Source organism: Phragmites australis, chromosome 2 (assembly GCF_958298935.1).
Source record: "Phragmites australis chromosome 2, lpPhrAust1.1, whole genome shotgun sequence".
In the NCBI taxonomy this organism is placed as follows: Eukaryota; Viridiplantae; Streptophyta; class Magnoliopsida; order Poales; family Poaceae; genus Phragmites; species Phragmites australis.
In genome coordinates, this window is record NC_084922.1 from 31002747 (window position 1) to 31074178 (window position 71432).

The window sequence follows — 71432 nt, forward strand, 5'->3', positions numbered from 1 at the left end:
AGGAGGAGGAGAAGAGGTAAGGCTGGCGCAGAAGAGATAAGGCTGGCGCATGAAAGAGATGGTGCGGATGTGAGTCTGCTCTTCGTTCAATTGGATAGAAGAATTGGGTCCGTAGCACCCGCCTCTTCACGTTAGTGACGGGTGTTTTCAAGACCCATCACTAATGACTATTACATAAGTGACGGGTGTTGTTATTACCCGTCACTAATGAATGATCCCTCTGTAACCCGTGACTAATGATTATATCATTAGTGACGGTTGTGAAATAACCCGTCACTATTATCATTAGTGACGGGTGATTTCCTCACCCGTCACTAATGGTTTGTCATTAGTGATGGGTCTAATACGGGTCCTAGCCCGGGATAATATTAATGACGTGTCGTCACTGAATCTGTCACTAATGGGTCATTAGTGATGCGTACTAAGCATCCGTCACTAATACGATGTCTCCTTTGATGATTTCTTACGTAGTGATGTAAGATAAAATGATATTTACCATTAAATAACAAGATGATCAGCTTAATATTTCATCCAATTGTGCCAATTGAACTAGCTATTTTGTAGGGAAATTTATTGTCATGATTAAAATGAACCAAATAGAGAATGCCATTGGAAATGCCAAGTGCGGTTACTACCAATGCTCAGAGGTATAGCCCAACTACAATTTTAGCAACTTATTAGTTAATTTAGCATTAGCATTGTCACTATAATTAATATATACTCCATCTTACCAGTGTAAAAGATCTCACCAAATACATCAAATTGGTACAGACAATAAGCCAAGCTTCCCAAAATATTATTTTGAATGTTGCTTGTAACTACACTGTGTAATATACAACATATTATGACAGAACATATGGGTGGGACCATAGCCACGACAGCCACCCAAATCATAGAACACCATGAAACCTAATGGCACACAATTTAAGAATAGTTTGGTCATGCTACATCATAGTTACCTTATGTATAACAAACTTTAGAACTGCAATTTGGTAGGAAAAGGAAAGCAAAAGATTTATTACCTTAAAAAGTTACTTGTATCTGGAAAGTGAGAATTCTGGAAAGGATAAGAAATTGATACAACACAATGCACTCGTGATAGAAATGTGATGTTCGACCCGATATCGTCACTATCAAGGTGGAATATCCTTATCTACAATCATCACTTCAGTAAGCAGAATTTACTGAAGATTGACACATCAGAGTAGTATAGCAGAAGCAAATAGTAGATATATAGACAAAAGTCACTAGATGCTAGATTCTCTAAACCCGGGAGATAATCCTTATTTACAGCAAAAGCCAGAAGATACAACTTCCACGCTACATGAGCGGGTCAAAAGCCTACACATCCTATCCGAGTCTATTCCTTAGCCTTTAGGCTTGAATCTCTGGAAACTCCTTCTGGTACTGGACATCTTACTGGGCTTCTCCTTCATATGTTATGGCTTCTGTCTCGATGTACTCTGCATTCCCGGCCATCTGATAAGCATAGTTAAGGTCTATGCCCCTCTTTGACAAGGATATTTATAAGGATGCGTACAAAGGTACTCAGCAACAACCATATAGCAATCCATAATCAACATGATTCAAGGAATGCTCTCAATGGTATCACTGAATTCTTAAGGTTATCTAAGGGATATCATGATGCACGGTTCAAAATAGTGTTGTTATGAAAACACCAGTTTTAGTCAAGTTTTATCTACTGGATGAAGTGACGGTTCTCTTTCTTGTTGCAAAGATACTTTCCAATTTTAGCCTGAAAATAGAGAGTGAAATCACACTTATAACTCTAATTATAGGTGCATTACTTTTCCCATAGAACATCAAAATGATATCTATGTCTCATCACACTATTGGTTAGTGTCTCCAGGACTGGACTGACTGAAACTAAAACCAAGGTAAATATAGTGAGTAGGTCACTGCTTGTCTGCAAATAGAGGGAGCATAAGTCCTTATCTACCAGTCCGCATAACATATAGCGACTAGTTCATATTGATATTCTACACATCTAATTACATCATCTTTTACATGAGATGGGTGTTAGCTCCCTGGAGACACACCAATATGCGATACTTGGCTAAGCCCGATTTATCGAGTCTGCGGTTAATGTGCTAATTATAGCGCCAGATGTTCAACATAGGGGTTATTAACTTAGCCAAGCAAGATATGAATCCTGGTGAGCCATTCAAGAAAAGCACAACAAGCATCACCTCACTAATACTGCTCAAGTTCATCATCATTTATTCCATAGTCATTAGTCAATATTAACATGGTTCTCAAATCTGGTTTGCTAGAGTATTATGGATCATGTAGATAATAATCATATCTAGGGATGAAAACAGATGGAAATGGTCAGGAAAATCCCATAATTGTTTGCATTTTTATTTTCATTTTCACATTTTCTTTCAAAAAAGGAATCGAAAACGGGAAAACCGAAAATAGGTACAAATTCGAGAATGTCGGGATATAAAAAACAAACCAATCCGAACAATTCAAACCAGGGACACTGACCTGTAGAACCATGACTTCAAGCATTGACGTAACACATAATCAGCACCAATAAAAATAATTTATACCATACATAAATAGACTATGTAATGGCATAAGTCTCAATTTAAAAACAGTCACCATATCGTAACTCGAGTACTCGACACAACACACAGTCACATAAAGTCACTAAGTCACAAATAGACATAGTTATACACCGACACATATTCACACGTGGATGTTACAATAATAGCCTAATAGGATAGCAAAACACCAAGACAAACAATCATCCACTTAGCATACAGCTCATCAGCATCATTCATCACGATTTATGTCTGGATCACTTCCTATTTCTTCTTTCTTCTCATTCTCCTTCTCCTACAATTGAAAAAGTAGGAATCTCGATGGGAAATTCCTAATTAAAAACGAGATACCGACAATACGGTCGGAAAAATAGTAAAACCATTTTCATCCCGTTACCGCAGAAGTCCCAAAATCTAAATACAGATCAGAACAGGACGGAATTTACCCCGTCCATTTTATCCCTAATCATATCATAACTTCAAAACCTCACTTTGAAATTAATGATCAACATGAACAACGATTAGAACTTGCCTGCAACAACGAAATTGTCGGAGTGCTAGAAATCAAAGGAGTTATGGTGCTCCAAGGCTAGTTCAATAACTGAAAGAATTGAATCAGAAGATTTGATCAAACGATACTAACATAGACTTAGCGTATATGAGCTTATAGCATAAGAACTCTTAACACCGATTCCCATTGTTGCAACAAGCAAGTTAATTTGTTGCGATGATTCTTTCTTGATGTTGCAATAGCTTTCATTGTAAGTTCCATCAATAAGTTCATCAATTGTTGCAATTGCTCTTTTCAGATATTGCAAAACCTTTTTATGGATGTTGCAAAAGTGGATTTGGTTTGTTTCATCAAGATTGAGATGGAAATGATGATGTTGCAATGGAAAGTTTCGCCGAGATGCTGCGTGAAACATAACACGTTGCAACGGCTTTTTTGTTTTCATCTAAGGAGATTTTTGCGTTGATGCTGCTTGAAACATGACATGATGCTGTGGTGGCAAAAAAAAATCGCATCAGAGAGGTCGAAAGCTATCAACGAGAGGGGGTCACGTGAATAAGCATGCTGCCAGTCTTCAGTCTAGAACCCGTCATGCCTAACTTTTTCTTTCTGGTCCAGTCGGCAACGGGTGTCTCATCACGCGAGAAACGATCTAACGGTTTTGAGGCGGTGCTGATTTATGATCGAATGGCTCCTGCACTGTCTGACGCTAGTGTCTGGATCGGACGTGCGGATGCTAGCACCATCCTTTTTCTGTATTATGTCATCTAATAATACTTATTTCCTATCCGTCTTGTTATTTAAGATCAAAATTAGCACATGAGCTCAGCTTTCCAATTCTTTTGAGTCATAAGGCACTCGGTTTTTTAGAAAGCCATCATGGTATTTTTATTGGTATCAAATAAATATTACATCGATCATCAAATCTGATAAAATAAATGATGAAAATTCGTTAATCCAAATACAAAATTAGGAACCCTTCACTCGACAAGCTAAGTTATGAGCAACATCATTATTTTTCTTAAAATAATGTTTTACTATTACATGATCAAACTCGCGAGCTAAAAATAAACATTCCTCATAAATCGCTACCACGTGTCCCGCTAAATTCGCACCATCTAGCGTAGTCCTCTAAGGCACTCAGTTTTTGTAGTGCCTGGCAAATAAATTTGTGTAGTGCCTAGCAGTCCCACGACCAGAACTCTAAAGCGATCTCAAACCCGCGGCCTCTCAGGCCCATGGTCGACAGATCAAGACCATCGAGCACATGACACACCTGGCGGGCCGGCACCCAATCACCCACATCCTGCTGCTCCTGCCGCGTCACGTAAATGCACGGAGCGCCTGACCCGACCCACATTACAATGCTAGGCCGAACATCTCTATCATCGGGCCTCTTGTCACGTACCGACTCTGGTCCAGTTTCACGCCGTGTCTATAAGCCCGGCAACTGCCACGACCGTGGAAAGCCTCGTGCGTTTCGGGTCCGTCCAATTCTCGCCCTGACGGAGCGACCGAGGCGACTCCGAGGCTAACGGAGAGTTTTTTTATTTTTATATTTTTTATTAAAATTTAAATAAATAGATTCCCTGCAGTAGAATTTGCAAAATCAGTCGTCTGCAGGGCTGCAGGCCCCCTGAGGGGCGGTAAGGGGCCTCCCCGCCCGCCGCTCCGCGCTGTCCGCCCGGCCGCTCTCTTCTATAAAAAGACCGAAAAATAGGCAAAAAATTCATTAAAATCTGAAAAAAGAAAAAGTTGAGAAGAGGGAGGAGAAGAGAGGAGAGGAGAGGGGAGAAAGAGAGGTCGGTAAAGCCCTGCTGTATTTAGGCCGCGGATTTGAAGAATAATTTCGAGTAAGTCTTTTTTTTCCTTTTTATTGTTGGTAATTAGTGCAGTAGTAGTATATGATATAGGTTTTAGACATTTATGACCTAGGATTTAGAAAATTGTCAAATTTATTTAGAAAATGGTACGATAGCAGTGCAATGTAGAATATTATTTTTAGTATATTATTTTTACTATATTGGGGTTGTACCTGTGGACGTAGGAGGTAGCAGTATATGATAATTTACGAACCTAGGATAGCATTTAGAAATTATTTTATCCGATAATTAGAAATATAGTTTGTTGTCTTAACATTGGTTATATTTGCGGGTGTTTCCAGGCATGGCAGATAAATTAATTTTTCAGATATATTATGGTGAGAGTGAAATTAGGTACGGTTCTAACGGTGTAGATCTGTCTGGATTTCGTCATGTCATAAAGGAGCTTAGTAAAGCTAATGAGAGGACCATTGTGAGTGTGTACAAATGGCTCATGCGGTTTTTCCAACTGGATTCGCAGCAACATGAGCTGAAGTTGAAAGCTGTCATCAGCCGTGCTAGTCATGGATACTTTGGTGAGCTTATTTCCATCGAAGCCACATCAACTTGCAGGCAGTATATAGATATATGTTGTGAACGTGGCCTGCCGCTTATTTTGTTAGCTGAGACGTACCTGAAAGATCAAAATGAGGTGAACTCTGCGGAAGCAGTAGCAGGACCAAGTGAGGCAGTGGAAGATGAATCAGAGGCGGCTAATGTCGGGTCCAGGGAGGAAGTTGGTGATGTTCCAGAGCTGCAACCGATGAGTATAGCTGATGAAGGGGAGCACATCCTTAGCATCATTGAAGATATGGATTTGCAGGATGAAGAGTTGGAGGAAGGCCTTGTCGATGGGGATTCGTCTGACAAGGAGGGTAATGCTCCAGTTCCTGCAAAGTGGCGGGATCATGAATTTTCGAAGCTGGTGGTTAGCGAGGCTAACCGAACACCGTGGCAGTACCATGAGAACAAGGTGTAACAGAGTGCTATGTACCCTACAAAAGAGGCAGTTATTGATGCAGTGAAATTCTAGTCGTTGTCTCTTCGTAGGCAATTCAAGGTTGTTAAATCCAGTAAAAGGGAGTACGATGTGAAGTGCTTGGTGCCTCAGTGCCCTTGGCGGGTGCACGCATTCAGAGGGAAATGGGTAGACTACTGGAAATACTCAATAGTTAAGGAACATAATTGTCACATTGAGGAAATAGAGTTCGCCAACCGGAACCTATCTTCTGCTTTTATTGCAAATGTTATGTAAGGAGAGATTGTGGATAACCTAAGGTATGAGCCACGATCAATAATCCGTGCTATTGAGCAAAGGTTCCAGCACACAATAAACTATGCAAAGACATGGAGGGCGAAATAAAAGACTATTGAGATGAGGTTCGGAACATATGAAGATTCATATCACAATCTACCTCGTCAATTAGCCACAATTTGTAGAAGAAATCCAGGCAGCTACTATGATATCAAGTATTACCCCTCTACTGATGTGGAGTACAGCGGAAAAAGAGTGTTGCAGCGTGCTTTCTTTGCATTCGCTGCAACTATCAAAGCATTTCGATATTGTCGACCCATCATATGCCTAGATGGAACATTCCTGACTGGGAAGTACAAAGGGTAGATTTTGTCTGCAATTGGGGTCGATGGTAACAACCAAGTCCTGCCACTAGGGTTTGCTTTCGTGAAGAGTGAAAACAGGGACAGCTGGTATTGGTTCCTAGAGCGGGTTAAATATGCAATTGTTCTTGACCGACCAGATGTGTGTCTCATTCATGATAGACATGCAGGATTATTGCAGGCTTTGCTAGATATGCAATATGGTAGCGTGCGACGGGGTGTAGCAGCACAGTGGCCCGATCTCAAAAGCAAGTGGTGCATGCGCCATATGGGTGCGAACTTCTACAGACAGTTTAAAAACAAAGAGTTAATGAAGCTTTTCAAGAAGTTATGCAGTCAAAACCAGCAATGTAAGTTCAATGCACTATGGGCAAGACTTGATGAACTGACTCTAAAACAAACTGTGGAGGCTGCACCTAACGGTGATGAACCAATAGCTCTCGGATCTCTTCCAACCGATATGTAATGAGCCAAATTAAAAATGGGCTCTGTTGTACGACAGTGGTGGTTCAAGGTATGGAGTAATGACTACAAATCTTGCAGAGGTTTATAACTGGGTCATGCAAGGAATGAGATCCCTACCACTAGTTGGAATTGTAGAAGGCATTTTGCATGGGACCTGTAAGTATTTTATTGATCGGTATGCAGCTGCTAAGGTTGTAATGGAGGACAATCGTATGCTTTACGGACGGATGCTATGTAAGTATATGGAGAAGGCTAATAAGAAGGCCCACCTGCATCGCGCAAATTAAGAAGGCACTGCGGAGCACAGGTTCAGTGTCCTGTGTCGGGATAAGGGTCGGAGGGGGGTAGACGTGAGCGGCATGTTCAAGAGTGTGTGTTAAGGAGTGGGACGTGCATCTGTAGTTGTCAGAAGCCACAATTACTCCACAAACCTTGTACACACGTCATAGCTGCGTGTGCGGAGCACCATATGCTTCACAGGCAATATGTGTCAAGTATTTTATGAAAGATCAAATACTCAACACCTGGAACCAGGAGCTGTATGGTTACGGCATTATTGACACTTTTACAAGTAATCCAGGGCCTGCAAGAATACATGTGCCTGATTTGGAAAAGATGAAGAACGCACCGGGCCGAAGACAAACTCGTCGGATTCGCAACGATATGGATGAATCCGAGGCTGGCTCTAGGATGAAGCGATGCAGTCAGTGCAATAAAATAGGTCACACGTACAAGTATTGTCCAAAAATGCACCAGGTGATGCACCTGTTGTCTAGGTGAGTTTTATGTGTGTTGTGCTTGTTTTCTACCATTTTAATATTGGTTAATGTTGCATATAGTGATATAGTTAATTTGCATTCAAAGTATATTGTTACTGTATTTATTTAACAATGTATTAATGTACATGTCTTTCAAATGCAGATATGGCTGACCCTGTGACCCCCGAGCTTTTAGACCCTGCCGTGGACAAGAAGCATCGTAGCTTCTTATCTGTGGAGCACCAGACGGAGCTAGGAGTGTTTCGACCACGGGACCCTGGAGAGCTGCTGACGATAGACGAGCGATGGAAGCACAGGTACTTCGAAAATTTGATACAAAATTGCCATATCACTGATGTTGTTCCATATTATTGATATACTGCAACACTTATAGGTTGGCAGCGGCCGGACTCCTACCGCTTTGCCGGTTGGTCGAGGCCCGATCGATGGAGAACCGCGAGGTTGCGGCCCGTCGTTTCTACTTCGATCGGTCGTTGATAGCAGCACTGGTCGACCGATGAAGGCCGGAGACACATACGTTCCATCTCCCGTGCAGCGAGATGACCCCGACCTTGCAGGACGTAGCCTACCTCTTAGGCCTTCCTTGCGCGGGAGCTGCAGTTGAGGTCATCGATATGCAGGCTGACTGGATCAACGACATGCATCAGCGCTTTGGCTCGGTGGAGCGAAAGGCGGACGCACCCCCCCTACGTGCCTGAGTTCTTGTCCGATGCACGAGGGTCAACGAAGAAGTGGATCCTACAGTTCCAGGTACGGTACCATACAACCTATCAAATACTAATATAGTATGTAGTACTGCTCATTTTTTTACTCCAGTCATATTTGCAGCCGGCGTACATACACCCACATGCCAACGCATACGCGGTCTCCAGGCATTTGGAGGCATTCCTGCTTTGGTTGTTTGGGTAGGTAATGTTCACTAGTGGCCAATGCCACCTGGTTACCAGGACGCTTGTGCCGTACGCCCAGTCGATAGCGGACGCTGATGCGGAGGACGTACCGCAGTTCAGTTGGGCATCCGCTGTTCTTGCTGCGACGTATCGGGCGCTCTGCGACACATGCACGAAGAAAGAGCCACTAGCCACTTTCGCCGGATGTCCACTTCTTCTGCAGCTGTGGTCATACGAGCATTTCTCCATAGGCAGGCCGGTGGTGGACCGCTCCCCGTACCCAGAGGAATGGTATGGCGAGCCGGACGAGGACGCGCCTACTATGGCCTCGATGTGGTGCCGTCGTCGGGTACGTATTTTACATTAACAATTTTCTTTGTGTTCTTTTTCCCTCTAAAGATTTGTATTGATGTTTGTCACGTAGCCACACTAGGCGCACGAGCAGCCTCGCAGCGCGTACGAGCATTTTCGTACCCAGTTCGACAGGCTACGTCCAGACGACGTGGTATGGGAGCCATACAGCATCTTGGCCGTGCAGGGGCGTGCAGGATTGGGTTTGTCACTATTGTGTACCCGCGACGAGGAGTATTGGCTCACAAAGGCGCCCCTTGTCTTCGACATCTACGTCGAAAAGTACTCACCGCACCGCGTCATGTGGCAGTTTGGCCGTCACCAGGCATTCCCTCTCGTCCACATCCGTACCGTCCCGTACAAGTCCACATGTACATATGCAAAATTACAGTTTTCGCAACCTTCGTTTCACTGTGACTTACATTTACCGTGGAAAGGCCAGCCAGCTGGCAACCTCTGGGCAGAGCGCTTGGCCCATTACGTGGTAACATGGGTCCAAGCGCTACAGGATGTCATGGAGGAGGCTCGTCCCCACACCGAGCGGAACTTCAACGAGTACCTACGGTGGTACGTTCCACGTACGCGCACATGTGTCACCTACACCCCAGAGGGTGTTCGACCCCACATCGCGTCGACAACGGAGGCATACCTGGTGCATTGGGACGAGGACGCCGCATTAGCAGTAAGTTATTTTTTGAAGTCAGTAGTCCATATTAAACAAACATAACCGTATATTGTAATTGTTTACTTCTGTTCGTATCCGCAGGCAGATATCGTTTATGATGTACATAGGGATGCAACTGGTGCCATGGACTGCCTTCGGCAAGGGCATCACCTAAGTGCGTCGGATGTTGCGAGCTTCATTAAGCGGGTTTTCGACAAGACAGCGCGTGCCTTGAAGCTTACCTCCTACCGATCTACCACAGATGTAGCAGAGGCGCCTCCCAGGTCCAGTGGTGTCCACGCCAAGTCGTCTCGGACGTCAGACGTGCACCGTCGTTCATCCGTATCGGCACGTCATGGAGGCTCAGAGCAACTTGATACGAATTATACTTTTGAATAATATTGAACAATATCCTTTACTTATTATTAAACTTTCATTAGGTCCGCCTGCACAAGTCTCGATGTAGCCTCGTAGATCTAGCCCTGTGCGTCCACCCTCAGGTACTGGCGGCACCCTTCATCCTAGTTTGTAATACTTTCAGCAAAATAAGTTAATATTATGCTCAGGTTACTTTAGTGACGAGATCGGTCCGTCTTCGGCGGCCCCACGCCTGACCCCGCTCGCAACGTACGAGCCATACTACGGCACGACAGCGTGGCCTTCTTCTGCTGCATCGTCGTACCACGCAGGTACAATTATACAATTTTTACTACTACTTCTAATACCACATTGTTCGTATCTAACGTGATTATTTGTTTGTAGGCCCCTCCAGCCAGTACACATGGACGCCTGCAGAGACTTCACAGTCCTCCTACCCTAGTCAGGAGGATGAGACTGGCCCGGACGCAACATACGACCTCGTCCGTGACTTCTTCGGGGCACACCTGACTACGACGTCCTCCAGCGGTCTCAGGTTTTCAGTGCTCCCCTTCGGACACAGCCCACGCAGGACGAGGCCTCGACACCAGTGGTCCCTACTAGGCCTACCAGACATGTCGGTCCACCCGACCCCCTCACCTACTCCAGGGGTCACGTGAGGGTTAACCAGCGGCATCGGGACCACGATGGGGTGCACGGGCGACGGCAACGAGGGAGGCAGCAGTAGAATTTTATATTTTATGTAACTTACATATGCATATTCGCTTCATGATGTACTCCTATGTATTCAGACACGTTTACTTTGTATGGTCGACTTAGCATGTCGTAAATGCATTTCGTATTCAGACACGTTCAATGAAGAAGTGACCACACTACTAAACTTTAACCATGACTTGACAACACATGCCTCCTTGTGCAGGCTTTAAACAAGACGTGAAAACATTACCCAGCTTTTTCCAAACAATAAATGACAACACGGGTACCAATAAATGTGGAATCTCTGACCATGATCAATGACACAACTTTTCCATTCTTCAAGATGGAATCTGATGCTCCTGCCACCAGCTACGCCCCTGCCCTCACTCCTTTCTTCACGGGCAAATCCAATGCTCCTGCCTCCCCCAACTATAAATAGCCGAACCTCCTTACGTTGAAGCATCACTTATTTCTCATATCTCTCAAGTGCAATGTCTTCCTCAGCTCCATCAAGCCCACCAAAGAAATATTGGGGGACTACCATACCTGAAGGTCTCGAACCACCAATGTGCTTTTGTGGTGACCTTTGTAAGCTCCGCGAGTCGCAGGACATCTCATACACCTATGGGCTGCTCTTCTTCATGTGTGCCAACTACGAGTATGACAAGCCTCGATATGCAACAACTAGTTATCGATCAATACGGTAACAGATATCCGTCTTATCTCTTCCGATTTCGCACCCTCTTTTACTAACCGCTCATCTTGTTTCATTTGTTCAGTCCCCTCCACCGCTCTGTGATTTTATTCAGTGGCTCGACAATGAGCAAAATGACTCACAGAAGCAGTGGGTCGACATGAACATGAGGTGGAGAAGGGAAGCGTACGCACGTCGGGAGTACGAGCAACAGCAAGAGGAACTTCGCCTCAAGCGAGAGAAAGAAGAGCGCATGAGGAAGGCGGCGCACGACCGTACCGTGGCTCAGGCTCGGGAGGCTGAGAGAGAAAGGAAGCGGGAAAGAGCCCGCCGTGCTAAGGCGGCAGGTCCCGATGCCCTCCGAAACGGAAAGTATCCTAGATACACTCAGTAGATAGTACCTAATGTAACCTACATTCTTTCCCTCTCTAAGGCATATTATGATTAGGATCGGCGCACTAATAAGTAGGTCTTAGTGTGAACCATACATACCACCTTTATTTTCTCATCGTGTCATCGCGGTTACAGTGTATTGTAATGTTTTCACCCTATGTTTAATACTATATTTGTCCTCATTCGCACCCCATACCTACGTAAAATGCTGCGACTGATAATTACTGATTTTTTATTCTCCGACTATTACATAACCTACTTCAAATTTAAATTCTTAATTTCCTTACACCACTTCCTTTTTATTTCTTCAATTACAAAAAAAATTACATTTTTAAAGAAAAAAAGGCCCTAACCTCCCCTTTAGAGGGCGGCAAGGGGGCTAACCGCCCTCTGAGAGGATGACAAGGGCTTGCCATCCTCTCAGAGGGCGGTTAGGTCCTCTAACCGCCCTTTCAGAGGGCTTCAGCCCCTGAGAGGGCTGCAAGCGTTAGTTTTGCAAATTCTCATGCGAGGAATCTATTTATTTAAATTTTTAATAAAAAATATAAAAATAAAAAAAACTCGGCTAACGGAGATCAGCCGGTCCCCTCGCCCCGACGGCCTACTGGCCCCAGCGAAGGATGGTGATTCAGCCTCCCGTGGTTAGTGTTAATATAGTTATTTGTTAGTTTACTTTCTAATCTAATTATTATGTTAGATGGTAGTTTCTCCCTATGGATTTTGTTATAGATTTACTAGTTTTTTTTTCTCTTGTGTTTTCTTGTGTGAGGAGATCTCGGGAGATTTTTTTCTCAACCTGGTAGTTTGTTTTGTTGGTTTTTGATGGTGTCTTTTCTTTATTTTTTTTAAAAAGAGAAGGTGTATTATATGCTGTTTGATGGGTTATCTGTTTCGTTCAACAGTCTAATGATGCTTTGAGCTACTAATGGTGGCTTAAAAATTTTGATTGGTTTTTTCTGGCCCTATCTCGTCGGTTGTGAACGTGTTGACGCTGACTCCTTTGATTTAGCTTGGCAGCGGCAATTGGGAAATTTTTGGGATGTTACGAACGTTTTGTTATTTAATCTTAAAAGTTTCTCGTTGTACTGATAATGGGGAAAGAATCACCCCGTTTCTAAAAAAATAAAAAACAAAAAAATTCTCGCCCGACGCACACCTTCCCCTGCGGGCCAGCGATGTCAGTAGCGTGCCACCTGATCCACAGGCGCGCCGGGGGCGAGCCGCCCCCGATGTGTGGCTCTCCCGGCGCACCCTCGATTCCCTCGTCCCCACTCCCCTCGACGACGACATCTTCTCCCCTCGTCGACTCTTAAACCCTCCGCACTTTCCACGAACTCCGGAACTCCGAGCCCATCTGCATCTCGTGCTGCCTCCGCATGGCGTCTTCCGCCAGCTCCATGGCCTCCGTCTCCCGGGCCCTCCGCCCGCGGCCGCGCGGCGCCGTCTGCTCGGCTTCTCGTCTCGGTACGCGCCCGCTGGAGCCCGTCTGAGTTTCAAATTTTCGCTTGTTTGAGGTGGTTTTGTTAACTTGGATGCGATGCTGGATAGGGTGCGGCGGGTTGGGAATTCTGTGCTCGATGCCAAGTTACGGGAGGGTGAAGGACAAGCACGAGTTGGGATTGACCGTTGCGTCTGCACCAGGCACCACTGTTACTCCGGTTCTGAGGTATGCGCGTGTTGTCGAGGTTAATTAGGCCTCGAAAATTGGCTCCAATCGAACGCATCCGTTGGCCAATTGAGCAGATCAGGGTTTGACTTTGTCAACTGAAATGAAGTTTTAGATTGCTGACTAGTCAATTCTGCGCTAAGTTGAAGTAGGGAGTTCGATACACTAGTCAATTTGTGTTAATTTGAATCAGCAAAGAGAACATTCTGAACGCTTCTGGAGTTCTGATGTTGTGGTACAGTGAGTAGGTACTGTTGGATCTAGCTTCGGGTTGTAAGGTCTTAGGACCGCACTGCATTTTTCCAGTGAAGCCTGTTTGCTTTAGAGAATTTAAGATGAATGACAGTGAACAAAAAGTACTTAGTGGGCGCTTTTAGTGAAATGTACACTGGAAGAGGTGCAGTTGATGAATTATTCAACTTACCTCTTTGAACTGGTTCCGCTGCATTTTGTGGACATAAAGTACATGATATGCAGCGGTGCCTACTGAAATATGTTAAAATTGCTATGAACGTTGTCTTTCTTGTGCAAGTGGTCCTACTCCTACAGGTCAAAAGTTATTGCTCTGCCATTATAAGTTGGTCCAAAAAGATGAACCTATCAATGGAGTAACTTTTGTCTACTCTAATCATGTGATCTGCTAAACTTCATTTTATACTTCCGAATATAGCTGCACCTTTCGCTTCTGAGCTTTGTTTCTTGGACAAGCATGTGAAAAACAGGTCAACAAGTTTGTTGCTTCTTAATTTTTTTTAGCGTCTCCTGAAACAAACTTATGCGCCTCAATATAGAGGATGAGAAGCAAGCTTGTAGGGACTTCTCACAGCTATTTTGTTCTATAACTTTGGACAGGCAAAGTCCTTTCATGTCATCTCCAATAATGCTCCCTCAAAGTCCTTTCATGTCATCTCCAATAATGCTCCCCTCTTCAATACCTTAATATTTTTGTTATTCCTTGTTTTCCTTCCCAATCTTATTTTGTGTAGTGAGATTTCCATTCTTGAGTTTTTCCTTCAACGGCAACTACTATTTGCAGTTGTTGTTTTTTATATCCTGATAAATACCAAAGATGTTGTGAACTGCTAAACTGCCCTTTTAGTCATTGTTTGGTAATTTTAATATTTTGCACTTTTCGACTAGCTACATATTTCTAAAGTTGATTTTTTTTCCCCTTTCAGGAGCCACCAAGTTTTGTGCAAGGCTGAAGTTAACATATCTAATAATCTCCCGGAGAGCTTGCCTACTGGAGCAAGCCAGTATGAGAAAATAGTTGAGCTGCTTACCACCCTTTTCCCTGTCTGGGTACGTTGATATGACAGCATCTGAAGGTTTTCATTTTTATTTTGTCTACTATTGTAGAGTTTCCTTTGGAAGAGTTGATACAAATATGTCCTAATACAGAGATCACTTTGGGCAGGTCATACTAGGTACTATTATTGGCATCTACAAGCCATCGATGGTAGCATTTTGCTCACTTGTCATTTGTCCATTTGCCATTACTATCTGGAATCAACAACTAATGCCTTAACAATTTGTAATTGTGGTTTCATTGGACTACTTGCAGGTTACCTGGTTGGAAACCGACCTTTTCACTGTGGGTTTAGGATTCCTAATGCTGTCAATGGGACTAACATTGACTTTCGAAGATTTTAGGAGATGTATGAGGAATCCATGGACAGTATGTTTCTGCACCTGAACACCAGTATTAAATAGAAATTAGTTATTATGTTTTCTGATTAATTGCTTCTTTGCAGGTGGGCGTGGGATTTCTTGCACAGTATTTGATCAAACCTATGTTAGGTTTTGCTGTTGCAATGGTAATTCTATTGTAGCCACAGAAATACATATAATTGGTGTTTATGTATTATAATTTTCTGTGGTAAAATAGTATGGCGCTTCAGGCTTCACTGATTTGGACTATTAAAGTGTTGCGACGGATACAATATATTCTGTTGCATTATTTGTTAAATTGTGGTTACAGTGTTGTATTGTTAGTTAAATCATCATTATGGTGTAAAGTTTGATCGCCAAGTGCACAGTGGCTTGCTGGAGTTTGATCACAACCTTATTTGTTTATTTTAGTACAAATTTAGGGAAGATTTAACGAAAACGTGATGGTTGGCATCATCAACAAACTTTCCTGTTGCCATGCCATGAATGGATTTAAAGGTTCAAAATTTGATTTCACGTTTCATTTTTCAGATGTTTTTACATATGACTAATGTTTTAATGCCATGAATGTGACGCACATTCTTTACTTCTTGTGTTTTCCCTTTAATCTAGTTTATTTCCTTATAGCGTGATCATGCTGTCTCATTTCGTCATGATTTATTAAGTGAAGAAAGTTAGTCTATGTGTCATATATTATCTATTGTTAACTCTGGGACATAATCTGGACTCTTTAGTTCTTCAATGGTGTACATTTCAGAGGGCGTGTATACTGTTTCTGTTGGTAAACTATTTTTCTTTATGCGTTGCTGAAATCATTTGAACATAAAATTTCTTCTACAGCATGAAAGTTTTGTGCTAAAGTATCTCTGCAAGCCCATCTCAATTTAATGCCTACAATTATAAGCCTATAATCATGATTTCTTATTTTCAGACCTTGAAGTTATCTGCTCCTCTTGCAACTGGTCTTATCTTGGTCTCATGTTGCCCAGGTGGGCAAGCATCTAATGTTGCAACTTACATATCCAAGGGAAATGTTGCACTTTCAGTTCTTATGACCACGTAAGCTTGATGTCTTTCTTGAGAAAAAGAAATTTCTTGGTACTTGTGTTAAGCTACTTGACATCCACACACCTGCATTTTTCTTGAGTTTCTTTACCCATTTCTAAAGTGGTAGCGCCTGCATGCCAACATTGTTTGACTTTTTGTTGCATTTGTCATAATTCAATTAGCATGCTATCTCTTTCCTGGTGGAGTGCATTATTTGTTCTGAAACACGAAAATATAATTTTTTAGTCTCAGGTGGCCTTAGACAACTGTGGAATATTTCTTACAGAAATAGATTGAAATTTAGCTGTAAATCATTTATGCTATCACAACATTGATTTGGACACTGCATATGTCAGTTTCTGTCACTAGCTTTATCTGTCAAGATTATCTGATGTCAGCACTTTCTGTAACATCAATTCCACGAAATTGGTGCCTACAATGGTTGCACACCTAACCAGCTTTCCATTGTTGGACTTAAAATTTGGATTTAATCAAGGATCTCGTGTTGAAAATTTGAAATGCAAATAATTTTGCAATTAATGTAGTGTGCGATGTTAGTCGCTGAATTCTTACTCTTGGTAGTAGAAGAATTCTTACTCTCATCGAGAGAGGATGACACTAGGAGTTGGGGCAATTTTTTCTATTTCTCACACAAATGCCATACCAACCTGAGGGGTTGGGGATACATATTTATAGGCCCATGGCCAGCCAAGCATATGCCAAGATGCTAGTCTAAGATGCTAGTCTAAGATGCTAGTCTAAGATGCTGTCCTAGATGCTGTCCTCTAGTCTAAGATGCTGTCCTAGATGTTGTCCTAGATGCTGTCCTCTAGTCTAAGATGCTGTCCTAGATGCTGTCCTCTAGTCTAAGATGCTGTCCTAGTGTCCTAGATGCTGTCCTAAAGCATATGGGCAGCAAGGACTTATCCTATCATCATGTGGCAGCCCCACAAAGACTGCACAAGGACTTATCCTATCATTCTCCCCCTAAGTCTTGTGCGTCGTCTTGTGGGAAGATTGAACCATCCCGGTCCTGGAGCAGAGCTCAAGGAACTTGAGCCTCCCAAGAGGCTTGGTGAGCAGGTCCGCAAGCTGATCCTTGGTGTTGATGTAGCTCGCCGTGATGCTCCCTTCCTCCAAACAGCCTCGGATGAAGTGGTACCTCACCCGGATGTGCTTGCTCCGTTCATGGAAAACGGGGTTCTTTGCCAGGGCTAGAGCGGACTTGCTGTCCACCCTGAGCTCCACCGCTCTAGTGTCTCTGCCGAGGAGATCACCAAGCAGTCGAGCGAGCCAGAGCGCCTGAGTTGAAGCGGTGGAGGCCGCTATGTACTCGGCCTCGCAGCTGGACAGAGCCACCACCTGCTGCTTGACCGACTGCCAGCTAACGAGGCACTTGCCGAGGAAGAAGAGGATCCCGCTCGTGCTCTTGCTGGTGTCGATGTCGCCGGCGTGGTCGCTGTCGCTGTACCCGACGAAGTGTGCCGCCCCAGGGCACCTAGGGTAGTAGAGGCCGTGGTCGAGAGTCCCCGCAACGTAGCGGATGATCCTCTTCACAGCCTGCTGGTGCTCCGTCGTCGGTCGCTGCATGAACCGACTAACGTAGCCGACGGAGAATGCCAAGTCCGGCCGTGTGTGGGCGAGGTAGCGAAGGCTCCCCACAAGACGCCGGTACTGCGTAGCGTCCACCTCCTCCGTCGTGCTGTCGCGGCTCAGCTTCAGCCTCTCCTCCATCGGAGTGAGAGCTGGGTTGCAGTCGGTGAGCCCAGCTAGCTCAACGACGCGCTTGGCGTAGGCGGTCTGTCGAAGCGTGATCCCGGAGTCATCCTGGTGCACCTCGATCCCCAGGTAGAAGGAGAGAGGTCCCAGGTCACTCATCTGGAAGGTGGCCTTCATCTCTTCCTTGAATGCCGCCACCTCCGCATCCTTGATGCCGGTGATCACCAAGTCGTCGACGTAGACACCCACCAGCAGAGCAGTTCCTCCACTGCCCCGTCGGTAGATGGCCGCCTCGTGCGGGCTTTGCTCGAAGCCCATCCCTTTTAGCGTGGAATCCAACTTGGCATTCCACGCCCTCGGTGCCTGCCGCAAGCCATAGAGGGCCTTGCGCAGGCGGAGCACCTTGCTCTCCTTGCCGGGGATCGTAAATCCCGGCGGCTGGTGCACGTAGACCTCCTCCTTCAAGTCGCCGTTAAGGAACGCCGACTTGACGTCCATGTGATGAACACGCCAGCCCTCCTGGGCAGCTAGCGCAAGGAGGAGTCGCACGGACTCCATCCGTGCCACGGGAGCGAAGGCGTCGTCGAAGTCGACCCCCTCCTGCTGCACGAAACCTCGTGCCACCAAGCGAGCCTTGTGCTTGACGATGGCGCCGGCTTCATCCCTCTTCAGCTTGAACACCCACTTAAGGGTGATCGCTCGGTGACCACGAGGGAGGTCAGCAAGCTCCCAGGTGCGGTTCTTCTCAACCGCATCCATCTCCAACTGCATCGCGGCGCGCCATGCCGCGTGTCTCTCGGCCTCTGCAAACGACCGAGGCTCGCCGTCGTCACACGCAAGGTGCAACTGCGCCTCCAGATCGTGAGGCACCAGTCCCGGCACCGGCTGGTCGCCGAGAAGGTTCTCCATCGTACGGTACCGCAACGGCTCGCCGTCGTGGTACGCGTCGATGCGCTCCTCGTCGTGAGAGAGCGGAGTAGCGAGCTCAACCGGGCTGTGCTCGACACGAGCTGGTGTTGGAGTAGACGTGCCCGGAGAGGTGCCTGTCGGTGCTGGAGTGCGTGGCGTTGCCGGCTGTGGTGGAGCCGGCGAAGAACTCATCGCAGCCGAGGTCCTGGCTGGAGAACGTGGTGCTGTCGAAGTAGCAGGCGCCGGGGTCGGTGGAGGCTCGGGGACTGGGGTAGACACGCTCGTCGAAGAAGAGCTGCCTACTCCCCCAGCTCCCTCGAGGTGGACGTACTCGACAGTGAAGTCGTCGTACGTCGGAGCCGATCTGTCGTCCATCGCCTTGTCCCACGCCCATCCTCGCCCTTCGTTGAACACAACGTCGCGCGCCGTGTGCACACGCTGTGTCTTCGGGTCGAGGATGCGGTAGGCCTTCGAGCCCTCCGCGTAGCCTATGAACACTCCCGGAGTGCTCCTGTCGTCGAGCTTGCTGATGTGGCCAAGCTCCTTGGCGAACGCGAGGCAGCCGAAGACCCGTAAGTGGGAGACCGCCGGCTTGCGCCCGTGCCAAGCCTCGTACGGCGTCCTGCCGTCGAGCGCCTTGGTAGGCGAGCGGTTGAGGATGTAGACGGCCGTCACCACCGCCTCTCCCCAGAAGACAGCCGGCATCCCCCTCTGCTTGAGGAGGGCCCGAGCCATCCCCACAACCGTCTGGTTGCGCCGCTCGACGACGCCGTTCTGCTGCGGGCTGTACGGCGCGGAGTAGTGGCGCTGAATGCCCTTATCAGCGCAGTACGACGCGAATTCAGCCGCTGTGAATTCGCCGCCGTTGTCGGTGCGCAGCACGCGCAGCTTGCGGCCGCACTCCGCCTCCGCAGCAGCCTGCGCGCGCCTGATGGCGTCCGCAGCCTCTCCCTTGCTGCCGAGGACCATCACCCACATGTAGCGGGAGAGGTCGTCGACGAGCAGCAGGAAGTAGCGTCGTCCTCCCGGTGTGGCCGGTGTCACCGGGCCACACAAGTCCCCGTGCACAAGCTCGAGCCTCTCCTTGGCTCGGAAGCTCGCCCGCTGGGGAAAGGGGAGTCGCCTCTGCTTCGTCAACACGCAGACGTCGCAGAGCTGCTCCACATGGTCGAGGCACGGCAGGCCTCGCACCATCTCTGCGGCACTGAGCCGCTTCAGGGCCTCGAAGTGAAGGTGCCCGAAGCGCTCGTGCCACTGCCACGCCTCGTCGTCCCGACGAGCGGCGAGACAGAGGGGTTGTGCCACCTGCACGTTAAGGACGTAGAGTCGATTTGTGCCTCTGGTTACCTTGGCAAGAAGGCGACGACGGCGATCCCAAATCCTCATGACTCCATCCTCAACAACCACGCGCGAACCGTTCTCATCCAGCTGTCCCAAGCTGATGATAGAGTTCCTCAACGCGGGAATGTAGTAGACTCCGGTGAGCAGCCTGTGCTCACCAGACACGGCGGTGAAGATGACGGAACCGACGCCCTTGATCTCCACGCCGGAGGCATCCCCAAATTTGACGGAGCCTCGGACGCTAGAGTCAAGCTCGGTGAAGAACTCCCGGCGACCGGTCATGTGATGGGTGGCGCCGGTGTCGAGGCACCACCCGTCAGTCTTGTCGTTGCCGGAGCCGTCGCCGAGGAGGGCGTGTGCTTTTGGCTCGTCAAGGTGGAGGAGAGCCGCTGCGGCCGGTGCCGCTGGAGGTAGCTCTATGCTCGCATGAGCCATGAACAGAGCCGGCTCCTCCTCCTCCGCCTGTGCGACGTGGGCCTGGCCGCGTCGTGGCTGACGACAGTCCTTGGCCCAATGGCCAAGCCGGCCGCAGTTGCGGCAGATGTCGTCTCGTGCCGGCTTGTGCTTGCCGGCGGCGCCGCCCTGGGCGCCTCCGCGGGCATCACCCTCGGCACGTCCTCGCGCCCCGGCCTGGGCGTCTCTGCGCGCCTTGCGCGGCTTGCCACGCTTGCGGCCGCCTGTCGTGGAAGAAGGCTCCCCCTTCCTCCGGTCACCCTGGCAGGCATCCCACTGCTCCCGAGTGAGAAGGAGCTTCCCGCCAGTGGTGATGGGCCCCGAGAGAGATTGTGGCTCATCGCTGTCGACAACTTTGAGGCGACCTATCGCCTCCTCGATCGACATCGTGGAGAGATCCAGCAGAGACTCGATCGAGCGAGCCATCTGCTTGTACTTCTCGGGGACGCAACGGAAGAGCTTTTCGACAGCTCTCTCATCGCCGTAGGTGTCATCGCCGAACTGCACCATCTTCTGCAACAGAGTGTTGAGACGGAGAGCAAAGTCATCAACGTCCTCACCTGGCTTGAAGGCCAGGTTCTCCCACTCCTTGCGAAGTGCCTGCAGTGTGGACTTGCGGGCGCGGTCGCTGCCGATGCGTGCCGCAGCGATGGCGTCCCAAGCCTCCTTGGCAGTCCGCTTATTGGTAAGCGAGAACTGCATCTCGGACGGGACTGCTGCGATGAGGGCATCCAGCGCCCGTCGATCCTGGTCGTAGTCGACGTCGCCGTACCGGACTGCCTCCCATATGTGCCGCACCTGGAGCTTTACCCTCATCACCGCAGCCCACTCGACGTAGTTGGTCTTAGTGAGGGTAGGCCACCCACCGCCGGGGCCGACGTCCCTGACAACAGCCTGGAACCCGTGGTGACCACGGTACCGATCCGGGGAGAGAGAGCCACGCCGCCTGTAAAGGCCGCGCTCTCCATCGACCCGTCCGCCACCGTTGCCGTGCGCGCCTCCTCCAGGAGCGCCGCCGGCGTGCGCGCCTCCTCCAGGAGCGCCGCCGGCGCGTCCGCACCTGTCTGGGCTGCCGCCCCGCTCGTGGGCGTGCGCCGCTGCCCATTGTGCCGCCCGCTCTCGCGCTGCCTCTGCCTCCGGCAGCTCGAGGTCCGCGTCGGCGCTGTCGTCAGCAGAAATGGAGCTGCCGGTGCTGCCGCGCAGAGCCTCGACCTCCGCTGCCGCCGCACGCGCTGCAACCGCCGCCGCCGCTGCTTCTGCCTCCGCTCTGGCTGCTGCTAGCTCCGCCGCTGCCAGCCTCGACGCCCTTGCCGCCGCCGCAGCGGTCTCTGCCGCCGCTCGCTCGCGTTCCTCTGCCGCGGCAAGTTCGGCCTCCTGCCGGCGCCGCGTGCTCGAGGCGACCGAGCGCTGAGACTGCCCTGCGGACATGACGCGCTACCGGGGAAGGGCTGCTGCGTGGGGAGAGGGCTGCTTCAGACGAGCTACTGCTGCTCTGCGCAGAGGGAGAGGGGTGAGCAGGAGCAACCGGGGCTGCTGCTGCTCTTAGCTGGGGCTGCTGTGAGGCTGAGGGGGGAGATGAGCAGGAGATGCTCAGGCTACAGGATAAACAGGCTCTGATACCACTTGTTAGTCGCTGAATTCTTACTCTTGGTAGTAGAAGAATTCTTACTCTCATCGAGAGAGGATGACACTAGGAGTTGGGGCAATTTTTTCTATTTCTCACACAAATGCCATACCAACCTGAGGGGTTGGGGATACATATTTATAGGCCCATGGCCAGCCAAGCATATGCCAAGATGCTAGTCTAAGATGCTAGTCTAAGATGCTAGTCTAAGATGCTGTCCTAGATGCTGTCCTCTAGTCTAAGATGCTGTCCTAGATGTTGTCCTAGATGCTGTCCTCTAGTCTAAGATGCTGTCCTAGATGCTGTCCTCTAGTCTAAGATGCTGTCCTAGTGTCCTAGATGCTGTCCTAAAGCATATGGGCAGCAAGGACTTATCCTATCATCATGTGGCAGCCCCACAAAGACTGCACAAGGACTTATCCTATCATGCGATCTCAAGTTTGACTAGCTTAGTCATGACACACTTATGAAGTTATGTACCTTTTCTAGTATCATAGCAGATGCAAGTGTGCAGAAGTTTTTCCTATTGTCCCGAAATTTATTAGCAGACTATTTGACTGTTGCATGTAGTATTTATGGTGTCACCATTGTTTTGTTTTGGTACTTAATTTTTAATATAGAAATATTTTTTATCCTCTGTTGCTTCCTTCAGTCTACTGCTCTATTATAATTCTAACATTATATTTCTTCACATTTTAGTTGTTCGACTATTGGTGCTATAGTGATGACACCACTCCTTACGAAACTCCTTGCTGGTCAACTAGTTCCTGTTGATGCAGCAGTAAGGACACTATGATCCACATCTTGTCCCTACCAGTCTTTTTAATCATGCCTGCCTGAATTAAAAGAATATTGTATTTGTGCAGGGATTGGCCATCAGTACTTTCCAGGTGGTTTTAGTGCCGACTATTGTTGGAGGTGCTTAGAAAGTTTAATGGAAGATTGATTATACAGTGTTTTGTATCTTAGAAGTATTTTCTTTGACAGATGTGCTCACTGTATTTTTGTTGTTATGCAGTATTGGCACATGAGTATTTTCCCAAGTTTACTGAGCGCATTATCTCCATAACACCGCTGATAGGTGTCCTCCTCACCACTTTGCTTTGTGCTAGCCCTGTAAGTCTTTCAAGAACTTATCTGACTGATGTTCAAGCCTGTGTACAATCATTTATTAATAATTGATATTCAGATTCTTTATCTTGGTGAAAAACTGAATTCAACTGTTGGTTGTGCTACAAAATACTCCCTTCAGTCAAAAATACTTGATGTTTTGGACATAGCACAGTCTTTGATGTGTATCTTTGACCACTATTTTCAACTAGAATATACATATATAATCCAATAAGTTTATGTTATTATGAAAGTATTTTTGAAGAAAAATCCTCACATATAATTTTCATGTCTTGGAACTAAATATTTCAAAAGTTATTGATGGTCAAAATTTCAAAAGTTTGACCGGACCTTGTCCAAAACATCGTGTATTTATGACCCGAGGGCGTACACAATTTACCCCATTTTAACCTAAACAAGCATCTGGTTTTTTCTTATCTTTGAAGTAATAATTCGTCCCCAACTCCTCATAGTGATACTTTGGACAGTATAAATGGAACATTAATTGCTTTCAGTATTTTTTTAACTGAAATTTTATCTTTTGCAAGATTGGGCAAGTCTCAGAAGTGTTGAAAACTCAAGGTGCTCAACTTATTATCCCTGTTATGCTGCTGCATGTTGCTGCATTTGCAATTGGGTACTGGTTATCAAGATTGTCTACCTTTGGGGAATCAACTTCTAGGACCATCTCAATTGAATGTGGGATGCAGGTAAAGAAATATTGAAATGCTCAGGTTCTATTGTTCGTATATAGCCATAGAAACTTGTACCAACGTTAATAGCTTAATGGTTCTTATTTGTTGTTTGGGATGCTACAAAGGTATAGGCAAGTAAAGAATGTATCTGATGAATTGTTTGTGCAATCTTGTGCTGGTGCATTTTGTCATGTAATTATTGCTTAAACATCAATGCTTTGTAAAACTATTTTGCTGCCTAATCGCTCAAGCATGTTACTTCTGTCTCATGGTTGTGCACGGTAGACGGCTCAGGATGAATCTGATTAGTTTGCATTACTGATACGGAATAGAATGAGGTTTGTCTTTACATCATGATACTCTTTGGTTCATGAATCATCAAAACATTCCTTAGCTGGATATCTGTACCATTCTCAAGTTTTGGTCCCTTTCCCAGAGAGTTGTACATTTTAGTACTTATAGTGCTTAACAACGTCTTCTTTTTTTGCAGAGTTCTGCGCTTGGATTTTTACTTGCCCAAAAGCACTTCACAAATCCGCTTGTTGCTGTTCCTTCTGCTGTCAGCGTTGTGTGCATGGCAGTAAGTTTTCTAGTACCCTTCACTTAGCCATATGCATATGCGCCTCATTATTCTGCATTCACTTCTCATATTTTACTTGTTGGCGTAAGTAAATATGTTCGCAAAGGTCTTCTATCTTTTCTTTCGTGGCCAGCTTGGAGGGAGTGCTCTTGCAGTTTACTGGAGAAACAAAGGGCTTCCAGCAAATGACAAAGACGATTTCAAGGAGTGAACAGACTCAACGTGAGCTTCTAGGTGTTAACTGGTGCTGGTGAAAAGTCGAGTGCAGTTACATCAGAGCATATTCATGTTCCCATATTTTAGGTATGGATAGGGAGGCCTATTCTAGCGAGTTGATTATCATTAGGAGTTACACTCGTTAGATTTGTTGTGTGCCATTTCATCTTCAAAATAAACTGCTTCCCTGAATAGCAGTCAAGAAAATTTTTAGAGCCCCTTCTACGTGATGCAGGGGTGAGTAATTAGATTTCCAAGAGACTAGTTAAGTTTGTTCCCATAGTCGGTATGGGGATTAAGATTTTGGTTCTCTTGTGTTCGTGTTGAATGCATGACTTTCATTTTGAGCTATCTTTTGTGGAAGTGTCTCTAGTTTCTAATAATTCATTATGTGGAAAATCAATTTGGTGAGGTTGCGGGTCTCACTGAGCCAAGCTGTAGATTAAATGCCTCAGAATGAGATCCCCTTTTGGTTGATGAAAGGAAGAATGTGCTAAAATATTTGTCCGTCGAAGAATGTAACATCAAATCATGCTAGGGAATTTCTATTAATTCCAGTAAGACTTATGTTGCTCCTCAAAAAAGATCTAACTAATTGCAACATCCAAAAGTAGGAAAAGTGATTTCGAAAATAAACGTAAATGCCAAATGGAGCCTTAATAATGATAATAATTGTTAGATGTATATGTGTATTTGTATTTTCCCCATTGTATAAGGGGTTTTCTGCATATTTGTCCCCACTTGTACATGCATATATTTGGGCCTAGAGCCCCTATGTTGAATACAAGTGCTATTCATAACATGGTATTAGAGTCAAAAACTAGGGTTAGGGTTCGTTCTCTCTCCCTGGTCGATTTTTTTTCCACCGCACGTTGCACTTGCGTGCCTACCACCATCACCGTCTGTTCTTCCTTCTGAACAGAGGGATCCGTTACTGTTCTGCTGGATCCGCTCGTTGAGCCGTCGCCGTCGGAGTCCGTCCTGCCGCCACCGAATTTGCGCCGCCGCCGGACTCAACAGTACCGCCGTCGCCGGATTCGCGCCTCTGCTGGATCTCGCCCCGCCGAACGGGGTCTCCCGCCGCCGACCTCGCCTCGCCCCGTCCCGCCGCCACTGAATTTGCGCCGCCGCCAGACTCAACCGTCCCGCCGCCACCGGATTCGCGCCGCTGCTGGTCCTCGCCCCGCCGACGTGGTCCCCTGCCGCCGACCTCGCCTCGCCCCTGTTGGGACCCACCGCGTCGGGGTCCGTCGGGCTTCGGGGTCCGCCGCCGGGATCTCGCCCTCCGCTGCTAGGACGCCGGAAGCCGCCTCCACCGCCGTCAGGACCGCGCCGGGGACCCGCCTCCCCTACCGTCGGGACCGAGCCGTGCCTCTGCTCCTCTCTCTCTCTCGGTGCCTCTGTTTTGCTCTGTTCAACAGAGCCGTGAGCACCCAGAAAAAGGAAGAGCCGTGAGAAAAAAAAGGACCTACCTTTCTCTCCTGTTTTGGCTGTACGTAGCTCTCTGCTGCTACAGTCTTCGCCGGCTTATCTTGCTTGGCTCTGGAAAGGTAGTGTGATTCAAAAAAAAAAAAACTGCTGCCGCCGCCACCACTTCTATTCTGCTCACTTGCTGTCGCCCGCCGCTTTTCACTTGCGCTCTTGCCGTCGACAGGTGTTTTGCTTCAGGATGTCGTCCTCAGCTCCTTCGTTAGGTGGTCTCCAGGTTCCGCGATGTCCGGTGCTTTTCAATGGCACTAATTATCGCGGCTGGGTGCCACGGATGACGTGGCATATGAAGGGTCTTCGTCTTTGGGATTTTCTTACTGGTGATCTGCCATGTCCACCCAAGCCTGTATGCCCTATTCAGCCAGTGATTCCCGAGAATGCTTCAGAGAATGACAAGGCGCAGCTGCTTGCCTCTTATGATGATAATCTGTCAACTTATGATACAGATTTTGTTGCATACATGACTTGGTTGGATGAGGATGCTCGTGCTGCCTCTATTCTTGTTGCCAGTATGGAAGAGCGTCTTGCTGCAGACATTGTTTACTTTGATTTTTCACATCAGATGTGGACTTCTCTTCGTGATCTTTATGAGCCATCTGGTCAGTCATTGTATATTGATGCTTTACGCAAGGAGCAGCTGTTACAACAGGGTGATGCCACAGTTGAGGAGTTCTATGCACAGATGTCTGCTGTGTGGCGTCAGCTTGATTCTCTTAGTCCTCAGTTGTCAGTTGCCACTTGTGAGTCCTGCAGGGGTCAGAAGAATGCTTTGTTGGTACGGCGTACATATGACTTCTTGACCCGTCTTCGTGCTGAGTTTGAGCCGCTTCGTGCTCAGCTGCTTGCTCGTCAGCCTTGTGTGTCTCTGATAGATGCTCTTGCTGCTATTCGTAATGAAGAGACACGTCTTCGTACTGCAGGCCTGCTACAGTCTCCTTCTGCCTTGGCTGTTCGTTCGCCTCCTCCTCCCCCCGCGGCGCCTTCTTCAGTGGCGCCCCCTAAAAACAGGGAGTGGCGGTCTTCATTGCAAGTATTGTGATAAGGATGGACATGTGGAGGATTATTGTTACAGGAAGAAGAAGGCTCAGGGTCGTCGTGGTGGTCGTACTTCACAGGGTGGCAGTAGTGCTAGTAGTCCTGGTACTGGAGGTTCTCAGAGGGTTTCTGCTGGTTCTAAGACACAGGAGATTCTCATGTTGCTTCATTGCCTTGCTACCTCTGCACCTCCTGAAGCTGCTGGTTCTGTTACTCTGGCCTCTGCACCGTCAAATCCTGCTGCTGCTGCTTCTCAGTCTTCCACTGAGGGACCACTTTCCACTTCCGCTCCAGGTACTTTTCCATGGATTCTTGATTCTGGTGCATCTTTTCATATGACTCATGATCGTACCAATCTTTCTTCCATTAGTACTCCATCTATCCCTATCACTGTTCATACCGCAGATGGATCACCCCTTTCTGTTGCAGGACGAGGCACTCTTTTGTCTGACTCTTTTCATGTCCCTGCTGTTTCTTATGTTCCCAAACTGACCATGCAGCTTATCTCAGCTGGCCAGCTCACTGATCATGGTTGTCGTGTCATTCTCGACTCTAACTCTTGTTGTGTTCAGGATCGTAGCACGGGTCTCCTGGTTGGTACTGGCCCTCGTCGACGTGATTCTCAGCGCCTTTGGGAGCTTGACTGGCTTTGTCTTCCTTCCGCTGCCTCTGCCAGTCTCGTGGGCTCTGCTTCTACTGTTTCGTCTTCATCGTCCTTTGCTAAGTGGCATCATCGTTTGGGCCATCTTTGTGGTTCGCGTCTGTCTACATTAGTTCATCGTGGTCTTTTGGGATCTGTCTCTGGTGATGTATCGTTGGATCAGTGTCAGGGATGTAGGCTAGGTAAGCAGATTCAGCTTCCCTATCATTCTAGTGAGTCAGTGTCGAAGCGTCCTTTTGATCTTGTTCATTCTGATGTATGGGGTCCGGCTCCCTTCGTTTCGAAAGGGGGCCATCGATACTATATACTTTTTATAGATGATTTTTCTCGCCACACATGGGTTTATTTCATGACACATCGTAGTGAGGCTTTATCTATCTATAAGACATTTGCCACCATAGTTCGTACTCAGTTTGACACTGCCATTAGGATTTTTCGTGCTGACTCTGCTGCGGAGTACCTTTCTGGAGCCCTTCACCAGTTCCTTTCGGAGCAGGGCACTCTTACCCAATTCTCTTGTCCTGGTGCTCATGCTCAGAACGGTGTTGCTGAGCGCAAACATCGTCATCTTCTTGAGACTGCTCGTGCTCTTATGATTGCCTCTTCTGTTCCACCTCATTTTTGGGCTGATGCTGTCTCTACTGCCACTTATTTGACTAACATCCAGCCTTGAGCCTTCATCAGCTCTTCATGGTGGGATTCCATATGAGCGTCTTTGTGGGAAGACGCCTGACTACTCCAGCCTTCGTCTTTTTGGTTGTGTGTGCTATGTGCTCCTTGCACCTCGAGAGCGCACCAAGCTGACCGCTCAGTCTGTTGAGTGTGTCTTTCTGGGATATAGTACTGAACATAAGGGGTATCGTTGTTGGGATCCTATTGGTCGTCGGATTAGGATCTCTCGGGATGTTACTTTTGATGAGTCTCATCCTTTCTATCCTTGTCCTTCTTCAGATGCTTCTCATGCATCTGTAGTTAAGCCACTTTCTTTCCTGACTTTTCCTGATACTCCTATTGTCACTGCTCAGTCCTCACGCTTGGTGCCCTCTTCTTCTGATCCTTCTGTGGTGTCGTCTTTGGAGCCTTCTTCTCAGGCTCCAGTTGGTACTATCTATGATCATAAGCCGCCTGTGACACAGTTCTACACACGTGACCGACGTGTTGCAGATCCATCCTCTGTTATGCCTTCCTCTGATGTGCCACCTTCTCCTAATGCATCTTTGTCTGATGTGTCTTCTTCTGGTGAGTCATCTTCTGCAGAGGATTCTTCTTCTGAGTCTCACCACTATGCCCTTCGTGATCGTCGGTCGATTCGACCTCTAGACCGGTTTGTTGCTGGCACTGTTCTTTCCGAGCCGACCTCTTACCGCGATGCTATTCATCATCAGGAATGGCAGTATGCGATGGCAGAGGAGATTGCTGCTCTTGAGCGCACTGGCACGTGGGATCTTGTTTCCCTTCCTGCACATGTTCGTCCTATCACGTGCAAGTGGGTTTACAAGGTTAAGACCCGATCTGATGGTTCTCTTGAGCGTTACAAGGCTCGCCTTGTGGCGTGTGGTTTTCAGCAGGAGCATGGTCGTGACTATGATGAGACCTTTGCTCCTGTGGCTCACATGACCACTGTTCGCACTCTTCTTGCTGTGGCCTCTGTTCGTGCGTGGTCCATCTCTCAGCTTGATGTGAAGAATGCCTTTCTTAATGGTGAGCTGCGTGAGGAGGTGTATATGCAGCCTCCGCCTGGATATTCCGTCCCTGAGGGTATGGTTTGTCGCCTTCGTCGCTCTCTTTATGGGCTTAAGCAAGCTCCTCGTGCTTGGTTTCAGCACTTTGCTTCTGTCGTTAGTGTTGCTGGTTTTTCTGCCAGTGCTCATGATCCGGCGCTTTTTGTCCACACTTCGTCTCGTGGTCGGACACTTCTCCTTCTTTATGTTGATGATATGATCATTACTGGAGATGATTCTCAGTACATTGCCTTTGTGAAGGCACGCCTCAGTGAGCAGTTTCTCATGTCTGATCTAGGTCCTCTTCGTTACTTCCTTGGAATTGAGGTTTCTTCCACGCCTGAGGGCTTCTATCTGTCCCAAGAAAAGTACATTCAGGAACTCCTTGATCGTGCTTCTCTCACTGACCAGCGTACTATTCAGACTCCCATGGAGCTTAATGTTCATCTTCGTGCCACCGATGGTGAGCCTCTTTCTGATCCCACACGCTATCGTCACATTATAGGGAGTCTTGTGTATCTTGGTGTTACTCGTCCTGACATTTCGTACTCTGTACATATCCTCAGTCAGTTTGTTTCAGCTCCCACTCAGCTCCACTATAGTCATCTTCTTCGGGTTCTGCGTTATCTTCGTGGGACTATCTCTCATCGTCTGTTCTTTCCGCGCTCTAGCTCTTTACACCTTCAGGCCTATTCAGATGCCACTTGGGCTAGTGATTCCTCTGATCGTCGTTCTCTTTCTGCCTATTGTGTTTTTCTTGGTGGTTCCCTCATTGCTTGGAAGACTAAGAAGCAGACAGCCGTTTCTCGTTCGAGTGTAGAGGCTGAGTTGCGAGCTATGGCTCTTGTGACAACAGAGGTTACTTGGCTACGGTGGTTGCTTGAGGATTTTGGTGTTTCTGTTACTACACCGACTCCTCTTTTGTCTGACAGTACAGGTGCTATCAGTATTGCTCGTGATCCGGTGAAGCATGAGCTCACTAAGCATATTGGTGTTGATGCTTCTTATACACGAGCACAGGTACAAGATGATGTGATTGGTCTTCGGTATGTGCCTTCGGAGTTTCAGTTGGCAGATTTCTTCACGAAGGCACAGACGAGAGCTCAGCACAAGTTTTATCTCTCCAAACTCAGTGTTCTTGATCCACCCTGAGTTTGGGGGGGGTGTTAGATGTATATATGTATTTGTATTTTCCCCATTGTATAAGGGGTTTTTTACATATTTACCCCCATCTGTACATGTATATATTTGGGCCTAGAGCCCCTATATTAAATACAAGTGCTATTCATAACAATAATACCTGTACACGTACACATACAAGTCGAAAAGTAATGTTCTTCATCAGTTGACATCTACGTAAGTTCGTGGAGCAAGTTCACGTAAACACCGTGGGCAGGAAAAACTGGTACCTCTGCAGTGCAGCCGTGCAGTTGCAGCGTCAGCATAGCTCCTGTGCATCTGCCTTCCCCAGTGCGTACTGCACAAGCACACGCATGCCAATGAATGGAGCTGCCACGGTGCAGCGGTGTCATGCACGTACGTGCCATCAACACATGAGGTCATTGACTACTGTACAATGAGTGAGGTCACCGGCGACTGTACAAAATATATTGCAGTGCTGACAGGATCACGTACCATGTCTATATCTATATATGCGCCTAGCCCTAACATAGGTCACTTATGTGCACATTCTCATTTACAACTAAAAACAGTATATTTATGATCTATAATATATGTTAGTTTCTTTAAATATGTATGGTCATATTTGAATACCTTCTCTAATCGTAATTATGTACTTTTTATTATGTGTGCGCACACTCCTAGTTATGATACTAAAAATAGTATAGTTACGATCTATAAGGTAGGTCAGTTACTACAAATATATATAGTTGTAACTTGGATAACTTCTCTAGTTGTAACTTGGATAACTTCTCTAGTCGTAATTATATACTTTTATTATGTGATCATAACTCAACTATCTGTGATGTCGTAACTGACTATTTTCTTAGTCGTACCTAACAGTTTTTGAGTTGTACTGAAAGTGACGCAACAGTGAACTATAGTTCATCTAGGTGTAGAATAGACTCGCCGTGTATATATATAGTGTGTATATATATTATATGTCTAGGCTCAACTCTACTTACTCTTGAGCCACCCCCAGTTATAATTCAAAAAGTAGTAGAGTTACAATCCGCGAGAAAGAGAGTTACAACCAGACGTAAATAAAAAAATTGAGTTGCAATTGCGTTATGGATGAACGTAACTTCTAACGAATTTCTTGTCTAATGATGTACAACCTAAGGAATACGATTGTAATCGTAGTATAATCCAAAACGTAACTCCGATCATTATATATACATATATATATATATATATCGCCTAGGCTCAAATCTAATTACTGTTGCGTCACTCCTCAGTTACAACTCAAAAAACTATCAGTTACAATCTATTAGGTACACTAGTTACAACTGTAGATCCGAAAGTGTATATATATATATACACACGTGTGTATATATATATATACACACACACATATACATATAAGAAAACTAGTCTGTACTCCCGAGAATAAATACTCCTTATTATGATATACCATATAAATAAACTGGATATACTTATTTATCACTATGAATATATTTATATACTCATTCTAAGATACCCTAATGTGAGCTACATGAAAAAATAGAAAAAAGTCTAATCAATTTTATTAGATTATGATGATACCTTTGTATTTGTACATAAAATATAATATACTAAAAAAAATATGTGCAAACCTTCTTAAAAACTATACATACCACTTGTATGCTCGTATGATTTTATATACTTGTATGCTCCATGTATATACCATTTATCATATAAGATATTTCATGTGTTATGAGATACGTATGTGGAAGTATATACTCCTGGTAGTACCAAATATGCTTGATATATATATAATGATCGATGCCAATTAGGGGTGAAAATGGATAGTAGGTATTTGAATTATCTAATATTCGTATCCGTTAAAACACGAATATAAATATACGTATCCATATTTGTTTTTGAAACAGATAATAAAATGGATGTATCTGAATTCATTTCCTAGATTTGGATTCAAACGTGGATATCTGAATTGCTTTGAATTTAGATGTTAAATGGATAATGTTTGTATCCTTCAACTAGGGAACCAAATTTTGCTAAAGTTTTAGATATTTCAAAGATGAACAAAATTTATATATTCTGGCTCAATCAAATTGGAACTAATTTGAGCAAAAATTTAAATTTTTTACATGAATTTTGAATAAAATTTCTAAATTTTTTGGTAATTCCAATAATTCCAAATGTGAAAGAATTTTTTGCACACCAAAATAAAGATTCTATCGTTAAAGATGTAGATGTTTACATACAACCCGATCGAGTAGATATTTGAATACGAATTTAGATTCGAATAATCTGATTCGTATTCACATTCAAGAATATTTAAATTTATATTCGTATTTATAATAATAATAATAATAATAATAATATCCAATTCATTTTCACCCATAATACCAATCAAATCCATCTCCGGACGTGGAATGACTCGCTCGGACAACTTGAGATGCACACGTGAGTACGCAGCATCATGGTGCTCGATCGCGTGCCACGCAGCATTCCTACGGCATCTTGCTTTTCACTCTGATTTCGATGGGAGGATCGATCTACCGAGCCAGCCTATCATGGGCCTCATCGTAAGGACCTGTTTGTTTCAGCTGTAGATTATGAAAAGCAGCTTATAGATTGTGAATTGTAAGAAGCTGGATTGTAAAAAGCTGGATTGTGGATTGTTAGAATCTGGTGGAAAGCAGATTGCTGGATTGTTACAATCTGTGTGTTGGATTGTAACAATTCAGCTTTTTCAACCAGCTGTTTGTTTCAGCTTTTGGATTATGATCAGAATCCAGCTTTTACAATTCAGCTGTTTGTTTCAGCTTTTGAATTTTGATCACAATCCAGCTTTTATAATCTGAAACAAACAGGGCCTAAGTCCGGACGTAGTTGCCATGCGCCCATGCCCTCATGTCCCGTACTTGCTGCATGCTGCAGCGACGTCAAATCGACACGTAATTCGAAACCACAAACCAGCTACCGTATAGCAGAATCGATACTTCTATAAAATACATAAGGAATAACAAATTTAATAGATCTCTACTGTCTATTAAGTTAATTAAATAATTATTGTTTATAGTTAGATCTTATTTCTCCTTATAAAAATATATTTAATTTTTCATTATTTGTTTTTCATACTTAGCCGTTCAATATACATATATCATACATTCTAAAAATACATTTAATCTTTTATTATTTATCTTTCATACCTAAATGTATAATATTTGTCTTCTATGTATTCACTGTCGGGTTTCTCCAAAGGGTGTTTCGCATCCTGCATTTCGCCTACAACACCAAGTTTCTCCATATAGTGCTCTGCCTCATGCATTTCGCCTACAACGCTAGCTTTCTGGAGAGGATGTGTCGCCACCCTCACGTCATCTCCATCAATGTCTACCATGGAGGTTGTCTATGCCACACAATCCTTACACGAAAGTACTGTGCAAGAATTGTTTTCATCCTCTCACAAAATTGGTCACCATCTTGATCCTCCTCACAGAGTTGCTATGAACGACCAACTCTAGACAATGATCCCCTTCATCCTCCTATATAGGTACTTGTTATTCTCCTCTCTCTTAAAATTATATAATCATATTATGAATTTTGTGTATGCAAATCACTTTTGTTATGCTATATTCTTTTACTTCTTCGGATTGATATATCCTGTATTGATTCCACATATGTGAAACATAGGGATGGCAATTAGACCCGTGGGTCTGGGTACCCACAGTTCTGCACTTTATGGGTCCAGTTTTGGATCTAAATTTTCACTCACGGGTCTTGTCAGGACCCCAAACCCGGGTTCCCCTGTGCCTCCTGTATCAGTCCCTGGATCAAGTAGCTGATACGCACAGAATTCAACAGAATGATATCAAATACATATTTCGAATACAAATAAGTAAAATAAATACCTGAAAAGATAAAAGATGGTCTGATGGACAAGAATCCACAGCAGACCAGCCAGGCAGAAGAGCCTACAGCGCAGCGGAGCGAAACGACGATGCAACCCAATACCACAGGCAACTCGGGTGCGGACGCGACCTTAGACTTCTTCTCTTCGACTTCATCTGGGTTGAGGCTGATCTCCAACTCAACAATCTGAAAGCAACAAGACTGAGTACGGAGGGTACTCAACAAGTCCTATACTACTTCAAAGGGGTTGATAGATGCATAATGAATATTTCAAGGATAAGGCTTTACGGCATAGTTTTACGCGTAAAGCAGGTTTTATGCAGATATCCAGTTATATTCTCCACCGTTAACCTTTTGAAATAAATGTAACAAAGCTTTTGAAAACAAAGGCAGGCATCTTCTGTTGGTACTGAGTATCACCTCAAGTCCCAAACGCATTAAAAGATAACCTGATAACAAAGCTTTCAAAACGGTTTAGAAGTAAAACGGTTCAGACATCTTCTGTTGGTACTGAGTATCACCTCAAATCCCCAACGTATTAGAAGATAACCTGATAACAAAGCTTTCAAAACGGTTTAGAAGTAAAACGGTTCAGGCGTCTTCTGTTGGTATTGAGTATCACCTCAAGTCCCCAACGTATTAGAAGGTGACCTGATAGCAAAGCTGTCGAGATAGTTTTAAAACCAAAACCAAGGTAACAAGTTGTATCTGGGGGTTTTCGGTCCTGGGAGGGGCTATACCTCACTCCGCAGTCCCTTTTATCACATCTGGTGTACCTCTAGTACCACACAGCTTCTGGCGGATCGAGCCAGGAACCACATCACACGGACATCTAGTCCACACACTCACTCATCAAGACACACGCACCCTGAGTCTAGTCAACGCGATTGCTGCTTTCGCATGTCCATGACCGTGGACACGGCTATTCGAATAGTTTTACACTCTGCAGAGGTTGTACAACTTTACCCACGCGATATGCTCAGCCTCCCACTGTTGCATGCAGGGGAGCGAATCATAGCGAGACCCTCCATAACACCTTTCCTGCCGGGCTTTTCCACGAGACACGCCCAAGTACCAGAGCTGCATGCTTTCGAAGGCCAGCATCCCTTTTTAAGCCTTGGCCAGTACTAGAAACCTCCAAGCATGCGGGACAGGATAGTACTTGCCTGCTCGTTGCTCTCAGCCTCCTGGTATGATGTCCGACCCAGTCCAGTGAAGGAAAGTCAAGTCCTGCCCATACAGGACGCATGGTTGTACGTAGTGGCTAGGCTAGACGGGCCGCAATGACTCGGTCCTTAAGCGGCCGGGGTGGGCATCTCCCAGCACGAGTATTCCCACAATACCACATGCCCCCAAGAGCATCCCTTCCCACAGAGGACTACTCTACCTGCCCCCGCCAAAACAGTTTTCACCCATTTTTACACATCACCTTCCATGTCCCACACGACATCAAGGATTTCACCACAATCACGGAATTCACAACCATCAAGGAATCATGGTATATGAGTTATCTTTGATAACAGTAAATCTTGTCTCCGAAGAGAAGTGTTTTAAAAGCAATATTTCCGAGGAGACGTATTTTAAAAGCGACATCTTCGAGGAGATGTATTCAATCCTAAGCATGCTATATATCAAGGCGTCGTCCATCGTTAATATATTTAACAACAGGTATTCCTAGGGTGATATGTATTCTGGATGATGACATGTATGGTATGGCAGTGTTGATAGGGTTAACTACTACAAGTAGTTTGAAAGAAAATGCAATATCTAGCACATGCGATAATAAGTCCAATTTTAGTTGATCATATATATTATTTGAAAACATAGGTTCAATATGATCAAGGAAATAGGACTTGCCTTCTTGAAGAGTCAATTCACGATTGGTCTTGTATCTTGAGTTTCCCGGGATTCTTCTTCATCGTTGGACCTTGCCTTCAGTTCCTTACTCGCGTTCTTGCTTAGAACCTTGACTTCGAGTCTACGCATATTAACGATAAAAAGCGCACAATGACTAAGCAATTGAACACCAGAACAAAACCAAGAAATGCCAAAACGGAAGAAAAACAACGGAGAAAACGACGGAAGCTAAACCTAGCAGAAAAGACAAACGACAACTCTTAATCAATACAAAACTAATACACAGAGAATAACGGAATAACCTAGCGAAGCTAGGCTAAGCTATTAACCTAGTTGTTTTATCAACTTAAGAGAAAACCTGAACAAATCACGATTAACTAGGTGAACTCTTATTAGATTAACTGTCGAAGGACGACAGCTAGGGATTCTACGCGTAGGTGAGTGCACGTATGCAGACATGAATATATGTGTAATACTTATGTCTATATGCATGTGAGTATGTATACATATATACGTAAGTATAACTCTAGACGATTATCTGTGCTTAAGTGTGGAGATTAATATTCTAATCTATAGCACTAAAACATGGTGAGTTAGCAACTAACCTTAATTACCTAGTGTTGTTTAATTGCCACACTAATTAAGTTATACTCTAATGCTATCGTAAAAGCATACAAGCAATTAATTAATTAGATTAATCTATCCTTTGAATCTAATTAATTAATTATCAAAAGGTTATTCAATTAATTAATTACCAATGATAAATTATTCTATCATATTTTAATGATTGATATTTATTTATTTAACAGCTACACTGGTTAACCTATTACATTTAATTATAACTAAGATTTAATCTATAAACTATCACATGAAATACCACATGAAATATCAATTTATTCTTAAGCACTTAATTGAAACAACATTTAGTTATTCTTATTAAGAAAAGGAATTAACCTTCTTAAACTAGGTTATCACAAGCGACTAATCTATGATTACAAGCTAAACATCTTTATGAAATTATCTAACTCACTTTATTTATTAAAAGACGATATCTAAATCTAGATTAAACACCGCAATACAAATAATTACCAAACGAGAAAATTAAACGAACTCCAAAACTTACAAGATTTGGCATGGAGGTAGATTATGATTTTATAGGAATATCGACGAAAGAATCGCTGAAATCGGAGTTGAAACGGATGAATTACGGACGTCGGAAGATTTACCGAAAAGGATAATTCCTGGAAAAAGAGAGGGAGCACTATTTCGCGGACTGGGTCTATGGATCTGTGAACCGGAGTGGGTTGTGAGGGAGGTGCACCGTGGACCAGAGGGAGTGGGCTCGGCTCATGGGTCGTGGACCGGTGTGGGCTGCGGTGTGCGGTCCACCGCGGACCGTGGTCGGTGAACACGCCGGCCTGTGGGGCCCACACGGCAGGGGGGGGAGAGAAAGGATAAGGCCGGATGGCCTTTTTGCCCGAGTGGCTCACAGAGAGAGGCGGAGGGAGGAGCCGGAGGGAGAGGAGTGGGTGCCGGCGGGAGCTCGGCTGCGGGACGGTGAAGGCGGCGCTGCGCACCGGGGCGGCGATGCGGGATGCGCGGCGGAGTGCAGAAGGCAGAGCGCAGCGGCGACGGCGGCCGGGACGGCAAGAGGGGTGACCGTGAGGCGCGGCCGAGGCGGCACGGCGCACCGGGAGGGAGACGGTGCACGCGGGCGCGATGGCGACTAGGCGCGGCGCGCGGACGGCGGCCGGGCGGCGCGGCGACGCGGAGGGGGAGGAGAGGCACCGGAGTGAGGGGCGGCGCGCGGACCAGCTACGGCGTGCGCGGGCCAACGGTGCAAGGGCGGCGCAGCCAGTGGGTTGGGCGGGTCGGCGCGAGCACGCGGCGTGGTGGAACGCGGCGCGCGGACAGCGCTCAGGAAGGGAGCAGCACGGTGGCATGGGCGGACGGCGCGCACTGGATGGCGGCGCGGCGCACGAAGGCGCAAGCGGCGCTACGGTGCGGCGCAAGGCGATGGCGCGGAAGACGCGCGGGCGGCTGCCCTGAACAGAGAGGGGGGAGGCGAACTGAGCAGGGAGCTCACCTGGACGGCGCACGGCGCGACGCGACTGAGCGACGGCGGCGGTGCGGCACGACGAGGCGCGCGGGCACGACGGTGGCACGTTCGGCACCGAGCACGGCAACGGTGAGCAGGGTGGCTTGGCGCGACATCGCAGCTGAGTGGCACGGCGTAGCGACGACAGTACGGCTGCGCGCGGATGAACAACGGCGCGGTGGAGTACACGGCGGCGCATGTGCGGACCAGCTCGGCGGCAGCGGTGGCAAGACGGCGCCACGGCGGAGGAATGCACAGGCGCATGGGAAGGGAGCTCGGTGGGGTGCCTGTGTGTATGTATGCATGTTTGTGTGTATGTATGCTTGTGCCTGTGTGGGGAAGCTTGCTGGTGAAGCAAGGAGAGGAGAAGATGGAGTTTGCCATGCAGTGGAAGGAACGAGAGAGAGCAGGGCATGGGGATGGGCTTGCGGTGGTCGGTGTGATCTTTGCAGGGAGAGAGAGGAAGGAGCTGGAAAGGGTGGTGGCCGGCATGGGTGCTGGAGAGAAGGAGAGATGTGAGAGAGACAACAGTGAGATATTTGTGTATTTGTATTTGCAGAGATTCAAACGAATGCATTCGAATATAAAATCGGCGATGATTCAAAAGAATGGCTTGGAATGGATATGGGATTTGGATATATAGGATTAAACCCAAATAGGAGTATTCGAATCTGAGTTTGGGCATTAATTCAATAAGGGTATTTGAATTAGGAGAAATGTTTGAACTGGAAACCTCGGTATTTGAGAGAGGCTTGAATTCAAAGGAATTGAATTCAATTTGTATTTGAGCTGATAAGAATAAATATTGAGATTCGAATTTGAGAGACATCCAGTTCGAGTCGAACAAAATTAAATGGGGATAACTCAATTGAATAATTGAATTATAGATTTGAGTTGGATTGGAAGATCGATCTTTACGAATTGATTTGGATTAGGAAATTACCGAGAAGAACTAGAATAGATTCGAACTGAGAAGCATTCAATTCGAATTGCTACGCAAAGAACCATAAGAACCAATAAACCAAAATGTATATGATCAATTCAATGCAACGATTAATTTAGAAATTAACTTGGTGCTTTCTGGAATACTTAGCCCAAAATAATATATTTGAATATATACATACGAGTATATATACATTAAATATATATATCCTCGATTTTATACTGGTTTAATAATTAGAAAAAGTTTTAATTTGGAGCGAATTTTGCTATATTTTTATATGCTAAAATTCAGGGTGTTACAGGTCTAGCGGGTCAAATATTCGAAATGAGTTGGGTCGGACTTGGGTTTTCAATTTCACCTGTGTGACCTCGCAAATTTGCCATGAGCAGGCCTAACCCAACTCAGCTCGTCAACATATGAAACCCAATGCACACATTCACACACCTGTTAGTCACATCTGGCGATTCAAGCTGTTGGTTGTCGCCTCCCCGCCACCACCACCACCTCCCACCACACGGATGTCGCCGCTCGTCCTTCCCACCTCCCAACAGCCACGCCCAGTCTCCCCACCACCATCGTCACCTCCCTGTCGCCTGGTCTCCCCACCGCCACCGTTGCCTCCCTACCACACAGATGCTGTCGTCCGTCCTCCCCGCCGCCCATCTCCCCATCGCCATTGTCACCTCACTGCCACCTAGCAGCCGTAACCTAACCTCCCCGTCGCCTCCCCACCACCCAACCTCCTCCAACTACAGATACGTTGGCCTATCGCCACGCCGCATCGCCGTAGTCACCCGGTCACCACTGCCCTGCCCTGCCCTGTCGCCCGGTTACTGCTACCCTACCCTGTCGCTCGACCCTATTGTTACCTCCTAGCAACCTCCACGCCACCCACGCGCCCACACGGGACAACCCGATGGGCACTCAACGAGCTCAAGTTCGGGTTTGAGATTCCGCCCGATTAGTAAATCTGGTACAGTTGAGTTAGGGTTGTCGGGTTTCAAGTCAGAATACGTTGCCAGTCCTAGTGAAACACGTGTGCATTTACTAGTGGCAAGAAGATTATGGTCGATGGCCATAGTGTAGGATTTTAAAACTAATTGCTAAGCGATCAAGAAAACTTGCAGAAACAAACTAAAGATCACTAGAGTAAAATAAAAACCACTAAAAGCTATGTCAAGGTTTGCAATCCTAGGGTGACATGCAATAATTTATATTCTAAAAAGATAAATTGCATAAAGTAAATTTGCTCAAAGTAAGTTACTCAAGGATGACACAAGAAATTTTTTCCATGGTATCAGTGATTTGCTGATCATCCCTAATCTACATTGAGGTGAGTTCAAGTTTCTAACCGCTTCTCTATCAAGTGTCCAATTCTTATAAGAGAAATGGCTCACACTGACCAACTTCATCTTAAGCCGGAATAGAATAAGAACTACTCAATACCTTGATTTCACTAGATGAGCACTTTACCTCTTCGGCAAGACGTGCTCAAAACCTCTCATAATCACTGTCGTGGCTCCTTCACAATCTTCTTTCAAGAGCTCAACAACGCAACAACCTCCAAACCTTCTAGGAGGCGGCAACCTCCAAAAGTAACAAGTCGATGACGCTTGCTTGAACGATCACTAGTGCCTCAATACTCAAACTCTTCAAAGTTATACACTAGATGCTCTCACACTCTGAAAAATGTAATTACTAAGCCAAGAGAGAGAGATGAGGAAGGCAAGAGCTCAAAATGGTTGTAATGAAATGTTAGAGAGGTTCATTGAACCAGCAAAGCTCTTATTTACAGTCCACCCTCAAGAATATGACCATTACTGTTGATTTGACACCTCTGCACATTGCATGGTCAGATCGCAACTCAATCGGTGGTTGGACCGCCGTAATTACAACAGCTATAAAAGGCATGATGATGACACTGACACACGTCTGGCGATCAGATCGTGACCCCTCACGGTCAGACTGCGAGCATGGAACAGAGTGTCAAAAACTCTCTGTTCCCAGGGCGGTCAGACCGGCTATGCTAGCGGTCAAACCACCAGCCAGACCAGAGGGTGCAAACCACTCTGTTCGTTTGACGGTCAAACCGGTCATGCCGGCGGTCTGTCCGCCACACATGAAACTCGAACAGACTGATTTTCCTTGGTTTCTCTCAAACTAAATTCCCACTCAATATGAAATGCAAGTTTGAGCAATTGTAGCACTATAGATATCTCAAGTAAACGCACATCAACCTCTCTTAATAGTATGACGCTTATCATATTAATCTGGTCAATTTCTCTTCTCTAATCTTCTTTGACCGGCAAAATAAAATACCCTACAATTATACCTTTGCCTTAACTAACTATTTTTGTGTTTTTCACTCATGCATCTTCTAGCTGCACAACATCTCTGTGACTAACATTTTATAACTCATTCAAACATGTTAATCCATAAAAAACATAATATCATTAATTACCAAAACACGAATTAGAGGCCTAGAAGTTTCGTAAATATCCCTACACAACTTAAAATTTGATCCTACGAGATCGTAGTTTGATCCTATTAAGAGATGTACAACCGAAAGAAATGGTTGACGTGAGCAGAAGAGTCACCACCGCCTTAGGCAGCTTGAAACAAAGTGGGAGTGATTTAGAACCTTCATCGGCGTTACTCACTAAAATCTTGGCGTTTTTTTCTCACAGTATCCCTCTATCAATGGTGGGACTCTTGAGCTTGATCCTGAGCTAGCTTCAAGAACGTTGGAGTACTAAGCATGGGCCATACGAGCCGCAGGCGCCATTCACTACTAGAAAACCCAAATTCCCCTACAGCTTGTTTTACTAGGGGAAGACATGAAAAGTGTAGGGAAAGAGTTCCCCTACAGTTTTTCGTAGGGAACTATTCGCAGGGGAAAAAAGGTCGGGAAAGGCAAATTGCCTTACGCTTCCTACCAAGAAGCGTAGGGAAACCAGCTGTTTCCCTACTGTTGATTTGGGCAGGGAACGACGCTGACTTGGCTAGCCTATCCTATTTGGAAAGTTGGTTTCCCTACGTTTTATTTTGCTTGCCTGCTTGTGTAGGGAAATCTTATTTATATTTTCTTTAGAGAGCATGCACAAAAGATCATTCCCTACGTATCTTAATTATAGTAACACCAGATCAATAGATTAAATATACAAAGCATTTAAATATCACAAAAATTCCAGAATCATATTAGATGCAAGTTAGACCCAAGTCATAATACAAATCACAGAGGAAATATTACTGATACAATAATGTTGCAAAGGACCCTCCAATTAGCAAGTCACATAGTTATGCGCACAAAAGTTTGTAGAATTTGTGACACCAAAATATAGCACACAAGTTATCCAATTACAAAAGAAATATATCCTTCACCACTTGCAGTAAGCTTGCAACTCTCGACAGAGCTCTCATCAAAACAGGCTAAGATGATCATCCAAACTTGGAGAGTAGTTTCCTCCCGCCTCACCAGATGTGTTAACATAGCCTCCAAACATTCCATGGGCAACCCTATGAAAAATGTCATCCTGGTTCTCTACTCCAATAGCTGAGCCAACAGTATGAGGCTGCACCAAAAAAAAAGAGCCAAATGTTTATTCGACACATGCTCAATTAAAGCCAAATGTTCAAACAATCTAGTAGTTCCTAGTTACATCCTGACCCCACAGAAGTGGAAAAAAAAACTCTGCACCTTTAAACTCTAATTGAAATACTGCATTTTTACAAACTGGAAGGGAATACTTCTCATGCAAGGACACTGACTAGCAGTGACTCAGGAAAATGATACTGGTGATATGCATCTAGCAGACATGAGCACTTAAAGCAGAGAATGAAGTGCATGGTTAAATTTTACAGCAAACACAATATGTCACTAATGCATGAGTGCCTGTAGCTCAGTACTCTTCTCAAAGATGAAATATAAACTTCATACCATCCATTCAATTGTAAGGGCAGAAAATATATGATGGCAGAAACCAAAGATGAAATACTTACATTTTCAGGAGACAGGTTTTGAGAGGCTGAAACTCCATAAGTAGGAGGAAGTGGTGGCAGAGGCAATACAGGTGGAACTGCACTTGAAGGCATTCCAGTATGCTCAGCCATTTTCTGGAACCACAAGAAATGACACAGGAGTTTAAATAAGAAATCTCTATGAATAAATCAAACAAAAAGGTTGACATATTACAATCATACCTGCATAAAACTTTGCAAGCTATTATATTGGTTGTGCACTCCTCTACCCCATTCTAAAATGGTCTGAGCATACTCCTTTGCAAGACGAGCATCTTCCTTTGCAACATGGGCATCTTTCTTTGCAACACGAGCATCATCGGACAACCGTCGTTTTTCACGCTCTTCTTCTTCTTGACGTTGACGCTTGGAAGCTCTTGAGGATACACGATCACTCTTTGCCTCAGCTAGGATCTCGCTATCATCAACCATCCCATTGAATGTAGCCCATTTCCCATGCGGCCTACCACAGGAGCACTGATAAAGGGCTCTTGCATCCACTGGAGAGTGCAACCAATCAAATTCTAGACCATTTAACTCAATAGCCTTTGTTTTATACCTCTCCTGTTAGATATCAAAATATGGGTAAGAAATACAGCAAAATAAGTACAATGATTAATCCCCACTGAATATTAAGATAACAAAAAGATTACTAGGCATGCAGTAGCCTGTTCCGTGTTCAATGAGCTAGGATCTTGAGGATTTAGCCCACGATGTGTATAGACCCATGCCTCAATTTGTGATACTTCTCGCCCTTCCTTCTCAGACTGGATGAAATAAGACACCACTTTAAATGCAAATAATAGTCAATAGGGGTGCGTTACAGGAAGAAGCAAAGTTTAATAACTCACCAGTTTTTGACATATCGTCGCAATGGAGTTAGATCCTCCTTTGTGAGGTTTGAATGTAGTGCTATAGCGATTGGCACGGTTTGTAATAGACTTTTGAATCCAATCTTGATTGGACCACTCGTCAGCCATAGCAATCCAAGCATCTATAGTACACCAGATAGGTTGCTGATCTATGTAGTTTATGTCTATACTTAAATCAATAGTACTCGCATATAGTAGTTTATGTCTATACTTAAATCAGTGACAAATTACTCTAGAAATACTATCCAAATCAGTGAAAAATTAATCTTAACTGCAGCAGTTCAAACTGATAGCAAAAATAGTGGAACATATTTATGTTACCCAAAAGGCTCCTTCAATCATATCAGCATGGGATCGCCCATTTGTGTCCTGACATGATTTGTATTGCCTCCATGTTGTTGCCACCGCATCTTCGCCTCTATATTTAACTAAACCAGGATGATGGGTCTTCAATAGACATGTCAAGACACTTGCTGGCTTCCTTCCCTTGCTTAATTTCGGACGTTCTACCCAATGCCTTAAAAAGCAAAAGAGGGAAGTAAGTTGAACAAATCAAATGAGTGCTAAGTAAAAGAACCTTCACAAAACATTTAAAACTCACGTTTTTCCTTCAGGGCTAATTAGTGGACGATCTGCCACATTGGGAATAATAGGTGGAAGCTCTGATGAGCCACGGATGTAAATTTCTGCTGCTTGTTCTACTTCGTCTGCATCCTCATTTGATGCAACCCTGTTCTCACTTGTACCTGTGCTATTTCTGTTGCTATAAGTGATGGATGTTCCATTATGTCTTCTTCTATTTTGTGAAAGTGTCATCCTGCAAGTTTGCAAAGATTATGCATAAGTAGCACGTATAAACAACATAACAAAGTAATGTGCATAAAAAAGAATAATGATTTATTTCTAAATGAATTTAAGTTTAAATAATGATTGCAGTACCTAGTTAATATTGCAGCAGTACTATATATACTAGCTTAAAAATCATCAATATCCTCTTGGTAGTGCTCATTGTTCATATCAGGATAAGATTCCATATCAAATCCACTTTCTCCATCTTCGCTAATTATACCATGGTCTCCACTCACAACGTTTTGTGGATTGTTTATCACTGATAGTTCAAATGGGTCAGTAACCTCATCTGAACAAGTACTTCTGATGTTATCAAGACCTAGACCCATGTCTACAATAAATTGACCGTACAACCCATCTTCTTGGAAGGCATCCTCACATGGTGAATCTTCGCTGTTATGATCATCCATTGAAGTAATGGGCAAGCTTCCTAAGGGCCTTACCTTGTATGCAACCCACCATGCATTAAGACTTGTATGTGCAGTACATGCATATGGAAGATAATATACTTGTGTTACTTGGCTAGCAAGCACAAAAGGTTCATTTGCTGGATTACATGATGCATGTGCAACCTCAACTAGACCAAATCTTTCTAAATGACGCACTCCATCAGTAGGGTGAAACCAATGGCAATCAAACAAAACTAGGCTAAATTCGTTATCACCATCAAACTTTAGCTCAATTATGTCTTTGATAGTGCCATAGTACTCAAGATCCTTGTTTGTGGCATCATCAGTGCCAACAGCAAGCACCCCGGTATTAATTGTAGTTAGATTGCCTCTGGATTTTTCATACTTCTCGGACCGAAATCTGTACCCATTAACTTCAAAAATATCATATGACTTGACCCTGAAGCCACATCCACGTGAGCACTTGGAACAAGCTAAGGTCACTCCCACTTGCATTACCATCTTGAGCATAACGATGCGGACGGTTCCGAGAGCTAGCTATGAGATTAGGTAAGTATAAAGATGTTAAGCCAGAAATCTCCTCTACAAGATGTGCCTCTACTATGCAGCCCTCCACACGTGCCTTGTTCTTCACTTTTTGTCTAATTTTTTTTAGGCACCTACATGAAGATGGATATTAGTTTGAAGCTTCCAATAGCTAACATAGACATCAAAGATTATTTAGTGTATGTACCTTTCAATTTTATACATCCATGTATATTTCACCGGTCCTCCAACCCTTACTTGATACGGGAGATGTATCATTAGGTGCTCCATTGGATTGAAGAAACCCGGTGGGAATATTTTCTCCAACTTGCAAATTATGATAGGTATATTTTCTTCTAATTGTTGCATCTGAACAGAATCAATCTCTTTTGCACAAAGGATTCTAAAGAAGTAACTTAGCTCAGCTAATGCCTCCCACACATCATTATTGACAAAACCCCGCATCATTACAGGAAGTAGTCGCTCCAAGAAAATATGGTAATCATGACTCTTAAGGCCATGTATCTTCAGTTGTTCCATGCTAACCCCTCGTCTTAGATTTGCTACATACCCATCTGGAAATTTGACCTCCTTAAACCAATGCATCACTTCCTTTTTTTGGGCTCTTGTCAAGCAAAATGGTGCTCTGGGCTTCTCCCACCTATTGTTAGGCTTTTCTACTAGGTTGAGGTATCTTCTATTGCATATCAAAGCTTGGTCTAGGCGAGCCTTGGCATTGTCCTTTGTTTTATCACTTATGTCAAGACATGTATTCCAAATAGCTTCAGCTACATTTTTTTCAGTATGCATAACATCAATGTTATGTGGACGCAAAAGCTTAGGGAAATAAGGCAACTCCCACCATATTGGAATGTGAGTCCAATTGTGTGTTGTACCATATCCCTCAAAAGACTTTGCTTTGACATCGTTCATGTATGCTAGCACCTCTTCTCCTGTTAATCGACGTGGAGGTATGTCATGCACTATGGTCCCCCTCTTAAATGCATTCTTTTGAGTCCTAAACGGGTGGTCAGCAGGCAGAAATCGTCGATGACAATCAAACCAGCTGTACTTGTGCCCATTGGGCAGCCAAGTAGTATCCACATCTGCCATGCAATCTGGACAAGGCATTGCACCATGGGTTGACCATCCAGAGAACATCCCTAATGCTGGGCAATCATGGATTGAAGTATGGTAGCTCACCCTCAGATTGAAATTTCGTTTCAATGAACTATCATAAGTTACTACTCCTTCCCATGCTTGTTTGAACTCGTCAACTAAGGGCCGCATAAACACATTCAGATTCTTACCAGGATGTTTTGGTCCAGGGATAACTAAGCTAATAAAGATATTCTCATCCTTCATGCAAAGAGTTGGGGGTAAGTTTAAAGGTATGACAAATACTGGCCAACAAGAATATTGTGATGCACCAAAGCCAAATGGATTGAAGCCATCGGTAGCTATAGCGATACGGACATTCCTAGCATCCATTGCAAAATCAGGAAAGTCCCTACCAAAGTCTTTCCATGCTTGGGCATCAGAAGGGTGAACCATAAATCTTGGATTATCACGTGTACTCTCTTTGTGATACCGCATGTGCTTTGCAGTTTCTGGATGCATGTACAACCGTTGCAACCTTGGTATAAATGGGAGGTAGCGCAAAACTTTACGGGGTATTGGTTTTCGTTTTCGGCTTGAACATTGCTCTTCAACAGCAACATAACGACTTTCATTACAGATGTCACATTCCTCTTTGTGTTCATCCGCTTTGTAGTATATCATGCAATTGTTTATGCATACATCTATCTTAATATATGGCATCTTCAGACCACTTAAGAGACACTTGCACTCGTACAAATTTGACGGCAATTTGTGGCCCTCTGGCAAAATATCACCAAATAACTTAAGTAAACTATCTATGCATTCTGCGGACAGATTGTTCTGTGATTTGATGCCCATTAAACGTGTGACTGTTGTTAGACGAGAAACCTGAGTAAAATTGTGTAGTGGCTCTTGTGAAGCAGACAACATATCATAAAATGCCTTTGCATCTGTTGTTGGTTCATCCTCTATGATATCAGTATGCATTGCATCGGCAAAGTCACCCAACATTTCATCTAAGTGGTCAGTGGTATTATAAGTATCTGGTGCTGTGACAGTAGGACGCTCTCCATGTTCAGTCCATCTAGTATACCCAGGCATAAATCCTCTTTGACATAAATGCATGCCCATTGTAGCTTTCTTCCGTCTAATTCTATTGCGACAAACTGAACATGGACACACTACTCCAAATTTATCAGATTTAGGAACACTATGAAAGGCACGATCCAAAAATGCATCTGTATTGCGAACCCACTCTTGAGAATGACAACCATTATCTTTCCAACCACTATACATCCAGTTTCGATCTTCTACTGACATGTTTTAAGTTGCAAACTGAAATAAAGAATTTTATATGTTAATATAAAAAATATCTACTTCAGGTATGCAGCACAAATAAACAAAGCTACTACTGTTTACATAGCATTTTAAAAACCCTTATGCTACTAAGCAATCAAGCTCTTCTAATAAACAAAGTGATTATACAAATCCCAAGTAATAAAATAAACCACACCTGATGGGATCCACAACATTGCAAAACAGCACGCAATAAAATAACTACATGGCATGCAAATATATGTAATCACGTAGGAAGAAGACATCAGTAACATACTTGCACTATCTAGTTCTGAGCACAGTCACAACAAGATAATCTGAAAATCCTTCCTTCAGATTTGCCAACAACAGATACCCTTCTCTGTACAGCTTTTTATTCTTTAGTCTTCACCAGCTGAAGGAGCAACTTATCTGAATTATAAACAAGAACAAGCATTTACCAAGATAAGGAAATAAACACACAATTAGAACAAGTCAGAGAGAGAGAGAGAGAGAGAGAGAGAGAGAGAGAGTGAGAGAGTGAGAGAGAGAGAGTGTGTGTGTTGGCCAGTTGGGAACAAGGACCTGGCAGCCGCACAAATCCTCTTTGTGCAGAGATTTGGCAGTGCAGAATCAAGTGTTGGCTTTGCAACAACAGGGAGGAGTGGGGACTTGGCAGCACCACGGGCTTGACCGTGGCTTGGCCGTGGCCGCGCGCCAGGTCTAAAGGCAGCTCCTCCTCTCCCACACTTGGTAGATTTCTTGTCTGGATCTGCAGCTCCTCTTCTCCCAAGCTCGATTTAGGATGGAAGAAGCAAGATTTGGGACAGATGAGGCGGCATATGAGGGAGAAGACAGGATTGGGAGGGAGGAGCGCAACATTTAGGGGGGGAGGTCGTGGTTGATTTGGGCTGGATTGGGAGGGAGGAGGCAGCTGGTGGGTTTAGAGAGGAAAATTTTAGGAGGGACCGAGAGGAGATTGGGAGGGACCAGATGCTAGGTGACCGCGGCTGGTTTCAGGAGCCCGCTCTCGATGTGGCGCTGGCGCGCGGTGCTAAAAGAAAATTTGCTTTCCCTACATTTTTGTGTTCAGCGTAGGGGTAGTTGCCATGCTGGCTTCTACATGGCGTTCTGCTCCAAAGTTTCCCTACGAAATACAAAGTAGTGTAGGGAACGACTTTCTTTCCCTACCTTCCTTCCACGGCAGCGTAGGGGTAAAATGTTTCCCTACGTTCACCCTAACACTGCTAGGGAATGATTTTAGTGTAGGGGAATTGGGGATTTCTAGTAGTGATTCCAGGGTTTGGGACCCGGAAATCACGGAGCGGTCCCCTTCAACTTTTAGGTATCGTAGAGTATAACTACAGCTGCAAGACATCAAGAACGAGATTTGGTCCTGCACTGCATCCACCGTGTTGCTCCATCCGTTTTGCCAGGTTGTTCGCGCGCGGAGCGCGAGCCAGCGCGACGCATGCCATTGCATGGCGGAGTGGGGTGCGCAGGCCGGGGACGCGGGACGACGCCTGCCCGATCCCATCGAAGCCTTCCCGTCACGCATTCCTCGGCGAGAAAGGCTCGTGGCGTGGGGACGAAGAGAATATCCCGCATTCCCGCGGCCTGGATCCCTGCGTCCGCCCGCCCACCCACGTACGTCGTCACGTCCGACGGATCGCGTGGTACGTGCCCACGCACTGCCCAAGGCTCCAAGCCCGACGCCCCGGCCGACCTGCCTGCCGCGTGACCTCACCACCACGCCGCTAGCTCCGCACCGCAGCTGCGCCTGTTCTGCTGCTGCTGCTGCTGCTGCAGTGATCCTTGTATGCTGCGCGCGTGGGCCAGCGGGCAGAGGCACGGCCGGTGGACCTGACGTGCGGCTGACGCCACGCCTTTTTTCACCCCTGCGGCTCGATCCTGCCATCGCGCTGGCTAGCTTGCGTGCACCCCGTACGGCGGGCTGGCTGCACGTACTGGTCGTCCGTCCCGTCGCGGCGAACGTGAATGATTGAGATGATGATGGCGATGGCTTTATCTTTTCTCGTTCTTTATATTAATCGTCCCTTCTTTGTCAGGGGAGAGGCAGAATGCTGTTCTTGGCAAGTCTTTAGAACACAGTTCTTAAATGATCAAATCAACGGACTTTCCTTTTCTTTTTCGTTTCTTTTAAGGGTAATGACCACCAGTTCACCACCGTAGGCCCCTGATTCACCGCAAGATTTTGGGGAGCATGGTACGTACGTACTAGCTAGTACTAAATTGTACATACACTGAATCGACTGGCAGAGAGCCTTTCATTTCATACGAGAGGGGAGTAAACATTTCAATGGTACATATTCAAGTTCATCCCCATGGATTGGAGGAGGAAATGAACTAATTCCTCTGTTCATCCCCATGGATTGGGAAGGATCGCCTTCCATCCGAAACAAGCCGTGTACGGGCATGTGTTGGTTGGATAACAAACTTCGTTACAGTTTGCCATAGTTTTTCTTATGCCTATTCGACCATATTGGACAAGTGTATGGTTCATATAGCAATAGTTTAATCGTGCCAAACTTCTTTCTAACTGGTGCAAAACATGTCGGGCATATAGAGTTGGACAAAATTCAGTTAGGCAAGTCTATTTGTGGGCTATTTTTTGTTTGCCAAAAGTTAGAGGTGTTATGGCTGACATGCCTTGGCAACCTTAGTTGCAAACCAAACATGCCTGCTTATGCAATGTTTAGAACACACAATTGTCCTGTGAGTTTCGGGGAGAATTCTATACCTAGAGAAAATAAGTGTGTATATACTACTGCAAAAAGGCCTAAGAGTGCCGGTTGAAAAATAGTTTCAGTGCCGATTTTTCAACTGTCACTTTTTACTTGGTATTGATACTCAGCTAGTGTCAGTGTGAGGTTTGGAGCCGGCATTGGAAGTTCTTTTCGGTGTCGGTTCATGCCCTCAACCGGCACTGAACAAGGTTCCCAAGCCAAAAAAAGTAAACGAGTCGGCTCGGCTGCCGCTCCTACCGCCGCCGCCATCGCCTCATGCTTAAATTGACTCATCCCATCCATACAAACACATCTCACAATCAAATCGACTTATCTCAGACTCAAATCTTCTCATCTCATCCATACGAACGAATCAACTCAAGAACACAACACAAGAACAAATCAATTTCATATTACTTTGAACATTTGAGTACTCTATCTCATGCATCAGAACACATCAACACAAGAATTGAATGACTATATCTCCGGATCGGGCCCAACCCCCTCGAATGCATCTCCAGTGCCCCCTTCTTCCCTGCTCGTCGAACAAGAAGAAGAATCTACATGCAGGAAGCAGTTGCCCGCACGCTCATGCTGCGCCTGCAACATGATCCATGCACAAACACACAAGTAAGAATAGAGGTACTAGTAACCAAACTGGTAGATCATTACTGCACAACAACTGAAGCAGCAACCAAAAATTATTTCACAGAGCAAGTAACCAAGAACACATAGAAGCAGCGATACACTCAAGTACTCAATAGCTCAATGTTTTTTTTCATAGGAGTAAAAACTCACTAAGGACCTGTTTGTTTGAGCTTCTGCTTCTGGTTTACCTGAAAAGCTATACTTTTGGCTTTTCTGAAAAGCTGCTTTTGGATTTTAGCTGTTGAATTTTACAATAATTTTTTGGCTTCTCAGCATACTACTTTCTCAAAAAAGCTACTCTCAGCTAGCTTATCAGCTTCTAGTTCATATCCTCAAAAGCATGCTTCTGGCTTATTCAGAAACCACTTTTCAGCAAACCCGTTTGTTTGGGCTTTTGGCTTCTGGGCTTCTGACAGACACAAAAGCCAGAAGCAGTCTGAAACAAACAGACCCTAACTTTCCCATTGAAAAAAATTAATGTTTTAACAAACTTTTAATTGATAAAGCCAGTACAACCAAATAAGCATCAACAATGACCTCCATTGAGCCAGAGGAGGAGGGGCTTCTCCTCTAGCAGCGCATGTGCCTCGAAGAACCAGTAGAAGAGTGCCCTCCCATGTCGCTCATCAATGGTGACGTAGCCGGAGAACTGGGACACGCTCATGCTCTTCGGCTGGCTGGGGAGGTGCTCCAGCTTACCGGCGTCCCGCTCGTGAGGCAAGCGTGGGAGCCTTGCAGCAGCGGCGAGGCAGGAGTGAGTGAGGGAGAGAGAGGAAGAGATAAGGTGGGGAGAGATAAGGACTCGTGAGTGAGGATGCGAGGTGAGAGACCGAGAGGATAAGGCCAAGCCCAGCCGTGACCGAGCTGAGCGGACGCTGCGATCCAAAATTCTATTCCATAGAAATTTCGAGTCCAAACACATCTGTGTCAGTCGTATTTGGAACCAGCATTGAAAATAAACTATCATTGTCAGTTCTTAGCGCCTCAGTCATTGTTCGCGCGCGGAGATTTAACAACCGGCACTGATACATCTTCAGTCATGACTTTTGCACAATCAACACTGATATGACGCTACTTATAGCATGTTCTATAGTAATGATATATGTGTGTTTTCTGTTCGGTTCAATGAGAAAACTTTATCCATTAAGCTTACATTTTTTTTATTTGAGGTTTTGTCAGAAACTCTACTTGCAGTTAAGAACTAGGTGAGCTAGCCAGAACGGGCAGCTCTGCCAATCGGCCAAGCCCTCAGTACCCCTCAAGCTAAGAATTTTCAGATGATTCGGAATGGAGACATCCTCTGGATAATAATCCGGAGAAGTTCCCCGTCAAAAGAATCCAGAGAGAAAGATCGTCGGGCCACCGATCATATGTCTCTTGTTGTTGTCATCGACGGGCACCATTCGCTGGCTGCTCACCAAGCTACCACCTACGGCGGCCGTTGGTGATCTTGTTGCGCACATCGGTGTTGCTTTGCTCGATCGCAGTGCTTTACTGCTTTTATATCCACATCTTGTCGTTACGTGGTTGTAGTCCCACACGTCAGCTTCGACGTCCATCACTTGCTGACCAAATTGCTTTTGGGGATTACCTTGCCACTAACCGCTGGACCACCGGCTGCGCCCAAGTGCCGGCCGGCCTATTGAACAAAAGGAAATTCCATCGCGAGTTTGCCAGAGACCATACACCAGTTTACTAATAATCGCCACTATTCCGGTCAAGGGGGAATATTTCACAGTACCGGGTGGTGATGCATCATACGTACCGGTGCATGCCGGAGCCTGGCTGACTCGACGGTTGCAACCGCGCTTGTAATCAGTACTCCATTGCCAGGAGAATCGAATATTGCGTGCAGCTTGATCCCCTGATCACACCTCACATGATCTATCACAGCATCTCAGCCTCTCATGTACGCATTGCTGATCTTTCACGGTGGCGTACACTACGGCCGGTCCAAGTTCGTGGCTGATCCATCTCCCAACTGCTGCATGCATGGTCCAGCGGCCTATAGTCTATACGAGCCTCAAAAGTTGTGTGTGTGCATGCTTCCTACCTCCCCGACTTCCTTCGCTTTATATGCATGGTGAGGGGCCATTGGATAGCGCTGAGGTGGTGCCGTTGGCTGGGACGCTGGGTCTTTCTTCTATTTGCGGTAATTGGGGGGTGACGCCTTTCGATGACACCTCGAGAGTCTGGACCGGCGTTACTGCTGCTGTACGTGCCAGCCTACGAATTGAAGAGCCTTCACCTAGTCATTTTACTCATCGGGCACTGCGTGCCTTGCTACCTCAAAAGAGAAAGTTTAGGTTCAGTTGAGAAATGTGTAGTCCCCGATTTTAATGCTTGTAGTAGCTCTAGCATGTTGACTCTTCTTTTTGGGATAAGACCCTGTCCTTTTGCTTGCTTTTTTAACTCCATATACAATGGAAATATGCTAACTTTGTACGAGAAGAACAACTAACGAGCAACTGCGGCAATCAAAGGTATACCCAGGACTCCAACATGGTAAAAGAACAGGGGTGAGTTTAAGAACAGGGGTGGGGGATCATGGACCAAGCTCCCACTCATAGTGACGAGTTAGAGGTATAAAAATTCCTTAGACTTAGCCGGGTCTATAAGGATTGACATATACAGGGGTGAGTAGGATTTTTATTGACAGGGGTGAGTAGGGTTTTTATTGACGTGGAGAGATGTTAATGAAGAGAGAAGAATGTTATCCCTTGAGCAAGATTACAGTCTACCACCTCCGTTCTTTTTTACTTGTCGTTTAGAATATCGATACAGTCTTCAACAAACATGTTTAACCATTATTTTTGATAACCAACTCTTCGTAAATGTTGATAAAAATTAGATCATGTTAAAATATTTTTCATAATAAATTAATTCACTACTATCATTTTCATATGTCAGATCCTAATAAATTCGTGTATATTAGTGGTCAAAGTTTCTAAAATTTGATTGCACGTATTCTAGGATACTACTCCCTCCGATTGCAAATGTAGGTCGTTTTAGACTTATGCACAAGGATTAAGAAAATAGATTAAATTACCTTGTTGCTCCTTATTTATTCTGCATTGGAAAAGATAACTCATTCATTTGTGAGAGTGATATTATTTATTAAACAAGGGCAAGAATAAAATAAAAGAGAAAAAAGTGCATAGAAGTTTGAGAATGACTTATATTTAAAGAATAGTTGAGGAAGCTAAAACGACCTATATTTACAATCAGAGGGAGTATTTATTTGAGAATAGAGGTAGTTTGTGGCATACAAAACAAGACAGAATGTCTCTTGTGATGCATTTATTACAAGTCTGAAGTACTCAATGGGTTGTATGAGTGGTTTTTTAGCTGTCTCTAGATTACATCATATTATAGACAACAAGTATCTCAACCGTGGTACATGCACTTACAGTTGGCTTAAGTGGAGGGATTGAGTCTTGATAACTGGGATCCTAGACCTGTTACAGCTAGACTCGCACAAGGTTGAGGTTAAAAAAGAAAAAAGAAATTCGGTCTAAGAAAGAGAATTGATCTCTGAATAAGATAATAAGTATATAAATGTCTCAAGTTGTGGCCCACCACAACACCTCAACTCATACAACCTCAAAACACCAGCGAGATATTCCCTCCCGTCACAAAAGAGTATCATTTTATGTTACGTGCAGTTGACACATCTAAACTTTAACCATCTATATTTTTAAAAATACACGGTTGAACATTGAAAATGGCATATCTAGATTTGTTTTGAAAACTTTGCTTCATAATATTATAACTTAGCTATATTTTTTATATATTTTAAATTAGAAATTAGTGATCAAAATAGTGTGTCCGTGAATCTGTCAATATCCAAAAAGACAATTTTTGTTCATGGAGGGAGCATCTGCTTTAGGGTATCCCAAATTTCCAATCATGTCGACCTTATCTCAAACAAAGTAGGCAGTGCAGATTGGGATTTGTGGTGGCGGGTCAAAAGGGTGGCTAGCGACAAGCCCTACATGTTAGTTTTGGGCTGTATAGCTGAGATGAGGGATGGGGTTAAAGTGGCGATGGAATGGTAACTTATAGAGTGCGGAAGTGGGTGCAATTAATGGTTATGGCAACAAGGGTTCAATGAAAGGGAACAATGATGTGCTCGCTAAGGAGACGAAGGAGGATGTGAAAAGGACAAGATGAGAGGCACGCTACGATGAGCCCAGGCCACGAGGGGTTAGCTCATGTACGCATCTTGCCCCGTGATAATAGCGAGCGGTGGAGCATGAAGAGTAAAACAGGGGGAGCTAGCTATAGAAAACATGCTACGATTTGTATTTTTCTTTGTGTGCAAATGGTAAAATTAGATCCTTTCTTAAGAGTTTTTTAGTTTATTCCTTAAAAACTTTGTAGAAGAAGGGGCCATGGCTCCTTTAGCCACAATGAAGCTCCGCCACTACAATAACCATCCATATTCGAAAATGCCAACAATAAACTACTTCTTGAACGACAGTCTTAGTTTCACGTGGTCACTTTCTTCACTATGCTTGTATAGGTAGAGAATAGACGCGGGCTATCTCCACGGTCGTTCTCATCCCTTCCAACCTCAGGACGTACCGACGAACGGGTCGGCGACGGGAAGTCACCAGCGCATTACTACAAGTTACACGGGGCGGCGGGGCGTACCGTCTGTATAGCACGATGGACCAGCCTATGAATACGTAGGCAGGCACGTACGCCGGTCGAGGCCAAAGAGCGTTCCGCGCGAGCGTGATCGATGGATCCCGGTGTGGACCAGCACGGCCACTTGCGCGCGTGATTAGGACGACCGGGGCCCTCGGCGCAGCCAGCGGCCGGGCAGAGAATCATCATCAATGATTGAAAGAACAAACGACGGGGACCACGCGCACTGCTGCAGCATGCGGCATGCCCTAGACCCGGGGAACTTGTTGCCGAAGCGTGGCGCACGGAGCTAGCTGGGCGCCACCCCTAGCTCACGGCGTGCGAGCTAGCTGTGGGGGCCATGGGCGATCGAGACTCGAGAGCTTCGCATTGCATGCCCGCGGCTTGTCTCTTCTGATCCTGCTTCGCACCATGCCATGCATGCCGCATTCCTATGCTTGGCCGGCCGGCCGGCCGCTCTAGTCCGGAGAAGCCTTGGACACCATCGCCCAGCTTCCACCACGAATATAATTCACAACTAGGATGCACGAGATCGATTTGCATCCTGCTGTTCGCACAGTGCTCTGATATACTACTAGATCATCGAATCTTGATCCGATGGCCCGCAAGCTGCAGTACTGTTCGCCCATGCATGCATGCGGCGAATCCTCGTCCCGATCAGAGTAACAAGATTGTCACTAGGCTTCGCAATAAATGTTCCCATCAATTAAAAGCCCTGACTCGTGACAACTGTAGCATGGAATAGCAAGCTTGTAGAGGTGACCTCTCGCAGCACATCATTTTGAACTCGATCAACTCCGAGTTGACTTGTACCCGTCTGTCCATCTACGTCGCTTGCTCTCACTGCTCGACCAACCGGGCTATCCAGCCATTGATGCATGGCTCAGTGCTGCATCCTGTGCACACCTATAACCTCGCAACGAACAAGGTGAAAGGCTCTCCGTGCTGGAACCGGAAACGCCATTCGATCCTTTCTGTGTGCACCGCGCGCTGGCCGCGACCGCTGCCGCGACATCATTTGCTCCCGTCTGACCACTGATTCCCGGGCACTCTCACGATTGGCTTGGGTGAAGCCTTCGGCTATGTTTGGAGTAGTACCTTCGAGACTAGTTCCAGAAACAAATTAATTTTATCTATATGCTGAGTTTAGAAATTAATCTCAATATATAATAACTTTATTAATGATAATTATTACAATATCTAAACTTAATCGAATAAACCGTCTTAAAAAATAACATTCAAGGGTTGAAGAACTAATTAAACTCTACAACGGAACTAAACGAACTACGAGACTCTAATATTTTATGACTCTTCCACAGAAATCGTCGACGTGAAAAGCACCTTAGAATGATTCACCTTCAGCGTACTCCTCGATACCTTCTCCAACTGAGTATTTGGTGATAGCAAGAGTGATCACTTGTCGTACTCAACAAGTTACGAAGGAAATAGTATACATATAAAGGTTTTAACAAGAATATGACTAATATGGCTCTCTTGCATAAATTAGCATTTAAGTAAAAAAATATTTGAAAAGCAATAGTAATTAACCGAATAACAAACCACCTCAAAATTTCATCCATCTTGACTTAACCAACCAACTAACACCTCAACCCAAAGTTTCATCCACTAAGGTTGAACATTCAATCATAGTTTCCACCACTATGATTGACCATCCTTAATTATAATTCACACCATCACAGTTGATCCGACTAACCAAAACATCAAGTTATAATCATGGTAGGTTTTCAGTGCCACTCATGACCGTGCTGCTCAGTGGTGTGGAAGAACGTGGGTGACCTAGTCCTCATGAATTCCCCCAACTTGGATTGGTTGTGCTAGTGGGGCTGTGGTGGCGCCTAATTCTGAGTAGTCTGTTACATATTGGTTATTGCTTGGACCATCCCTTACAAGATCTGGGTTTTCATAACAATAAGCTGCTCCATAGTCACCGGAGGTGGTGGTGGAGACGGGGTTTCTGTGCAGTTGCCACTACTTCCGAGGTTGCTCCTAGTGTTGACCATCTGGTAGAGAAGAACATAGATAAGATAAAAACATAATATTCTAGGAAGAAATCTATGTTGTAGAGCCTATTTTTTTCTTAAAAAAAACTCTTATTGTATTTATTACTATTATCAACCCTACTTCTAAGATGTGGATGCAGACAGGGTGCTTAAGGGCGATCTTACAACTCACATCTGACACTTAGAAACAAAAAGATCCATAAGAACCAAAACTCCAAAACGACCTATACGATACTACTGATTGATCTCTATTATTCTAATAGGGGACTCCCTATCTAGTAGACATGGTGGGATTGCAGGTTCTCCATTTGAGTCACTGTCTGCGTACTCTGATCCTGAGCTAGAGAGAGGTTCGGAGCGAGCTCTCTTACTTGGGGGCGACACTGCTATAGGAGTGAATTCACGCAAGTGGTGTCAAAGTGTCATGTTGTCCTCTTCAGCTTCTTTCAAGCGATGGTGAACCTCCTTCAGTTCTTGTATGGTGCTCTCATAGAGTCGATCTAGGGTGATACTGAGTTGAACTTGAATTTAGAGTGTGGTATTCTCTTCATCGTAGTAGCATCAGACTCTAGTATCAGGGCTTGAGACGTCACGAACGGGAACGTAGCGGTACAGTGAGTTCTTAGTTGTTGCTCCATAGTCCTGGTACATACGGTAGAGGGCTTGACGAGTGGCATCTCATATGCCTTCTTTGAAGCTAGATCTCCTTGTCTCTGTGGTGTATGTGAGTGCAACTCTGAACTCTCCCTTGTGTGTGTGACGTCCATAGACGAAGACGGTGATGGACCATTCCGTGCAGTTGGCTTGCCTTGTTTCTTCGTACATTGGCTTCTTTTCGTGTCCATGTCGGTAAGTAAGGCCCATAGCATTCTTGGCAAGATCCCTTGGCGCAATCCGTTGGAATGACGAACTTCATTTAGATCTGACTCCATCTGTAGGTTTGAGCATAAGAGGAGGGTAAGTAAACCTTACTAGATGAGAGGAGGGTAAGGGGTCTTTAAGCATAGTTTTTATTCTTTTCAAAGTTTCTCTTTTTAGGGTTGACCAGCTATCTAAGGCTGCGTTTTAGGTCGATATGGCTCTGATACCACCTCCGTCGAGACTGGTTTAAAAAACAAACCAATCTCATCTATGTGCCGAGCTCATGAATCAATCCCAACACATAATAACTTCATTGATGATAATCATTATAATATCCAAACTTAATCGAATAAATCATCTTATAAAAGTGACCTTTGAGGGTTGAAGAACCAATTAAACTCTGTAGCGGAACTAAATTAACTATGAAGACTCTAATCCTTTACGACTCTTCCACAAGCATCATCGACGTAGAAAGCATCTTAGAACGATCCACCTTCAGTGTACTCCTTGATACCTTCTCTAACTGAGTGTTTGGTGATAGCAAGAGTGAGCACTTGTCGTACTCCGTAAGCTATGAAGGAAATAGTATGCATATGAAGTCTTTAACAAAAATATGGCTAATATGGTCCTCTTGCATAAATCAGCATTTAAGTAAAACAATTTAAAAAGCAATGGTAATTAAGTGAATAAGAAACCACCTCAAGATTACATTCATCTTGACTTAACCACCTAACAGCTCAACCCAAAGTTCCATCCACTAAGTTTGAACCCTCAATCATAGTTCCCACCACTAGAATTGATCATTCTCAACTATGATTCTCACCATCACAATTAACCCGACTAACCAAAATATCAAGTTATAATCATGGTAGATTTTCAGTGCTACTCATGACCATGAGCATGACTGAATATTCAGTTTTAACTCTGCAGAGGTTATACTTTATACACAAGACGTTTCATCCCATTTTACCGAGCATCCGTTGGCTGACGGATAACTCTTACACACTACTGAGGTATGCGCTAGGAATCCACTACAAAGCCTTTACAATACCCCCTCTCAACGCATGTCTACCCGATAAGGTTTTACTACCGCGTGAATCCACCTCAACAACGGAAACCCCCTCTTGCGTCTTTTGGATCCTAAGACATCGTCCATTCACCACTCTTCTGTCTGATCTACACTATGCTGAGAATAAACAAATTACTTGGCTAGGCTCACCCATACCGGGCTTGTAGTTGTACTATAAACACAGAAAGTTCACCCCATGAATCGGTCCTTAGATTTGAGCAAGACTACTACTTTGCCAACGATACATCTCATCATACCACATGCTCAAATCCCTATACCATATTGCTGCAAAAATTATTCCATCGTATTTTATCATTGTTGTATAGGACCATTATCAAGTTTGTAGAACAATTATCATGATTACCGGCCCAAAGCAATGCTAAGCATCATCTACCCATTCATAACCCAAAATCATACTATAGCGATAAAGATGATAAAGGAAAAGCTAGGGTAAAACCTAACTCTTGGGATTCCTAATAAATTATTATCATGCATGTTTATAAAATAAAATATTTGTAAAACTGAGATAAAAAAGATCAAGAACACAACTTGCCTTCACTGAACTCAATTGGATCTTCAAAATCCTGATCCTGCAGACCTTCTAGCTCCTCCTGAACGTTGATGTCTACTCGCAACATACGCAAAAAAAACAATAACACATAAATATCAAGATAAAAAAACAAATATCACACAATAAATATCATCACATACAAGATCACACTATTCCGGACAATCTGGCGAAAGAACGGGTCAGAACAGAGCTACGATTGCCAAGTTATGATTTTCTGAAGATTAAAATATGAGTAAAAATATTATCTACAAATGAAATTATGTTCCTAGGATTTTTTTAGGATTTTTTCAAAGTCATCTATGATTTTCTAGGATTTTTCTAGCATTTATTTAAATTATAAAACTATATAACATTATTAAACATTTTCAAAAATCAATTTACTAACTATTATTATTTTAGATTTATTTTTATATTGAAAACTATTTATTGCACAATATATAATAATTATGACATCAGGAAAATAATTAAAAAAAATAAAAGAAAAAGAAATGCTGACTAGGCTGTTTGGTTGAGGTGGCTTGATGATAGAGCGGACACATTGGACTCATGTACGTGGCTGCCATGTCATCGGTTGATTGGGATTAAAACCGAAGGGGTATGCAGATCTAATCTTGATCTTTGGTTTCAGATTGGACGGCTCACCTCGGTCTCCTTCACTTTCGATGATGATGACGACGGCTCAAAGGGCACCTGCGGCGGCGCATCACTAGTGAGAGGCAAAAAGCTCGTTGCCGTGCTCCAAACGCTCTGATGAACGGCAAAAAACGACCACATGTTCACGGTGGACAGGACTGGGCTACGAGTGGTCGTTGGCGGTGAACGGTTGAGGCTAGCGACGGCGGGCAACGGCTTGAAGCTTTAGTTCTTGACGACGATGAGCTCTGTCAACAATTTCTCGACAAGAAGATGGGGAAAAGGCTCGGGATGATTTGGGGAGGGCGTAGGGAGACATATTTATAGGCAAGCGGCTCTCTTATATCTAATTCTACTCGGATTTCAAAAGGGGCTGCGACGGTAGTCCAAACTCAATTCTGGTGATTCAAACGTGCTCGAGTCTCTATCTCTTGGGCAAAAGTTCACGTATAGCTTCTGAATTCTTCCTTCCTTTGCTGCTTAGCTTAACTTCAACGCAATCTTGTGAATTTGATCGAAACTTCATGCGACCAGTGGTTGAACTCTTGCACACGTCTTGTGATTAGCTCGGGCTTTAGCAAAATTGGTCCAGGCTTTAGCTTCTAGAGGCTCGGCGATCCCATTTGGCGGTTGGACGGTCGATCCCCGACTTGGACACGGTGACGACTATGAGGGCGGCGGGCAGCTACTGCTGCTCTGCGAGCTGAAGCAGAGAGGGAGGGAAGAGAGGAGAGAGAGCAGTGGCTGACTCGACTGGGTCGGTTGGGTTGGGCCAAAACAGAGAGAGGAGAGGGAGGTGAGATGGGCTTTAGTCCATTAACACAAAAAACTTTTCTTTTTTTCATTCTATTTTCTCTCTTATATATACACATGTATATTATACTTATACATCGCATATACTATATATATTCCTTATATTGGCTCACAAAATCAATCAAGCAATCAAAAAATATATACACACATATATATTTATCTATAAATGCTCTTTTAGAAGAAAATAGCCCTCAATATATATATATATATATATATATATATATATATATATGTGTGTGTGTGTGTGTGTGTGTGTGTGTGTGTGTGTGTGTGTGTGTGTGTGTGTGTGTGTGTGTGTGTTTGTGTGTGTGTTTGTGTGTGTATTTATACACATAACACATATATCCACATATATGCATATATGTATAAAGCACATACACACACTTAAGATTTATTTAATTTTGCAAAAAAAATTAATTTTTTTATTGTCTTGGTTTTAAGAATTTGGGTTGTTACAAGTACGCCAAATATTAAGGCAAGGGGTTTAAAAAACAGATATTTTTTTCAGATTCATAAAAACAGACACAGTAAGAGTACTTTTTTTTCTTATTGTATCGAATGTAGCACTCAATAATTCATTTGTTTCCTAGCCAGTATCATCTATATTTGTTTTCCTAAAGATATCTTATGTATTCATCGCAAAAAGGAACACCTACGGAGTACTGTATATTACTAATACATGTTTAAGCAATAGGAGCATCACAAGTCTTTGGACCATTTAACCACTAACCAACACTAACAAATACAGGTGGCCGGGCTACCGAGTAGGATGCTCCCACTCTCGCACTTATCCTCTCAGCTAGGTATCACCCTCACCTACATATATCTGTATTGTTGGTCTTGACTCGTGCAGTTTGGCTTGCGTGATTAAAATGGCACAAGTAGACTAGTGCTATTCCAAATTTGCAACCAAATATTACCTTCAATCCAAAATAAGTGTTTAGGTTATGTGCAGTCAATTATTTTAAATTTTAGCTATAAATTATTTTTTATATATTAAGTTTAAATACTTAAAAATTATACGGTTAGATTTGTCTCGAAAAATATTTACATAATAACATATTTTTGCCATATTTTATCAATATATTACAATAAAAAATAATAATCAAAATTGTATTTTGGTGAACATGTCGATATCCAAAACGACACTTATTTCGAACCGGAGGAAGTACTACTTGGACCTAAGAGCATCTTCAGCAGACTAGCAAAATCTACCCTTTATATCTCTATTTGGCTATCCACTCTAAAATATTTCTTCTATATTTTTTCATACTCCAACAGACTAGTCAGATCTCACTTTTCATATCCCATTTACCTATATTTTATTTGTAACGGCTAGTTTTTTCAAACGGCTATTTTTTAATGGCTATTTTTCTCATTGATTGTTTCTTACAACAACTATATTGCAATGGCTAGTTTTTTTGCAATGGCTATATTTCTCCTTATATATACGCATCACACACTAAATACTAAAATTTCTCATGTAACTTAGGGTTTTCAATAATCTTAGAAATTAGTACATTAGTTTAGATGAATATTTATAAATTTGTCCTAATTTTTAGGAATTAAATTTATGCCCTAAAAATTCAAGTGAAGTAAAAAAAAGATAAATTTGGAAATTTTTCATTTAAAATTTGTATGATATTTTTATTTGAAACTAGTTAAAATAGGTTATTTATTATTTATTTTATAAGCACAAAAATTGGTAGGGGCTCTAGAAGTTCACTGTTTGAATTTATAAAAGAGGGGAGGAGTGAAGTTTTGAAGTATTTGGTCAACTTGCTGTCGGAATGTGGACGCGCGTGAGAATAGGGAACGGAGGTGGGCAGGGATGGAGAGCCGCACGGGCCACATAAGTTTGGCGACCCTCTCCCACTGGATAGCGAGCCTATAGTGATGATCAGTATATTGGTTACTCCGTTAGAACTATTTTTTTATAGTCGGATGGCTGTCCTATTAAAGATGCTCTAATTCCCCCACCTAATAAAATGAGTACCTAGTGTGGAGGACAATTCCTCACCACGAGGCACGAGTATTGGAATACGGTAAATGCAATATATGTATATTTGTGTGTGTATGACTTATCTCGACTGCCTATTTTTTAGTTGGTATTTATCTAACTATTGATTCTTTTACGTATCTTATTATTTTTTCAACTGCTTCTTCAATACGAATTTTAACACAAATAAATGATCTGGATAAGTAATATGTCCGCATGTCTTAATAGAATTTTCACGTTATTTGGAGCATATTCATATTTCAATTTTCGATGAAAACCCATCAACTCGCGTCACATGACTCCATTCCACTACGAAATTGTATTGAACATACTAGTAGCACGACGACGAATTTGCGGGCTGCAGAGTGCCCTCAGCTACAAGCCTGCAACCGGCGAAGCGCTGCGTACGTGCCCTCGGTGCCTCCCTTCCTCCAAAACCCCTATAAAACCCATCCCACAGTAAAACCTCGAGCACTTCACTGTAAAAAATAACGCAGCCACAAAACACACGCCCCCGGTGTCCAGCCAGGCTCGAAGGCGATGGACAACAAGCAGGCGCAAGACCACCGCGCGGAGTGGGTCCCGGGTGTCGTCATCGTCGGCGCAGGTCCGTCGGGGCTGGCCGCGGCCGCGTGCCTCGCGGCGCGCGACGTGCCGGCCACGGTGCTGGAGATGTCCGACTCGCTGGCGTCCACGTGGCGGCACCGCACCTACGACCGCCTCACGCTCCACCTCCCCAAGCGCTTCTGCGAGCTGCCGCTGCTCCCGTTCCCGGAGGGGTACCCGGCGTACCCGTCCAAGGACCAGTTCGTCGCGTACATGGAGTCCTACGCCGCCGCGGCGGGCGTCGTGCCGCGCTTCGGCGTGCGCGTCGAGGAGGCCGCGTTCGACCCGGGCGCCGGCGCGTGGACGGTGCGCCTGGCAAGTGGCGAGGCCCTGCTGGCGCGGTGGCTCGTCGTCGCAACGGGGGAGAACGCGGAGCCGCGCGTCCCGGACTTCCCGGGCATGCAGCAGTTCGCCGGGCGCGTCATGCACACGTGCGAGTACAAGTCCGGGGAGGCGTTCGCGGGGGAGAAGGTGCTGGTCGTAGGGTGCGGCAACTCCGGCATGGAGGTCAGCCTGGATTTGTGCCGGCATGTCGCCAAGCCCTCCCTGGTGGTGCGCAACACGGTAAGTAATGAGCCCAGCTTTTAACTGTGCTTACGCTGCTAGTGCTAAGAGTTAGGACCCGTCCTTTTCTACTCTTGTTTTGCTTTGGGCAGCGAAAGTACAAGTGCGAGCTGCGAGATTTTGCGCCTTCTTGCTTGATCATTTTCCCCTTGGAAGCACTTCACTTTACTGCGATCTTTTTGGGACATGCTTCGATGTGCATGGTCATATTGGGCAAACTAAGCATAATTAGACCTACTAACCTGTACGGTGTTGGATGTCTCTGTCTTGTCCCATGTCATTTTCATCACTCCTAGCTAACAGCTGTTTTTTGCTCTTATATGTTTTTCTTCATTGTACTTACTAGCTAGTATATGATACACTTCTTTCATTTGGATCACACAAGATCTGAGTATATGATCTGGTGATGCATTGCGCAGGTGCATGTGCTACCAAGGGAGATGTTGGGTCTCTCAACATTCGGCATCGCCATGGCGCTGCTCAAGTGCTTTCCCGTCCGGCTCGTCGACCGGATCCTCCTCGCGGCGGCTCGCCTGACGCTGGGCGACACGGGCCAGCTCGGGCTGAGGCGGCCCAAGACGGGGCCCATCGAGCTGAAGAACCTCACCGGCAGGACCCCGGTCCTGGACGTTGGGACGCTAGACCACATCAAAACCGGCAAAATTAAGGTTTAGTGCAGGCTGCTAGCCTACTAGAACCTGCTTTCACAAAAGGAGCACAAGTAGAAATTTACAAAACCAACCGTGAAAATTTTGAGCCCCGGGCCGGGCGCTCGTGGGCCAGCTCCTGTTCTGGCATGCCAGCCCGGTTTATGGCTCACACACATTTACGTTTCCATTTTCCAGGAAATGGACTCTGTTTTTCAAAAAAATAAAATAAAAGAAAAGAAAAGAAAAATGGACTCTGTTTTTCACCTTTCGTCCTGCTAACCTACACTGCCTCCTGAAGAGTTATTGATGTGAAACATGAATCGCCAGGTGGTGGGAGCAGTGAAGGAGGTAACTCGGCGCGGGGTCAGGTTCGCGGACGGCAAGGAGGAGCAGTTCGACGCAATAATACTCGCCACGGGGTACAGGAGCAACGTGCCGTCCTGGCTCAAGGTAAAACTCTCTTTCCTTCGTGTTCCTAGTACTGCAACGAGGCAAAGATAAAAAGTGACGCCAACGAAAAGGAAGGACTCTTATTTGTTGGTTTGGTCCTGCCGCGCTGCAGTGCAGAGGCTCGCACGCATGTCGTCACCCCCTGTTCCGGCCATCCTGTCCCTTTGCCCTTCTCGTGTATGCCGGGTGCGCAGAGGCAGCTCGTGTCCCTTCGCCCTTCTCCCGAAGCGGCGTCGTGCGCAAGTGATCGGAGTCAGTGAGTCACCCGGGGTATGGGCGAGACCAGAGGAGTGGGGCCCCAGTCCGCGGGCCTGGCGCTGATCCAAGGCGTGGCGATGGCGTCCCTGACGTCGAGGGTGAGGGCGATGGGTATACGGACTCGAGAGTTTGGATATACACTTGGGTCCAGCGGATACTTGTGGATAGCCGAGGCCTGAAGGTGGCGATCAATTTCCCTAGTCTTCTGCCTGTTATAGCTTTGTTGCGTTGCTTGATAGTGCTAGATTTGATCAGGAACACTGGCCAGTCAAAAAGCGTACATTATTAGAGGCCCAAAATGTTAACCAAGCTTGTATGCCCCCGTCACGGCGGCTCACCATTTGCGGATTTAGCTCCGGTAGCCGCAATTGTAGGCGTGTATTAGAAGGTGCACTGTATGTTTTGGTGTGCGTGCAATTAGAATCGGGATGTTAATAAACTGTCATATTTCCCTTATTTATTCTATGTCATTACGATATTGTTTACGAGTCTCTTTTATATTAACTATGTAGGATGAAGAAGATATGTTTACAAGAGATGGCATACCCAGAATTCCCTTCCCAAACGGCTGGAAAGGGAGGAACGGGCTTTACACCGTTGGATTCTCGCAGCGGGGGCTGCTTGGCGCGTCATCGGACGCCCTCAACGTCGCCAAAGACATACATTGTCAGTGGAAAGATACGGGCAGATCAACTAATAACGTGCTTGAAAATAACAGCTCTGTTTGACTCTAGTGTAAATGTACAGTATCGAAGTAGTTGTACTATGTCTTTAAAAGGTAGCGTTGTGTGCATATGACATGACAACGTGATTTTTGCTTACCGGAGTGGCCAATTTAATAAGAGGTTTTAACAGACAATCAATTGACGGTGGTCAATGTAACAAGGTCAAACACGTGGCCTCGGCGTGTAAACTGCGGATTTCTTTTACGGCATCCACAAAATATGACTGTTCATTCTTTTCAATATGCCACATAGTGATAATTTAATTGTACCAGATTGCTAAATATACTTCATCCGTTTAAAAATAGTAGACATTTTTTTATTTGATTCTCGAAGTTGAATTTTGATTAAGATTTTCTCGCAAAATATATTATTTATAGCTACAATATATATATAGTGTGAAATTTTTTTAAATTATGAATCTAGTTGTACAATTTTTATATACTAGATATTGTCTTAATTTGATTAAATGTTAGTTAAAATACATAAAGTTTGACTTTTTCAAATAGAAATATGATTACTATTTTTAAACGGAGGAAGTACGTGTTTTGAATGTGTGCACTTAAACTTTGCAAGCTTCAACCACTTATATAAACAAACCTATTATGATTTTTTAAATATAAATGATTTCAGATTTGCTAATTTTTAATCACTTAAATATTTGTAACCTCTTAGTCACCTAAAATTACACACTACTTAGCGTGCACACACAAAAACACATCTCAGATGTTGGATGTTGATCTATTGGTTGAAGTAAAGACTGAAATAATAAATAATAGGTAAATTTTGCTACTAGACATTCTGACTATGTGGTTTTAGCTATGGACATTGATTTTTTTCATCTTTGCTTCCTAACACTGCGAATCTATGGATACTTGCTAGAAGACACTTTGACTATTAATTTTTTATGATGAAAAACTATCAAAATATATTATTATACTGAATAGAAAAAAGAAATAATTCAAAATGATCAAAATACCCCATTCTTCTTTCTTTTCATCTCTCACTCTTTATACTCCATCCCTGTTCTCTGGATGGACCTCTCCCAACCGTAAAAACCGAGAGATTTGTATAGATGCACTTCAATTAATTACGTTCGATAAAATAATACCATTACCCATCTATCATTGACACATATGATTTTATATGGCAATAAGAGAAGTTTACATTTTATCGAAACACCAATCAACTGGAGTGCATTTTAGCAATTTTCCCCTCAAAAATGTCAGCCGAACAACACAAACAAAGATGCATCTTAGGGAAAAGGAAACAACATAAGCATTATGGATTAGGGTGAGCAATTATTTGGTATGAGTTAACTGGGAGGCATGTGTACGCCTCAGCTCATTCGAAGCACAGATTTGCTTGCTTCCATACGAGCCTAAGCACGAGCATGGTCGCCGTGGACCACTGAGAAATGAGAGGATGAGGTACAGCTCACCGCCGGTGATGACTGTGATGATGATAAGGAACAACTCGCCGCTGAGGAGAATGAGCCTCAGCACACAAAGTAACAGAGGAGGGCGTGGTAGCTCTTGTTGGCCGTCGCCCACCGTCCCCGCCCTAATTTGAAATCCTATTCGGCTAATTAATGGCGGCACCGAATATAGTTGCACCAGCCTATGAGCGATAATTGCAACCATCTAGATGCACCACTCCTAACGTCTCCCAGATGGCCACCGCCCATTCTTGTCGTACGGCCAGAGCACTTGTAGGGCGGGAGCCGGGAGGTGATGAGATCTAGGAAAGGTGGCGCGGGCGACCACGGGATCTGTGAGGCCACACAGATCTAGCCATGGCGACGCAAATCCCGCGGTGGGTCCAGCGGCAAGTTTTTGCCGATGACCGAGTTTAGAGGGAGGTGACCGAGAGAGGGGAAATTGGTCCTCGGCTTCAACTGGAGAGGAAGTAGGGGTAGAAGAAGCATCCGACAAGTGGCCAAGAGCGAAATAGACATTTCATGCCCTTTCTCTCTCTCTTATTGAGCTAGAAATTAATATTTTTAATGTAGACAACGTCTAGGATCCAATATCCACTTTTTCGAAGTGTCAAATAGCAAATATGAAAAAAAATAAAAATAAAAAATATGAAAAAACAGTGTCCAAGAGCAAAGACCATAGTTAGAGTGTTCAGAGCAAAATTTACCTAAATAATAATAACCCAAAGGTAATATGCAAGAAAATATCAAAAGTGACACGTAATTAGTGACGGCTCCTCGGTATGCGTCAGTAATGCACTATTAGTGACGATTCCAGTGAAAATCCGTCACTAATGTGTGGCCTGGCGTGGGACCTAGCTAAGGCTTGTCACTAAGGACCCTTCATTAGTGACGGCGAGGGAACAACCCGTCACTAAAGATAGTAGTGACGGGTCACCTAAAAGCTCGTCATTAATGACTCTTTAATAATGATGGAGCCATTAGTGATGAGTATAGAGGACGCTAGTCACTAAATGTAGGCTCCTCATTAGTAACTGGTTGTGAGAAGACTCATCACTAATGTGAGACACATTAGTGATAGGTCTAGTTGTCACCAATCATTAATATGACAGGTGTCCTTATAACTCTTGTGTGACCTCAACCACTTTACTTACCCCTCCCACGTCCTCAACCACTTCACTTACTCTACTCACTCTCGCCCTAGCCATGAACGCTCCGATGCCACCAACACCATCTTCGGCCACTCCATGGTCTCCGTCGCCACCACCGACTCCGCTTAGCCCTCACACACTTTGCACTTCTTCTCCTTCCAGTGGTTCTTCAGCTTGAACTCAACCGTGAGGGAGGTGCTCACCAGCTTGTGAAAGTCGGTGAACTCATGAGCTGACAAGCGGTCTTACGTCTTTAAGGAGAGATCGTTCACAAACCGATATTGCTTCTTCTCATTGGTGTTAATCTTATTCGATGCATATTGTGTAAGGTGGTTGACACCTGCACGTACTCCATGATAGGCTTGCCTCTCTGCTTGAGGTCCAGAAACACCTGCTTGAGAATATGATAGTCACGGAAAGCCTTACGGAACTCTGCCCAAGATACTCAGTGGTTGGCAGCTTGCATGGCCAGAAAGTTGGATCACCACGCACTAGCAGCACCCTGAAGCTGATGGACGGTAAAGAGGGCCTTCTTGTGGTCCTGACACTGAAGAAGCGCAAGCTATTGCTCGATAGTTCAGAGCTAGAGGTCGGTATCGAGAGGATCTTCAGCCCACATGAAAGTGAGTGGCTGAGTCCTAAGGAAATCCGAGAAGTCGTCCCGGCATCCGGTTCCACCTCCTTCATGAGGGGCCATGTTATGCATGAGAGCTTCAAGGAGAGCTGTCTGAGCTTGACGGTTTTTG

At 44.9% G+C, this 71432-nt stretch overlaps 4 protein-coding genes across 7 annotated transcripts; 2 read left to right on the forward strand and 2 right to left on the reverse strand.

Annotated features, from left to right (window-relative positions):
• The first annotated feature begins 13098 nt into the window (after nt 1-13098).
• On the forward strand, nt 13099-25252 carry LOC133908370 (probable sodium/metabolite cotransporter BASS2, chloroplastic). Its single transcript, XM_062350362.1, has 13 exons — nt 13099-13334; nt 13419-13536; nt 14715-14838; nt 14954-14995; nt 15101-15214; nt 15291-15353; nt 16139-16266; nt 23000-23081; nt 23167-23218; nt 23319-23416; nt 23959-24120; nt 24596-24685; nt 24819-25252. Exons 1-13 carry the CDS (start codon nt 13247-13249, stop codon nt 24894-24896), a joined length of 1239 nt encoding a protein of 412 aa, XP_062206346.1. The 5' UTR covers nt 13099-13246; the 3' UTR covers nt 24897-25252.
• A 17284-nt stretch (nt 25253-42536) lies between these two features.
• On the reverse strand, nt 42537-49879 carry LOC133908371 (uncharacterized). Of its 4 annotated transcripts, none has more exons than XM_062350364.1 (8): nt 49418-49879; nt 49131-49247; nt 45235-45450; nt 44613-45150; nt 44415-44528; nt 43945-44325; nt 43744-43857; nt 42537-43316 (listed from the first exon to the last, which is right to left on the reverse strand). In XM_062350364.1, the coding sequence occupies exons 4-8, from the start codon at nt 44739-44741 to the stop codon at nt 43164-43166; spliced, it is 891 nt and encodes a 296-aa protein (XP_062206348.1). In that variant the 5' UTR covers nt 44742-45150; nt 45235-45450; nt 49131-49247; nt 49418-49879; the 3' UTR covers nt 42537-43163. The 4 variants fall into 4 exon arrangements, with proteins under 4 accessions (XP_062206348.1, XP_062206347.1, XP_062206349.1 ...); XM_062350363.1 differs by having other exon boundaries at nt 49131-49264; XM_062350365.1 differs by lacking the exons at nt 49131-49247; nt 49418-49879 and adding an exon at nt 45573-46345.
• Nucleotides 45608-49041, reverse strand: LOC133905337 (uncharacterized). The gene is made up of 3 exons (XM_062347110.1): nt 46626-49041; nt 46363-46551; nt 45608-46292 (listed from the first exon to the last, which is right to left on the reverse strand). The coding sequence occupies exons 1-3, from the start codon at nt 48836-48838 to the stop codon at nt 45608-45610; spliced, it is 3087 nt and encodes a 1028-aa protein (XP_062203094.1). The 5' UTR covers nt 48839-49041.
• Nucleotides 49880-65343: 15464 nt separating the features above from the next.
• LOC133910005 (indole-3-pyruvate monooxygenase YUCCA1-like) lies at nt 65344-68306 on the forward strand. Its single transcript, XM_062352528.1, has 4 exons — nt 65344-66017; nt 66437-66685; nt 66995-67117; nt 67888-68306. Exons 1-4 carry the CDS (start codon nt 65388-65390, stop codon nt 68101-68103), a joined length of 1218 nt encoding a protein of 405 aa, XP_062208512.1. The 5' UTR covers nt 65344-65387; the 3' UTR covers nt 68104-68306.
• Nucleotides 68307-71432: the final 3126 nt, after the last annotated feature.

Excerpts from the sequence above, each read along its gene's own strand:
- LOC133905337 (XM_062347110.1), bottom strand. The coding sequence starts at position 48,838 with ATGTCAGTAGAAGATCGAAACTGGATGTATAGTGGTTGGAAAGATAAT. Across the intron at positions 46,552-46,625 it reads TGGATGTATAAAATTGAAAG|GTGCCTAAAAAAAATTAGAC; the intron begins GTACATACACTA and ends ATCTTCATGTAG. Across the intron at positions 46,293-46,362 it reads AGTGGGAGTGACCTTAGCTT|ATTTCGGTCCGAGAAGTATG; the intron begins GTTCCAAGTGCT and ends TAATGGGTACAG.
- LOC133908370 (XM_062350362.1), top strand. The coding sequence starts at position 13,247 with ATGGCGTCTTCCGCCAGCTCCATGGCCTCCGTCTCCCGGGCCCTCCGC. Across the intron at positions 23,219-23,318 it reads AGTGCCGACTATTGTTGGAG|TATTGGCACATGAGTATTTT; the intron begins GTGCTTAGAAAG and ends GTTGTTATGCAG. Across the intron at positions 24,686-24,818 it reads TCAGCGTTGTGTGCATGGCA|CTTGGAGGGAGTGCTCTTGC; the intron begins GTAAGTTTTCTA and ends TTTCGTGGCCAG.
- LOC133910005 (XM_062352528.1), top strand. The coding sequence starts at position 65,388 with ATGGACAACAAGCAGGCGCAAGACCACCGCGCGGAGTGGGTCCCGGGT. Across the intron at positions 66,018-66,436 it reads CCCTGGTGGTGCGCAACACG|GTGCATGTGCTACCAAGGGA; the intron begins GTAAGTAATGAG and ends TGCATTGCGCAG. Across the intron at positions 66,686-66,994 it reads TCAAAACCGGCAAAATTAAG|GTGGTGGGAGCAGTGAAGGA; the intron begins GTTTAGTGCAGG and ends ATGAATCGCCAG.
- LOC133908371 (XM_062350364.1), bottom strand. The coding sequence starts at position 44,741 with ATGGCTGACGAGTGGTCCAATCAAGATTGGATTCAAAAGTCTATTACA. Across the intron at positions 44,529-44,612 it reads CGACGATATGTCAAAAACTG|TCTGAGAAGGAAGGGCGAGA; the intron begins GTGAGTTATTAA and ends TATTTCATCCAG. Across the intron at positions 43,317-43,743 it reads AAAACCTGTCTCCTGAAAAT|CCTCATACTGTTGGCTCAGC; the intron begins GTAAGTATTTCA and ends TTTTTGGTGCAG.